Source organism: Terrapene carolina, unplaced genomic scaffold (genome assembly GCF_002925995.2).
Source record: "Terrapene carolina triunguis isolate 2854851 unplaced genomic scaffold, T_m_triunguis-2.0 Scaffold53, whole genome shotgun sequence".
Lineage (NCBI taxonomy): Eukaryota > Metazoa > Chordata > Testudines > Emydidae > Terrapene > Terrapene triunguis.
This window is the reverse complement of record NW_020664404.1, coordinates 7,825,132-7,897,220: the sequence shown is the minus strand read 5'-3', so window position 1 is coordinate 7,897,220 and position 72,089 is coordinate 7,825,132. Positions and strand designations below refer to the sequence as shown.

Below are 72,089 nucleotides of genomic sequence, written 5' to 3'. Positions count from 1 at the left end.
TAATTACCCTCACTGTTAAAAATTGGTGCCCTATTTCCTGAAATTGTCTAGCTTCAACTTATAATAAAATAAATAAATAAATAAAATAACTTCCAGCCATTGGATCTTGTTATACCTTTGTCTGCTAATTAACCAACTTTTGTTCCCCATGTAGGTACTTATACACTGTGATCAAGTCGCCCCTTCATCTTCTCTTTGTTAAACTAAATAGATTGGGCTCCTTGAGTCTATCACTGCAAGGCAGGTTTTCTAATCCTTTAATCATTCTTATAGCTCTTCTCTGACCCCTCTTCAATTTAGCAACATCTTCCTTGAATTGTGGACACCAGAACTGGACACATTATTCCAGCAGTAATTGCACCAGTGCCAAGGACTGCTTTAGCCTTTTGGCAACAGCGTCACACTGGTAGCTCATGTTCGGCTAATTGTCCCCTTGACCCCCAAGGCTTTCTCAGAGTCACTGCTTCCGAGGATAGAGTCCCCCATCTTGTAAGTATGGCCTGCATTCTTTGTTCCTAGATGCATGACTTGACATTTTGAGATATTCAAACACATCTTGTTTGCTTGCACCCAGTTTACCAAGCAATCCAAATCGCTCTGTATCAGTGACCTGTCCTCTCCATTATTTACTACTCCTCCAATCTGTGTGTCATCTGCAAACCTTGGCAGTAACGGTTTTATGTTCTCTTCCAGGTCATTGATAAAAATGTCAAATAGCATAGGGCCAAGAACCGATCCCTGCAATAGTAGAGCATACACACTTGAAGCCCGTTTTTTAAAGATGGGACAAAGCAACTGCAAACACAAAACACACAACCACACGCACACCCTGTTACACAAAACTTACCACATGGACAAGCAAATACCAGATTTGCATCAGCAGTCATGGTCTCTGCTTGCAGAAATTAGGTACACACCATTGGTTCTCTTATCTTTGATAGCTGGTCCCTTGATCATTCCTCTCCAATCTTCAATTCATTCTCAACACCAGGAGGTATGATTTAGTAGTCTAAACGCTGTGTTTTCATTATCTAGACTCCCTGGAGCCACAGGTTCAAATCTCATCTAGGTCGCCTCGGCCCTTCATATCACAAAGCAGATAAACTAAGCTCTGTGAAGGTTACTTTGTGCACAGATTGCTTGGATGATACCTTAAGAACAGAAGGAGCTACCTGCTCTGCAGGAGCATTAAAGAGGCTGTGGCACTTTTCATGAGAGTTGGCCCTTACAGAGAATGCCTATAAAATTTAAATTTGAGAACTATATCCCTGCTTTAGAATTCATAGCATGGTTCAAGAAAACTAGAGACAGGATCTCATTCTCTAATAACATTGATTTTAATTTTTTTTTTTTTTTAAATAGAATCCTCTTACGTTTTTATTGGTCATTATTATTATAAAGGAGTAATTCATCTCTGTGAAGCGAGCCACTAAATGGTCTATGCACTAAGCAAATCCTATTTAAGACACCGTGGCTTATTTCACCCCAATGCCAATAAAATTCAACAGGACTTTAACAGAAGCTGGTAGTGGTGGCTTTGAGCTGATCTCCCTGACCAAATTTTCCCTTCCACCCAATATTGTGCAACATTACCTTCCACTCCAGAAGTGGCTGCATTTCTTCAGTGCTGTCTGCAAATAGACAGTGAGGCATTTTGGAATTAAAAACACTACTAAGTAGTATGGGTCTTTTCTACACAAGAAGGGGAATGGTTTTCTAGTGGACTGTTTGTTCTTTTACTACACAACGCTGAAAATGCTGGAGAATTCAGATACAACTCTTCCACCTAGCAAAGAAAAATCCCAGAGAATTAGAAGTTGTAGCTGCTGTGCAGAGATTTTAATTAAAGTGCAATTCTGATTCTGCAGCTGAGCAACAGAAAGAGTAAAACCACACCCCTAACTAGATAGGGTTGGGTTTTTTTAATATATTAAAAAAAGTCACCACAATTAGTTTTAGGCCTCAATGGCCAAAGACTTCTCATTTCTATTACAGCAGCTCTTAGAAGATGCAGCTGAGAGGTAAGCTCCATTGTGCTAAGCTTTGTACAAATACATAGTAAGCGAAACTTCCCACTCTGAAGAACAGAATCTAGACAGATTCTCTCTAGACAGGCAAGACAAAGAGTGGGAGGGGAAACTGAGGCACAAAGAGGCAAAGTGACTTTCCCAAGGTCACCCAGCAGCTCAGTGGCAAAGCCAGGCATAGAACTCAGGGTTCCTGACTCACAGTCTAGTGTTATACCCACCCGACAATGTGGCCTCCTACCCACCCCCTTAGCTAAAATTGTCTGACTTAAAAAAAAAAATCAATATACTTGATTAATACTACAGCAAGAACAAAACCTGAACACACGTCACATCAAAAGGCAGAATTCTGGGCCTTGCCTAATCCTGGCCACTGATATATTTCTATATTGGGGACAACATCTCAGAAAGGACCAATTTTGACCCCAGATTACTAATCTTACATGGGACAGCTGCTCCTGCTCAGTCAGACAGTGCTTCACTCAAATAATGGAGAAGTCAGTTTAGGACAAAGTGGGTTCATACATCTTCCTTGCCACAGATGTTAAAGAAAATAAGAGATCAGTTAACACTGATATTTTCCAACTGGAGTCTGAACTTCCTGTTTCTTCGGGTCAAGAAGGACTGAAGCATCAGAGACCAAAAGGCCAGGACCTTTTTTTATACTCAGTCCCTAAGAGCAATTCATAGGCCCTTGCCATCTTTGGAGGACTGAATCAGACAGTCAGCTGTTGAAAGCCAATCTACCCAAGGAATCTCCTAATGAAAAGGCTTAATGCAACATCTTTTCCTGCAAACCATTGACATCTGGTTGCTTGTGCCTGAACAATCTTTCAGAAGATAAATAAGGGGTAGGGATGAGTTATGAAAACCAAAGTCTGCTCCCCAAAATGGAAGAATGGTGAGGTTTTGTATGCGGGAGGAGTTTGCTGGAAATTCAGGCTCAGTCATCCAAGGCGCAGAGCATCCTCATCTCCTACTGAGGTCACAGAGAACCAAGGAAAGGTGGCAGGATTTGGCCCTTTGGCTGCAACCAAGGCCCAGTCCTGCACGTGTTGTGCATTCAAAAAAATCCCACCCATTCCCTGACTGCAAGACAGTACCATGACCTCTTTGAAAAGGGGGACAGCCGGCAAAAGAGAGTCCATCTCACTCTGCAACATGGAGAACTTGAAACAGTTTCTGATGTAGAATTGTCATTTCTCAACCAACATCATTCATCTGTAAAACAATAATTTAACAAATTAAGGTAATTAAATGTAATGAAATTTAGTGCATAACTTCTGTCTCATCTAATATGGTCTAAGGCTCCCCAGGATCTCCTAGTTTAACTGGAAGCATTTCTTTTAGGAATAGAATAACTCGTTTTGCAAAATCTTGAATCTGCTCCAAAAAAGTGATGATTTCTAGATTTAGGGAAGAAAACACTCGACATTTTTGAGGTTCTTCTTCAAATTGGCTTTGGCAAAATACATGTCCTAGCCTGGTGCTGTACTGGAGAGGAAGGATGATCTTATGGTTATGGTACTGCATTCAGGAAATTTAGATTCAATTCCCAGCTCTGCCACAGACTGCCTGTGTGACCTGGGGCAAGTCACTTCATCTCTGTGCCTCAGTTTCCCATCTATAAAATGGGGATAATATTTCCTTTTGCACTGTCTGCCTGTCTTGTCTGTTTAGCCCATAAGCTCTTCAGAGCAGGGACTCTCTTACTATGTTTTGTACAGCACCTTATGCAACAGCAGCTCTCATCTCAGTTGAGTCCCCTTGGTGCTACCCTTAATAATATTTTGTTTTTTAAAGCTGTATTCTTCTTGTGATCCTAACAGCCTGGAAGAATTACTTCCAAACAACACCCTTTATTGCTTGCATAGCACAGGCCTCTAGTGGTTAGAGAGAGAGATTTGTTTTAAAATTAAATTTCCACTGGAAAACAACAGCTAGATTTCAGGGAAATAAAGATTTTTTGAAAACCACAAAAGTTCTGCCAAACCCTGAACTTTAATTAAAAAAAAAAAAAAAAAAAAGTCTAAGAGTTACACACAACTCCAAGTGCTATTGGGTCTTCCAATGGCAATATTTGTAATATTCTTCCAGACAGTGAAATTAATCAATTGCAGAAAGCAATCAGCTATAAACTAAAACCACATGCCATGGGAAATATGGCAATAAACATAATGCAGAGGGCACACAAGCACTAATAATACAACCAAAACACAATAAAACTGTTGTTATTCTGAAACAGGTTTGAAGACAATAGTTGCAAGGCTCCTAACCTCTTATCACTCCTTGAGTACCTTGGTATATGTCTGAGCCAAGCCTCCCCACTCAGGATTCTTTTGGTATGCTCAAAGAACACTCCCATGGGCATTATGAAAACACACTGTACACTGATGAAAACAGGAACTCCTTTGAAAGGCACAGCCTCTGGAGTATCATGGCCTTTAATCAAGGAAATGAGCTCCATGTAGGCATTAAAGGAGACTTTTTATTCTGGGGCCTTCCAGAGACAAGGCAACGCTGGTGGAAGAGAAATTTTCTTGTGATCACTGATGCCAGAGAGGGGCCTACATGCAGGATACATCTTCAGCAGAATTATTTTTAAAAAACAACATGATGTTAAGAGTGCAACGGGGCTGTAGAGGAAATGAAAACCAATAATGCCATATAGTATTGTCAACCTTTAATGTTAAAAACAAAACAAAACAAAAATCACAAGTTAAGTTCCAAAAAATAATGAGATTGGGTTATAAAATAAGATTTTAAATATAATACATTTTGGAGGTTTTTTGTTTCCTGTCTGGTTTTTAGTCTTTAGGGTCATGTTTTCAAGATTTTCTCTGGAACCACAAAAGCTAGAAGTTCACTGTTTTTTAAATGAAAGCTGAGACTCACATGATCACATGACTCCAGGAGCTGGGGCTTTAGGAAGAACACCTAATCTTGCAAGGCTCACCAGGACTGGCAACACCGGTAGTTGTCAATTGATAGGACCACAATAGGTATGACACTGTTAATACTCCTTATATATGGGAAATGTACCATCTATTTAGGGCACAATGCTATAAGGCACTTAAGATGATCTGCACTCACAGAATCAGGCTCCTGGATTGTAAGATCTTCTGAACTGGGCCCTCTAGGTTCTATTTTTTATATACATATATACACACACACCCCTCTACCTCAATATAACACTGTCCTCGGGAGCCAAAAAATCTTACCACGTTATAGGTGAAACCGCGTTATATTGAACTTGCTTTGATCCACCGGAGTGCGCAGCCCCGCCTCCCCGGAGCACTGCTTTACCGCGTTATATCCGAATTCGTGTTATATTGGGTCGTGTTATATTGAGGTAGCGGTGTATAAAAAAAAAAATCAATCAGAAACTGGCTTCTGGAAGGTAAGCTTTGATCCATACCGAATGATCACTTTGGCAATTAGAATTATATGGTAGAAGACTGGAAAGTCATTTGTTAGCAAAACAGGCCCTGGGAGTGCTATGTGTTTTGTTTTTTAAAAAATGTGAAGACACTACAATCCCATTTTTCCTTTGGAATTTAGCACCCCTTCCATGGAGATCTTATAGTGGTGCAAAGAGACAAGTTACCACTAGGTGGAAACAGTTCTCCTTATATCAATAATATCCTTTTGTATGTGGAGCTTTACATTTCAACACAACAAACCAAAAATTAAATGTTGTCTTACACCCACTGGGCCAAATTCAGCAGGGACTTAAACACCGACTAAAGCTGCTTTTGGGGGTTGATTGTCCTACTCCAGCGAGAATCAGAGGTCATTCCACTGTAGGCAATGCGATTACACCAGCGTGAGAATTGATGAGGGAGGAGAATCAGGCCCTTTGGGTGTAAATTGGTCAAAAACAGGTGCAAGGGGCAACCTACACCTCAGTTTGCAAACTCAGTGTTTTATGGGTGCAATTTACAGCTGTATCCAGTTCCATCAAGGTTAAATTTGAATGCAGGAGCATTGGGGATGATGCAGCATGAACTAAAGATATGGTGGCAGCTTTTTCTTACACTTTCTGTCAGTTTCTTGTTCTGCCACAACCTCTTTGCTCCCCTCGGTATGTAAGTTGCTAAATGAGTGTGACACCTACAGGAGGCCAAACTGGTATAAGTTACACTGCCTTGCTACTTTCAGCAGAGACATAAGCAGTGCTGTATTTGGCTCAGAGACAACAACAGGCTCTATTCCAGGCTGCATGGGTAATGCTATCACCATGGGATGAGCATAAATGTAGGAGTTCTGGGACACACAAATTCTCCCCTTACCCCAAAAAAGAGTTATGGAAACTGAGGAATTTGGTGCAGATTCATTGTGACAAGCACAGATCACACCTAAACTAGGAGAGTCTCTGCTAATTATGCTCTTATGCAAGAGTATGAACTTGTAACAACTAGTTCAAGGCCTGGTAAAGGATTGAAAAACGCTCCTTGCAAATGGCATCAGCAGACTGTAGGGAGCTTGTGCTGATGTGAAAATGGGCTGGTCAAGCCCCTAGAAAGGTGGAATTTATTTTCAGTAGGCCCAGTTCATCCTCTACTTTGCAGGCCAATTCTAGCAGAGAATTGGGGGCCAACAGGTGCAGTCCACCCCAAAGAGCATTCAGAGCTTTCGAGATCCCTGCTAACATCCACCTGGACTGCCTGTGATACTAAGATTCTTGGTAGTTAGGAGGGAACAGTCTGTGTTTGTACAGCACCTAGTACAATGGGGTCATGGCCCACAGCTAGATGCTACAGCAATACAAACAACAAACTCAAAAGGTAAAATCCCAACTGTAAGCAAGTGAAGAACAAGAGCAGTTAACGCCCAGAGATACCCAAGACCGACATCCTTTTGACCCATCAACACCTTCGTTTTCTCCCTGTCACCAGTTTGTCTTTTTCACTCCGCATTTATCTTGGCCAGCTAGGTGTTGACCAATTCACTACACTGGAATAGTAGCAACAAGCATGGATGTTTCCAAAACTGGATAAAGCATCTTCTCAACATGTGCAAACCCTCTGGGGATCCCAAACCTTGGGATGGTTCTTCAGAGCTGAATGACAGCCTGTCTGAGGACCACCTGTCCACAGATGCACTCCTTGTTTTGAGAAGAGCATGTGTGCATTTCAGGTTTGGGGGGGGGGGGGGGGGGAGAGGGGAATAAACAAAAAAGGGAACCCAACCACTTTACAGGATGCAAATTGTTTTAAAAGTTCTATCTATGGTACTTATCTGGCCTCTGTCACCCTAGTATCCGAGGATCTCACAAGCTGTGATGTATTTATACTGACAAGTGGGGTAGGGCAGTGCTACTATCTCCATTTTACAGATGGGGAACTGAGGCACAAAGAGGCTAAGTTACTTGCCCAAGGTCACATAAGAAATCTGTGGGCGAGTGAAATGAACCTGGGTCTCCAAAGTCCTAGGGTATTGCCCTAACAACTGGACCATCCTTCCTCTCGAGCCTGTCACTCTGTTCACTAGACTTTCCAAAATGCTCAGCACCCACACTCGGGACCAGACAGTCAGAAGATTTTAGCTCACATTTAAGCACTTAAATAAGCAGACACATTTTCAAAAGGGCTCAGCACCTCGAGTGCAGGGCTCTTCTGAAAATCTGGTCACAGGTATCACAGTGGGAGTGGCTGAGCTGGGTGTAATCGATCCTTACTCTTTCAGGTAATGGAAACTGTGTTAACACTACTGCGGCCGATGGCTAAATATTCCATTTCTCTTTGCAACAGCCAAAGAACGGGGAGACGGAATGACACTGAACTGCCCTGGTTTCACCAAATCCGCAGTAAGACAGTATCAGAATTAGGTGGAAGATGATTCACTTTTAACATGTCAGTAATTGTCAATTACTCCCTCCACTCCAAGAAGAGTATTAACAATGGAACTTTTTGTTTCACTTCTTGGTGGACTTATGTGTAATGGAAAGAAAATGATGGGTTTGGGTGGCTAATTTGGGACACCCTAAAGGGGCCTGGTTTGTAGAGAAGTGCCCTGAAAAATCAGGGCCTTCAAGACATCTTACCTTGGTCACCTAAAACTCAGGACAACCCAAATCAGAGAGTCACTTTTGAAAATTTAAGCCAATGTCCCTGCCCTCAGCAACTTACAGATGCCACCAGGGGCTGGGGTGGGGAATGTTGGGCACTGACTGCGAAATGCATCTGTTGCTCTCCAAATTGAGGGAGGGGATCAGAAAAACAAAGCTCTCCAGAACAGGGGCAGAATACCGCTGTGCACCCAAGACTGTTCCCGAGTGAGAGGAATATAGCAAGTCACTGCTGGGTACACTCCAGCCTTTACTGAGCTTCATGCATTATTTACTAGCAACAATGGTAGGAACAATGAAGCAAGAAGGAACAGGGTGCCCCAGATCAAGTTTGTCTTCAAGCTGGTTAAAGCTATTGAACGTCCCCTTCACTAAGTGCTGGAGAAACCTGCATAATTAGGAAGGCTCTTTTGTTTCCACGTTCTGAAGGCCCCAACCCTTCAATCTAGGTAAAATGAATGGTGTTTTAAAAGCTGAATGTTTCCCTGCTCCACAGGTATGTTTCAAATGGGGTCCACTTTTGTCTTCCAACTACTTCGTCCATTAAGGAGACACATTTAAGAAAACGGCTGCACCTTTCTGCATCTTTTGTTTGCTTTGCACATGTTTCTCCAACACAGCAACAAAAAGAAGAGATGAGTGATACATTTAAGTGGCCATGAAGCTAAAGGCTTAGGTGTCACTCACCTGCTCAGCCAGGTCACCAGCAAAGGTCAAAGAGCAATGCCCTCGCCTCTTCTTTGCGTTCTTCCCACATGCCATACCAACCGTAATGGGCCTGGGGAAAGGAAAGGGTGAACGGGGGAGGTAGGAAAAAGAAAGCAAACCTTGTTACCATATAAACACACACAAACAGATCAACACTGCCTTTGTCCCCACACGGTCTGATCACAGGGTTAGGACTAAAGTGAAAACTGACATAGCTAAGTCTCTTAAAGGTGTTGCATTTCACTCAGGTATTGTTGCTCAGGGCGAGTCTCTAGGTAGCAATACAGATTTTTCAGGGGGTTGGGAGAAGGGAGAGATTAGCATGGTTTTCCTTTTGATTGCCTGACCTTTTAAATCTACACAAATACACAATCTGCAAAAACACATTGCTTTTGTCCTTCTCTCTCAGGTTGGGTCACAACAACTACTTATAGTAGAAAAGAGAACTAGTAAAAGATGATGATCCAGTTTATACTGATAAAAGTATTATATCAGGATCACATGGCCAGATTTTCAAAGCCACTCAGGGCTGGATTTGCCAGCACTCAGCTCCCCGTTTAGGCACTTGAATAAAAGCCAGAGTTGCAAGAGTGCTCAGGACTCAACTGCTCCTATTGAGATTTACAGCCAGATTTTCAAACTGGCTCAAGAACCCCAAGCTCTTTTGTAAACCTGGTCACGTATTTTGGGGCTTAGCTGAGGTCTTCTGCAGTTCTGCCCCCCGCCTCCCCCATTGGGGGTGAGGAAGAGCAGTTTTGGCAATCTGGGCCCATGTCCCAAAATCTTTTGGGGGAGGTCATTTATAACAGTTGAAGAAAGCCACCCATCTGCCATCTATGCCAGTGGTTCTCAAACTTTTGTACTGGTGACTCCTTTCACACAGCAAGCCTCGGAGTGTGACCCCTCTTAAAAATTAAAAACACTTGTTTATATATTTAACACCATTATAAATGCTGGAGGCAAAGCGGGGTTTGGGGTGGAGGCTGACAGCTTGCAACCTGCATGTAATTACCTCGCGACCCCCTGAGGGGTCCCAACCCCCAGTTTGAGAACCCCTGGTCTATGCTGTACAAAGAAGAACATGCAATGAGTTCATATGAAGTGATTAGAAAGAGGGACTTGTGGGACTGACTTGTGCTAAACTGAATGCTGCTAAATTATAGAAAAGGTACAAAAAAGAATGGTCTCACCAATGTCACACTCACATTTACAAATATTAATATGAAAAGGGGAATAAATGCATTTTAGGGAGCTTGCACAGTAAATGCTAAAATTGCAAAGAAAAATTGTGGCCCTAGCAAGATCCTCACTGACCATTACCTTTTAGTCCCCTGGCTTTTTACTTGGCACCCATTTCTTCATCCTTGCACAGTCAGAACTGCAGGAGACTCGACACTGGTATGAAGACACACCAGCACAGATCCAGTTGAAGGATTGAGGCCTTTGCATGGGTTTTGGCTGTTTAGGCCCCACTCCTGCAGTGAGCTCCGTACAGACATCCCACTGTGCTGCAGAAAGACCCTTGGCTTCTAGGGGCCACAACTGGAGAACTCACTTTGGGATTGGGTCCTTAGGAATTGTTTACATGGGGAAATTGACTGGAATAGTTATGCTGCAACAGCTCCCCACCTGGATGTTCTTCTTTTGGAACTCGACACATGGAGTTATTCCAGAATAGCTCTTGTGCTTCTAGATTCTCACCCTGCTTATTCTGGAATAATTTCCCCATGTAGATAGGCCCTTACAATGTCTGGTCTTTGGAGGTACAGACTGTATGGATGGCACCCAACCTACACACTAATTAAACAAATATCCTCACATTTCCACACAGGACTGGGCATGGATTCCAAGCTGTTGATTTTTAACAAGTCCCCAAAGAACTAAGCTTGCTCGTGTCAGCATCCCAGCTCCACGACTCTCAAGAGCAACATAAGCCAGAGGCCTTAAACCTATGTATAATTCTCTTTCTAAATATACAGCTGAAGTAGATACTTAACGTTTTTACTGCAGAGCCTAGGAAACTGCTGGATTCCCTTCCCTCTGCCCCGGCTCGCTCATTACTCCTCATGGAAAAGCACATGCACAACTTCTGTTTCTAGGCTGCTGGTAAATCAGATAAGTTTGATATTGGGCTCTAGATTTTCTTCTGTACTGTGCACCTCACTGCAAAAGAAACACAAAACCATTAGCTATCCTATACACAGCATTACACTGGTGTTCCACTGCATGTGCCCCAAGCAAACTTTAGTAAGCAGTGTCAGCCCACAGAGCAGATCTGATAGCTCCATAGCGCAAAAAAAGCAACAACTGAAGTCTCCCTCAGCAAGACTCCTTCCTAAAGGGCTTATTCTTGAGACTTGGAGTATTTCAGACAAACATCGCAAAAAGATCCTGAGGGTTGGGATACAACCTCTTGTGGGTCCTCAATATGGGGCTCTCTTCTGAGGCCGTCATCCTTCTTACTAAAACTACTGTTCTCTGTAGGCAATTTGAGAACTGCTTCTTCACTGTATCTTGTGCAGCTGTGTGGTCTGTGCAAAGGGGTTAACTCTCTGCTTGCTGAAAATAAGTAGACCTTTTGTTGCACACAAAACTGTTGCATGCAGTTCAATATACTCCTGGTTCTTTTCCAGTTGCCTGCTACTAAATGTATCACTGTGAATGACTGGATGTATTGCTAAGCTTTCTGATTTAAAGAACTATACCCCCACACCTCCCAGTTCTTTTAGGTATAACTAGATTTTAATCAATGAAGCAATAGGGATTTTTAAACCATAATGTAGCAGAAGCCTGCCCAAGAGGCCAGGAGCAATTTGAGGAATCTCTAGTTTATTGATCCTTGAAATACACACACACACACACACACACACACACACACACACACACACACACCCCCATTTATGGCTATGTTAGTGACTGCCTAAGACGGGCTACATTGCAAACTGATCCCTCTTGTGCATTGACAGCACACAGATGGACAGGTGAGTACCTAACAAGATTTCTTTTAGCTCTGCAGGATTCCTGAATCAGGTAGGATGCCTGGTCTGATTTTCAAAGGTGCCAAGCACGTCCATTTCCGCTGGAGTTCAACACAATTTATAGCAGCTCAGTGCTTGCTCATCTTAATCAAGGCTCAACAGCTGAATTCAGGGAGCTTTTGGATGCAAAATAAGCTCTTAAGCACAATACAATTTACATTAATGAGGAAGTTTGTCTAAGATTTTAGCCCACAGGCCTGATTGATCTTAAGTGTTTTGCCATGTGCTGTTTAAATTTTCAATTAACCCCAGTTTGGCAGCTTTTATTGAAACGGATCCTTTCAAGGGCTGTGCGTCCATTGTGCGGGTAAGGAACAATCGTTAGCTGCTATGTCATCCTTACTTTCCTTTCCCACAAGATCCAGGAGACCCAAACCACTGGCACCTCAGAGTCACTACATGGCTGGCACCTTTGGGGACAAGACTCAAGGAGAGAGAGGCAGATCCACCCATTCTGGGTGCCAGAGACTCACCCTGACCAGCTGAAATTCCCTTGATTTTTTTTAAATTACTGCCACTGGCTTTCATCTTTCTGATCCCTGGTTTGAGCCTTTGCCTTTCCCCCTCCTTTACTTTGCTATACCCATCACCTACCCTTCACTCATTTTCATCTCCCTGTTCCTCCCACCTTCCCTATTCATCCCATCAGTTCCACACAACACCCCTGCTCCTCAGCAGTTTTTGAAAACAAGCTGGAATGATCAAATTCAACACATTGCTTTCCTATGTAGCCCTATGAGCTATTCACCATTTCCTTTATCCTACCCCCATCCATCCCTCCAGGGTACATTACCATACAGCACCCAGAACAATACAGGCCTGATCCCCCATTGGGGCCTGCGGGCATTACCATGACACCAATCAAGGTGCTAAAATAGCACAACCAATTCTCGTCATAGCTTGAACTAGTGAATCACACTTTTGAAGCTGAGACAACACATTCCAGTGCAGGGGTTCTCAACCTTTTTCTTTTTGAGTCCCCCCAACCCCCAGCATGCTGTAAAAACTCCACAGCCCACCTGTGCCACAACAACTGTTTTTCTGCATATAAAAGCCAGGGCCGGGGTTGGGGGCCCTGTGAAGCTAAGTTGCTCAAGTTCTGGCTTCAGCCCTGGGTGGCGGAGCTTGGAGCCCTAGGCTTCAGTCCCAGGCAGTGGGGCTTTGGCTTTCTGCCCAGGGTCCCAGCAAGTTGAATGCCAGCCCTGCTTGATAGACCCCCTGAAACCTGCTCGTGGCCCGCCCCCCAGGGGGCCCCGGACCCCTGGTTGAGAACCAGTGTTCTAGTGACAAGTCAACAAACTCATGGTCCATTCCCTGCTCCCCTGATGATGAATTGTGGGACCTTGGGAAAGCTATTTATGGCTTATTTTCAAAGCTTATGGAGCTTTAGGGCACCATCCGTCTTTGAAGTGTGTGTGTAAAAAGCATCTAGTGGAACGGGACCTCAATCCCACTGGAGAATTATCTGTAAAAGTAAGTGTTGGGGATAAAAACCAGATGGTTAAATCCTCACAGAGAAGAGCACTGTTTAAAGGGAAACATACTTAGGCCCTGAAACTCTCCCTTCCAACTTTTTGTTGCGGTTTTTAGAAGTGAAAGTCACCCCTTGAGTTTTATATTTTTGCACCCAGAGTTTGAGACACTCCATATCTTCCAGTAAATGATCCTTGGCATACCCCATGCCAGTCAGACTGTGCAAACTTCCTCCCCACTTCACCACTAACCTCAACCCACATCCGGAGGGAGCCCTCTACCTAAGCATGCTTTTGTGCTCACTTAGTTCTCGGCATCTCAGCAGGAAGTACAAGCTCTGCCATAATCATTCGGGTAATCGTCCTGATAACCATTATCAGGTCAATGAGTGCAACAAGTTTGTACTAGCATTCCAGACATCAGAAGCAAGTGATTAAACCACTTGCTGCTGTGGAGGGATATTATCTTATGTATTCATTTAGCTAGCAATCAGAAAAATACCACAATTGAAGGCACATTTCTCCTTCAGGTGGTGAAATGCGCAGTTTCATGTCATGTGCGACTCCATTTTTTTAAAGCTATTTGTTCTTACTCAAAGGTTCAGTTTAAGCCTTCATTACAATTCCATTTCAAAGTGGCAATCATCCATCCAACTATGGTGGTAGTTTTTAACTAACCCTCCCAGCAATCAAAATACAGCTATGCCTTCACAATCAGAGGCATGGCTGCAACATAACCATCTACAACAGATACTGGTAAAACTAGACTCGCACTGTAAATCAAGGTCAGCACCGACAAGTCTAACACAAAACCCCTGGAACAGAATGGTCAAACTCTCTTAATCTGTGCTTGGGCCTGTCTCAGGCAGGAATTTGAGAGGAATTACAAACCATGAGTCAAATTAATAAATAGATTAAGGACTGAAGAGACCATTACAATCATCTAGTCGGACTACCTCCAAAACACAGGCCCATCAAGCCCCTATCTTGTGGTTGAGCAAGAGTACATCTTTTAGAAAGACAGGCAACTTCTGCCTCTGTGTGCGCTTGAATTACCTGGAACCCTCCTACACCCTGATGCTATACTGCAGGAGGCTTAATTTGACCTGAGAGGAATAAACAGGATTGTCATCAAGCTAAGATCTGGGCTAGGACTCAGAAGCTATGGGTTCTAGTCTCTGCTCTGCTCCAGACTTCCTTTCCGACCACAGGTAAATCATTAGTCTCTGTGTTTCAGATTTCCATCTGTGAAATGGGGATAATGCCTCAGAGGGGGTTGTGATAATAAAGTTATTCATAAATATGAAGTGCTCAGATAGATACCATGTCGGTGCTACGTAGATTATCTGCAATATACAAAAAGGCACAATTGCTTGTGCTGGAGATACGAGAAACTTTGTTTTTGTGAATTTAAGTGCCAAAAGGATTTTTGCATGAGGATTTAGCCTAACTTCTCCTTAAATCTTTCCCCCATCTCCTTTAAACTCCTTGTAAGTTGTACAGCTAAAAAGCTGTGTTTAAATCTGGAAACAAGGGTAAAATGCTACTAACAAGCTGGGCTTTTTACATATAAAGAAAACCTGTTATTGAAATTGTATTAGCTTTAGAAGGTAAGATCTCCTCAATAACACTTACAGTGATCAGTTATAAAACTTGAGTCCCAATTCTGGAAGTGTTCACTCACGCAAGTAGACCCACTGGAGAAAGCAGAACTACACTTGTAAAAGTTTATAGGATCGGGCCCATAATGTACAGAAACAGCCAGTCCCCCACTCATTGCAACCATTAATCAATTCCTTTTCCAAAGAAGTAGCGTGCTTTAGGTCAGCACACACTAAGTAGCTCTGAAAATTTAGCAGAACATTCAGATTGCATCAGGTCAGCGTGGTCTTTGGGAAGCCCTTTGCTGTAGATCTGATCTATGTTCTAAAAACTGATTGAAACATTATGCTTACTACGCTTGCCAAGCTGCTGCTTTTCTGGAGTAGCCAGTGTTTTAAATGCAGCACACATTGTAGCAGTTAGCTACATAGCGATGTCCTATCAGACCTGCAGTGTAAAATACTTTACATCTCTGTAGCTCTAAGATATGGGGAGCTTTAAAAGCTCTACTGACATTAATTATGCCTCACAACAGCCTCTGAAGATAGATATTTGATATATTTGGAAATTTCTATCATACAGCAAGCTGTGTTTACAGGTTTGAACATTGGCCATGATACAGGCATAAGACAGATCCATCCCCAATATTTTTTCCTGCTCACTGATTGGGGAATCTCTTCATCCACCAATGAAGTGTAGCAACTTCTGGGATGGAGCTTAACCCTCTCAAACTGCATATACGATCATGCTACAACAGTTTAAAACAGGAAGTGAAAACATATGAAGTGTTTAGGTAGGCAGAACATAATTGCCAGAACTTGGTCAGAGAACAAAACTAGAATGATCTGAAACTTAAAAACCAAAAAGAAAAACCACTCACAGATCTGTTTGCTCTTAGTTTAAAAAAAAATAAAATAAAAAAAAAGGGCAAAAGTTATCTCTCTTGAAAAGTTATGAGGGGGGGAAAGATTCCAATATTGAGACTTGCATCAAGTTTCATAACACATTTATACTCACCATGGCAGGTGATTTATAACAGTCATGTTAGAAGTGAGAGCAGGCACTGTTTTATATAGGATAATAAAGTTTTCATCAACGAGAGGTTCATATAAATGCCACTTTTAATCATGAACAAGTTTGCTTTCAAGTAAAACTAATATTGTTTTAAATAAAATATAAATTAACAGGTAAGAAGTTATACCAGGAAAGAACAAAAATAAAGACAATGTGCACATGTGTCTGTTCCACTAGGACTAACTGAAGTCTGTGCATTTTCCAGTCCTTTCAAGCTTATGAGAATTTCAGGGAGATCTCTGGACCATCATGAAACACTGTTGAATGAAGGATTAAAAAGAAGTCACTTTTGCCACCATAAAACTATGCTTCTGAGACATCAAGGCGAAACTTGTAATGACTAAATGAAGCAATGATTTTAGTTGTGTTTTGCATAAACACAGCAGTAGCCACAATAGAGGTTTCTCTTCCGTTGCAGTATTTCAACACTTTAAGATGTCAGTTTTTCACATTTTAACAGGTATGTTTTTTACTGCTTCTAAAAAATCCCGCACTTCCTTTTTCTTGATTTATGAGGCTGAGAGTTTAGAAGTTGAGTGATATCAACCATGGACTTGAACAAAAATATGCATAGCTATATCCACTCATCCTAGCTAGTAAGTGATATTTCACAATTTTACTGAAGGAAGAGAAATCAATCATTCTGTAACCATAGGCTGCCTCCATTTATTCATTTACTGGCATCAAGTCTTGACTTCCCCTCCCCTTTAACATGAAAGTGCATTACTTTTTTAAATTAATTTTAAAAACCATTTTTGGCAGACATTCTCTAGTCCACTCAGCGTAGTCTGACCTCAATTTCCCATAATCTAAGTTGTTTCCAAAGCTCTTGCTGAGTTCAATACTGCTGGGAGAGGTTTCCTCATATGATTTTTTTGGGGAGGGGAGGACAGACAAAAAGGAGAAACCCTGAGGTAAAAAAATGGCTTGTACTTTAAAAAGTCTAATAAAGAGGCTCTTTATCCTAGTGTTTCATAAGGCTCCTGGAATCTTCTGTGGTGGGAGGCCTTCCTCAATCCAGAGGGAAGCGGATGAGCCATTGCGCAGCATTCTCCGGTGAATCCGTCTCAGCCTCAGCAGATACAGCACAATGGACAGCAGCACAATCAGAAAACAGACGAAGAACAAGTAGTGATTGTAAACAAAGGAGAAGCCCCTCCAGTGGGAGTGATTTCCTCTGAAGTTCTCTTGCTGGATGTCTCTGAGAAACAAAGGGGGAAACACGTACAAAACAGGAAATAAGACTTCAATCCTTCAGCGAGGCAAAAAAATTGCCTTTTGATCATCTTACCACAAAAACTGGAAGCACATACACTAAACACGACTCAGCAAACATTACTATAGTTGAGCTATCTGAAGACAGGAGGTATCTGGCTGACTTGCTGGCATTTGTGTTTATCCGCAGAGATATTTACTAGACTTGCTTTGGTTTAAAATAAGCACCCAAGCCCTACATACAAGTGTTTTGTATGCTAAACTTGAAGCAATGTTTCTTCTGCTCCTGTTCGCCACCTGCTTTCATATCAAGCCACCCCACCATCCAAGCCTTGCACCTAACCATTTGTAAAAACAAGCAGTACCTTAAAGGTAAAAATCGTGTTCGGTAAAGGATGGCTCCCAATGTCCATTGCACTTCCTTATCATAAACCTGCAGAGCAGTTTTTAAATTGCTGTAGTTGATGGGAAAAGAGAAACCACTGTGGAACACTTCATACATCCAGGCAGACTTAAAACATTGATACCTACAGAACAAGCAGAATAAAGGCTGGTTATGTCATTTGATTTTTCATTTTTTATACTACTTATAAGGTGCCATCAGGTCACACAGTACTTAGATATACAAGATTCAGATCCCTGCTCTGAAGGGTTTATAATCCACTGTAAAGACAAGAATAGAGACAGCGCCAGGCCCAACGGTCTTGCACATTAAGACAGGCACAGAGAAGACCTAGTGTATATATAGGTGACAGAGGGTTAAATGATCTCTTATTATTTAAGCCCACTCTTCTCCTCCGATCCAATACTGATGTGGGTTAGCTGTTCTGGGCCTCACCAGGAACTGGGGGGTTTGGTTCCCCCCCTCTTATGAAGGGATAGCACCAAGCACAATGAGACTAGAAAGCAACACGGAAGCCGTGATTCCTAGTCACCTGCTCCAATCACGAAACTACACCGCAAGATAACACGTGTCCTGCCAATCAGTGACATACTGAGATACCGCCGATTCCATTAAAAGTTTTATAAACCACAATAAAAATGCATTGCAAGATTGTTCCCTATACTCCAAGAGTTGCATTACTGTATCGCTAAAGAGCAACACTGGTTTATGATCAATCTTTTTTATAGCGGATGCAATTCTTAAGCTTCACTCAACCTGATCACAATGGGTCCCTTCTGGTCTGGGAATCTATAAAACTCATTCAGATTTCCAATGCTTTTTTAAAAATGAGAGAGACCCACCTTGTCTCTCTAATATCCCGGGACTGACACAGCTACACCTATGCAGCATATAACAATGGTTTTAAAATAAGTCATTTGGGCACAATGCTTCTCTTCTGGTAACTCTGCATGAATGATTTCTGCTGTACAAACATGAATACTCACTTCAATCGATGAAGATCAGCATGTGATGCATAAAGACCATGGTCAAAACGTTCCTGCAGGACAGACCACTTAGTGGCACAATAATCCTTAACAAAACAAAAACAAAAAAGGCTCTGTTTACATATTGAATTAAGCAAAATATACTATGCCAATAGATAAGCAGCTTTATAAATCATGAAATGTAATTTAAAAATAAAAGTCAAGGGAAGCCTGGCAAAAAGTTAGTGGGTCACAGTTGGTTTGTGTTCTGGTCCCTTTTTATATGATTTTAAGCACATATGCTGTGTGACAAAAACTAGAGACTGTAGTTACATTTTTAAAGTGTAAGAGTTCTGCCTGAGTTTTCTACAGTTCCTCTGGAGTTCAGCTCTCAAATTCTGGGATGGATCTTGCTCACCCTAGAATTCCTCTACTATTATGTAGTAGTGAATCGTTCTCATGAGAAAACCCTGATGAGGCCAGACAATGAGCTACTGTAAAGTTATATACGTAAAAGGAGCTTGGATTCCAAAGGAAAAGCTTCATTGCCCCAGTTTCAGAAGTAGACGCTGTTTTGGATTACTAGGAAGATTATACCTCAAGAATGCTTTACCTTTGCAGCTTTAATAAATTTAGCAGCATTGTAGTCTCCTCCCATACGCAATACATCTTCGGTACAGTAGAAGAACTCAGAGAAGCCATAAAACTCGCTGTTCTGGAAGTGCACTGCAGGCTGATAGATGCCGTTTAAAGAGGTCTGGGTTTCATTGGTCTTATTCATGAGAGGCTGAATAATTTCACGACACAGATTAAAATCTCCAGTCCCTCGCATATACAGTGTCTGTCCATTCTGTCGGATTTCATCCTCAATCTCTAGCGGCAGGCAAGGGTCCAGGTAGGGAAACTCAGAAGTCATACCAGTCTGTTTACCCAGAAGTCTGTCACAAGATTAAGCACAGTTGAAACAATCATAGGTATAGTATGCTCAGAACCCTATTTTGGACAAAAATGCATCATCAAAACAGACAGAATGAAGACCAAGTCATTCTGACTTGAGCAAATTTTGGCACCTACTTTTACATTCAGAAATCACCATACAGAGTACATTAAGTCAGGCACACGACGCTAAATCTACCAGAGTTACAAGCCATTTGGCCTGGAGACAGAGAGAACAAAAATCCAAGCAACTGCAGATTTTTTTGTTAAGGTTTTACACTAACTCCATGAAGTGCATCTAAAAAACGTCATGGTGCAGAGCAGGCTTTATTCACAATCCCGAAGCTACCAGAAATAACAGCTGCATCTCTTCTCCAGTTACCGCTTGGCTAACAGATGCAAAAGTATTTAATTAGCATCATTAAAGAAACGTTTAATAAAAACAGCAACTGGAAGTTGGTACCAAAAAAACGTATAGGTGCCGCTAAAATGGCTTCTAAGGCCCAGTCTACAATGCCTTGCATTTTGGATCAAGGAGGTGTCAACAGCAAGGTGCTGTACTGTAACTCCCCCATGTGGACACTGCGCACACAATCTAAAATAAGCAAAGTTAATAACTTAGTGCAACTTGATAACTTAATTGGTTAATAACACAGTAAAAGCATCCTGACTGGTTAATAATTAAGTCACACAGTGTTTTAATATCATGTGCTGCAAAGAGCCACAGGAGACGCATTAAAAAGCTACTTGTGGCTCGCAAGCTTCAGTCTGAGTATTACTGCTCCAAATTGAGGCAGTGCGGGATCTGGAGGAGATTTCTGTTTTGAGGGTGAGTCAGAGAATTTCCCCCCAGCCCCAAAAAAGAAAACAATTATTCTATTTATCCAGTCAGACATCTGGCACCTGCAGTTAACTATACAGCTAGAACAGACTGCTTGGCTCAGTGAAGTGTGAGCACCTCACATGGGCTAATTCAAATAATTCAAAATGCTCTCAGGCCCTCCTGTGGCTGACGGAATAATTCCTCCACCAGCAATCTCAATGGTAATTTACAGCACTTGTATAAAAAATGACTATTTCCTAGAATGGAGCTTCCAAATAATTTGCTAGAATGGCAGGTCTTGGGAACACCAAACACTTTGGATCATGAAAGCAGGCTTAGGTGGTTCTCCCAGTCCACCCTTTCTTCCCTGGAGCTGGACAGTTCTGCAGCACTGACAGTAAAGCCAGGCAGCACCATTAAAGCACTTGAGTCCTGCTTAGCTAGCCATCATACATCTGCTCCGTCCATCAAAGTTCCAGCGTATTCAAGTTAGGGAATGAGTAGTAATAGTATTTAAAGAGGGACAGTATACTGCTCAACAATTTTAGATGTGTCCATTTGGGGGTCTAAATTTTGCTTGGGTTTTCAGGACAGTTTAAGTATTTATAATATGCAATCAGCCACACAGCAAATTACCTGTTTCTAAACATTGTGTTGGTAAATATACTGTCCTTGTATCTCTGCCGTGCTGCATTCCCACCAAAACCAAGGAACGTCGCTACGTACACTCTGTACACGTGCTCGGTCTGATGAGCATCACAGCCCAAATTGAACTCTGCAAGTAAGTTTTTGGCTACTTCCTCCTGCAGGCACCCAAGTGACAGGAGATTAGAGAGACTTTTGCAATACAAAGCAAAGCTAGTCATACAAGCCTGTGAACACCAGAGTGCTACAGGCACTGAAGTGTCATTTCAGATCGGGTTCTCACAGCTTCTCAGAGACTCTACATTCAGCCACTCTCACTCAGATCTCCTCAGACATGTCCCGATATAAAACACCAGAAGACACTTCGGGCTGGTCTCCACTATGGGGAGATCGATGCTGCTGCAATTGATGTAGCAGGGATCGATTTAGCGGATCTAGTGAAGACCCACTAAATCAATGGCACAGCGCTCTCCGGTCAACTCCAGCTCTCCGAGAAGAGTAAGGGAAGTCAACCAGAGAGTGTCTCCTGTCGACTCATGGCGGTGTCTTCACTGCGCTAAGTCAACCTAAGCTATGTCGACTCCAGCTACATTATTCACGTACCTGGAGTAGCGTAACTTAAGTTGACTTACCCCAGTAGTGAAGAGAAGCCCTTCATGTAGAAGGTGCCAAGGGAATCAGCGTAATGGTGCATGGGGGTTCCAGCATTTGCAGTAGCAGGCTCACAAACATCACAAGCATTTTCTTGGTACACAGTCAAGAGGACAGAGGGAGGACCAGGGTATCACAAAAACTCTTTAGATCTAACATCTGACCACAAGTTCAGATAGTATAAAACTATATGCTGGTAAACAATTCTTTGCAACTCCTTGTACAATCAAATTCATCTTTAGTTCAGGGGACAATTTTTTAATTTTTTTTTAAATAGCACAAATAGTCAGTTTCCTCTCCCTGTTCAATTTTTGAAACACTTATACTTTAAGTGCTTTGTCAAAGACTTGTAATAAAATAAGGAGCCCAGATAGTATGTCTTTCAAAGATTAAGATGATCCCCCATTAACAATGGTATTGAATTCCAAGTTTTTAAAGAAGTCTCCTCTCAGATTTCCACTCCAGTATCCTCTTCCCACATATGGGCATATCCCATAGATGTGTGTAGGGAGAGGGGGAAGTATATTGCAGTAGATCTTTTGTGTTAAGAGGAGAATTCTGCCCTCTATCTGAAGAGGCAGTGTTTGCTAATACAACTGTTCAGAGGAGGAAAACTGCAATGTCACAGACTGCTTAAATAAAAATTGTTTAGTTTTAACAACATATTGTGGGTCTAAGCCTGTGGTTCTTATACAGTCTCTCCTCTGGCAAATTTCCCAGGAAGTCAATGGGAGTTTGCCTTATTCAAGACTTTGGGATTTGCCCTAAAAATCAATACATACTTTTGAGATTAAAATAAGTCATATTGTTCCATTTGAAATTTAGAAACAAGTTAGTTCTAGTCTTTTCTACAGCACATATACTGTGTAGTGCACATAGCACATTTTGTTTAATACAATGACCTGTTACTTTGATCAATTTCTCATGTTCTACCTTATCAAGGGAAATTACATAAATAAATACAGCTCCCTTCTCATGCAGGAACTACACAACTTTTAGCATGAAAACTCTTAAGTATGCTTAGAAAAATCCAATTAAGAAAGTTAAAATACTTGTACAAATGAACGTTCCACTATGCTTTATCAACATTTTTTTTTTTTCTTCAAATGAACAAAACACAAATGAATTGCTTAGCTGATGAGGGACTCGTGGTCATGTCTTCTCTTTCCTGGTTTTGGGATGTGATGTAATGAAACAAAAACCAATGGATATGGGTTAAAAACAGGAAAAAAAAAAATGAAGGAAAATTGTACAGATAATAACCTGCTGTGAAGAGGCAAAGCTTACAGTTTTAGGGACTTCATATGCTATCTGGGTCGACACGCCGCCCATGTCGAGAATACCCACTGTCCTCTTACGAATGATAGCTTCCTTGTTCTCACTGGTAGGGATATGCACCTCCACTACTGCATCATCCTCTGGAACACAAAATGGATATCTGGCACTACTGAGAAATACATTTGGGATAGGATCTTAAGCAGTATCAAACTCAAAGAGAAAGAACACCTTCCACTGAACTGCTGTGTTGTTAATGACAAATTTTAATACTGAACATGAATCACTAGACTAGTCACGTGAAATTTAAATATCGCTCTTTGCGCAGTGCGTGACTGGTGTGCTCCAGTATGCACATTGGGCCTATTTGAAGACACTCATTAAAAAATAATTATCTGGCACTTTACCGTCTCCCCCCCCCCCCGACCCCGTGTGTTGACAATATACAGGAAGTTTCTTCTAAAATATAATTAATATACTTGCCATCATCAATATGTTCAAATCGTCCCAAAACAAAATTGATGCCAATCCACGCATATACTCCTAGAAGCATTTAAAACAAAATAGTTTGTAAAAATTTTAGGTAACTTTTTTAAAACCTATTACAGTTTAGTCTCCCTCAATTATCTTTATGTTCATTTCATTTGTTAATACATTGTATGTCAACTGCGTTACATGCAGAAACATTTATTTTTATAAGCATTCCTTGAAAAATTAATAGTTTTTGTCACCTAAAATATTCAAACAATTCTCATAAAATTCTAGCACATTAGTTTAATCATTCAGTAGTTCAGTCATTCTTTAAGGCAAGTTTTTAAGTAAAAAAATTCAGAATAAAATCGGAAGATCTTGTCATCTATAAGTAAGGCTACGTTTTAGTCACGGGTATTTTTAGTAAAAGTCATGAACAGATCACTGGCAGTAAAGAAAAATTCATGGCTTGTGACCTGTCCATGACTTTTACTATATATTCCTGACTAAAACTTGGGGGGGGGGGGAGGGAAATCGGCTCAGGGGGACAACCCGGGAGGCACTGCAGGTGCTGTAAGTGCTCAGGGGAGTGGCAGGGGTGGGGCGGGAGGCTCCCTACTTGGCTCCTCTGCTCCGCCCCAAGCCCCGGTTCTGCAGCTCCCATTGGCTGGGAACTGCAGCCAATGGGAGCTGTGGGGGCGGTGCCTGCCAGCAGAGGCAGCACGTAGAGCTAGGAGCTGAGGGAGGGGAGTTCCTATAGTCCTTCCAGGGAGCCCGCCCCTAGGTAAGCACCGCCCCGCACCCCAATCCCCAGCCCTGAGCCCCCCCCCATACCCAAACTCCTGCTGCTGGGGGGCGAGACTGCCCCAGCAGCAGCCGGTGCGACTGGCCCAGGGGCTGCCTGAGCTGCTCAGGCGGCCCCTGGGCCAGGCACACCAGCAGCCGCTGCAGAAGTCACGGAAAGTCAAGGAATCCGTGACAAACAAGGAGCCTTATCTATAAGCCATTATAGCCAACTATTCTTCCTCTACAGTGAGCTTATATGTTTCTAAAAAGAGTACTTTTTTCATACAATCATAGAAATACAGGGCTGGAAGGGATTTTGTGAGGTCATCTAGGACAGCCCCCTGCACTGAGGCAGGACCAAGAAAACCTAGATCATCCCCGACAAGTGTTTGTCCTGCCTGTTCTTAAAAGTCTCCAGTGATAGGATTCCAAGGTTGTGGAATCCCCATTATATCAGACTCTGGCTGATGTCAGAAATAAGAGAAAATGGACACACATGCCTGACAGCTACATAAGGAGGCATTCGTTATTTCTCCTGATTTTAGATGACATTTTTCATAAATTATTGGGGCATTTTTTGCTTTTGACCAGAATGCAAAACAGTTGCTGTTGAGACATAAGATCTCTTAACTTACCAAGCATTTGGACAAAGAAAGCAGCCAGAAATAAAAAGAATTTAACAAAACGGGACTGGAAAGAAACAAAAATATTTTAAAACGGTTTTCTTCTACAGCATTAACTTACCTTCCTGTTTCCCCGAAATAACTTCTGCATGAGAGTCCGAAAACAGAAAATCAAAATGCACAGGAATATCAGTGAGCAGATCTTCTAGTATTGCCTTCTGCTGGCTGCAAAATTACCAACATTTTGAACAATGGTTAAACTACTCAAAGCACTAGGATCTTTAAACTAAATATTGAAAGAAATAAGGTACCAATTCACCTCTCAGGCAGGATTCTCATCCCTGCAGTACAGAGGATATAGAGAGGAGTTTCTTTGTGTTTTGCACGGGGCACGTGTTCTGCAGCGAAGTTCAGAAGTGGAGAAATATAATCGCTGACTCTTTCAGGAGAGCTAGCAAACTCTGAAATGCCTAGAGAAACAGACAGATGAATGAGGAAGTGCCAAGTGTAAGGTAACAGCTTCTTTCACATAAAGCATCGAACTTGCTTTTAAAGAAAACAAACTCACAGGCTTTGAAGATTTAAAGTAATTATTTTTACATAAAGTCAGCTATTTGCAAATGCTAACCAGTTTTGTCAGAAAAGGGCTCACAATCAGTTAATGTGTAATAAGGGAATTACTTAAAAACTAAAAAAAAAAAAAAAAAACAAGACTTGCTTTACTAATAAACTTTCCAGCTAACAGTCAATGCAAGGCATAAACCAAGTACAAAATACTACTCAAGTATCTATGCTATATAACACCCTCATAAGAATTGATGGTAATTTCTTTTTGGCTGGAGCAATATAAGATAGTGACTTCTACAGTTCTGAAATGCCGTTTACCTCACCCTTCTCCCATTTCAAGATGTTTCAGTTCATTGTGGTTTTTAAGTTAAGATTAATATAACTCTTAAGTGTTCAGCACAGACTTTGGCCCAATCTTCACTGTGATCATAACAGTGCTAGCTATGCTATCACCAGCATTTCCATGGTCAGCATACACAGAGATATTTTCACACAATGGCATGAGAACTATGCAACAGGAAGACATGGATTGGACTTCAAAAGGAGATTGCTTAAACTCTTACTTTAAAAGTTCCCTAACAGTCAGTTTTTAATTATTCAAATACATTGTTCCAGTAACAGTTACCCAATTGTCTACTTTCAAATTTGAGACAGATTCCATTTAAGTAACAAAATCAAAACTGATTCTAACTGAGCAGAACTGGTTATTTGACAACTCAACCTGTGATTCTTATAGGTACCTCCTACCTCCACATTGGCAGCACAGTAACAAACTGTAAAGCTGAATAAAGCACCTTTGAAACCAAACACAGACGAAGTCGATGGAGAGCTACAATAATGTAGTTGTACATTTCATAGTCCTTTGGGAAGCCACTGCAATCCAGCCATTAATATATGTATGTAATATATGTACAATTTGATATGTAGCAATTTTAAATAATCTGTGGCAAGAATTGCTTTATTGATATGCCTAAATATGAAGTATATATTACTCCTTAATTTACAACTGCATCTAAGATTTTAAAACAAGGGTTCTCAAACTGGGGGTCAGGACCCCTCAGGGTTATTACATGGGGGGTTGCGAGCTGTCAACCTCCCCCCAAAATCCCGCTTTGCCTCCAGCATTTATAATGGTGTTAAATATATAAAAAGTGTTTTAAATTTATAAGGGAACGGGTCGCACTCAGAGGCTTGCTATGTGAAAGGGGTCACCAGTAAAAAAGTTTGAGAGCCACTGTTTTAAAAGATGTACATAGGTTGGTTGGTTGTATTCCAACTGACCTTTTAGGCAGCAGGAAACAGTTTTTGATTTTGAAGTTAAAAACCCTATTTTCTCATGCAAACCGAGCATGATTATTTTTATGATTGGAGACGGGAACAAACTACATTATGACGACATTTCAAAAAGCTTAATTTTCAGATGTTCTTTAAATTAAGATAATTTTCATGAAATTGCAACACTGTTCTACTTATTACTCTGAGGTCCTTATAAAAGGCTGTTTATTAAATACACCTAATTATTCAAATATGCCCAAAGACCAATTGTATCTACTGGACTCCAAAAAAATCAAAAAAGAAGTCAGCTCTCTTCTGAAAAATGAAACCTTGGGTTTTTAATATGAATCTTGAATACTGTTTTGGGTTAGATAGTTAGCTGTTTAGAAAAAATTACTGAACATTAGGGTTTTTCATACCTGGTTTAATTTTCATAACCACTGGTTTTCTGTTTTTGTCCCTCATTTGTTTGATGTCCAACAGATCATGCGGGTTGCCATTGTGTCTTGGCCAACAATACACGAAGATCCTAGACCCGCTGCTACCACAGTCTACCACGATGCCATAGTTCAGATTGGGATTGCTGGTATCTGTAGCTTCAGTGTCAGTCACTCGAGCAAGGTATCTAGAAGAAAAAGTGGCTAAAGTCTATTGGGAATAAGGTTTTGTTTATATATTTGTATTACAAATGTGATTTGATACACCAGACTAAAAAATATCAACCACTTTTGCCTTCTATTAAAGGACCTCACAATTTTTTACAGACATTAAGGCACACAACACATTGTGAAATTTGTAAGCATTATCTTCATTTTACACAGGGATAACATGAAGCACAGAAAAGAGAAATGTCTGCCCCAAATCATCCAATTGCTGGTGGCAGAACTGGAAGTGGAAGCCAACATTTCTGACTGGGAGTCAGAAATTCCTAACTACTACACAACACTTCTCCTTCCACCTTTTATATGTGGGGATAAGGACAAATCAAACATGCTAAATTATTGGAAAGTTTAATAGTTAATAAACTAAAAGCAATTTTAAGTGAGGAGAGGTACTTCTAAAGAGAAACACGAGTGAAAAAATTTAAAATATAACTATGCAACATATAGACATTCACATACAGTTGATTCCCCTTATTAGCAACCTCTCTGTTGCCAGCAATGAGTTGCTATTATCTGAAGGTTGTCAATAAGCAAAAGACAGATGTGCAGAGCTGCAACTAGGGGAGGAAGCACTGCGACACGCATGATACGTCTCCCTGCAGCCCTGCAAATCTGCCTATGGTTGTAAGGGGAGGCTGTGGACAGGGCAGCAACGGGGAAGGTTGTAAGGCTGCAGCCAGGGAAGGCACGTCCGAGTGCTTCCTTCCTTTGCTGCATCCCTGCAAACCTTCCTGAAACTGGGGCTTGGCACATCCCTGCACTCCCTTCCTGGCTGCTGTCCTGCAAACCTGCAGCCAATGAAAGAAGCACTGGGACATGCTGAGCCTAGGTTCCCGGTATCACAGCAGGGCACAGCCTGGAGAGGACAGACAGGTACCGTGCAGCCTCTCGGGCCCACAGTGATCCCGCTCCCTGTGGAAAGCCCCTGCAGCTTTCCCTTCCAGCTGCAGGCAGGTTTGTGGGACTGCAGCCAGGGATGGCATATGAAAAAGTTGTCAATAAGTCACATGCCTGTTGCCAATATCTAAATCCCATTAACATTAAAGGCACTGGGACAGGATCGGTTCCTGGCAAAACGTTGCTATTACCTGGAAGTTAATATCCTGATTGTTATTAAGTGGCATCCATTGTATATGTAAGAGAGAGAGATAAACATGTACAATTGTCCAACAAGCTCAAGATAAGAGTACCAAAAAGATATAGTATATAAAAAGTTCAGACCTCACTTATAAGCTTGTTTAGGAGTTTACACCTGTGCCTTCAAAATACAAAAAACAACAAATGTGAAATTACCCCAAAAGTGATATACAAGGTTTGGAGAGAGGAAAGATTACTCCAAGACTGATTTCAGTGAGCAGCATCTTACATAAAATGCTTTCAGTCAGTCAATTTATTTTTCCATGTGGCTTTGTACATACCAGGAGATCCAATCACTACTCACTGGTTCAACTGTTTGAAGTGATCAACATGGAACCCCTGAGTTATGTTCATTTCCTGTCCTGAACATTATATTAGTCCTCACCTGTGAAACTTTTTATCCCTGTACGAATGCCCATATTTATTCCGGATGACAAGGGAATAATAAAGCAAGGAGACGGCAGCAGAAAGTATTCCAATGACAATAATTTGTCGCAAAGTGGTGTTCAGTATACGAGGACACCCCACTGGGGAGATGCTGAAGTGCCAGGAAGCAGGAAACAAACAGGAGATGCTGATCCTGAAATTCATAAAGGAGACAGACTGCTTGAAATGCATCCTAACAGCAGGGAGCTAAGCCTTCCCAAAACTGGCTAAGAATTTGAACAAATACTTAAATGAACTTCCAACTTTAAAGGTACATAACAAAGGACCTGCTCCTGTTTCTAATAAAATTACACTAAACTCAGTGGGATCAAGATTACACCCTGAATGCTCAAAGCTAGAAGAATTATTATCACAAGTTTAACAGCCAACAAACACCTTTCTGTTGGAACATGCATCCTACAATTTCAGTCATCAAACAGATCTTTTTTTCCATCTTTAACTACCAAAATCTTAACGTCGCATAGGCCTCCAACTCAGGTTTTGCTTATGTTTCAATGACATCCAGTGTTAACAGAGGTGAACAATAATTGCCTTTGTAAATTGCGAACGAGCTGGAAACCCAAATACTTCGGCACTATGATAGCACATAAGAATTAGGTAATGAAACTGAGTATTAATCAAACAGCCTTACTTCCCTGTACAAGCAGAGCAAAAATGAAAAACTCAAAGACACACAGTAAGTACTAAGTGAGACTTACAAAAAGTAATCTGATGTGATATTAGCAACACAAGTAAGGAAATGGAAACATATTTTCCCCCTCTCAGATTGTCACAATGATTCTTAGGCAAGTGTTTGACACTTGCAGCATTCTAATCCACTACACAAACTTTACAGTTCTTCAGTTCTGCTTCAGAAGCCATGCATAACAAGTTTTAAAAGCTGCGCAACAAAAGCTTCTTTCATAAGGCTCATTAGCACAAACATATCAGAATGAGTTTTGAGTATAAATCTGTTAAAACCCTTTCTGATAAGAACGGCCATACTGGGTCAGACCAAAGGTCCATCTAGCCCAGTGTCCTGTATTCCGACAATGGCCAATGCAAGGTGCCCCAGAGGGAATGAACAGAAAAATCATCAAGTGATCCATCCCGTTGCCCATTCCCAGCTTCTGGGAAACAGAGGTTAGGGACACCATCCCTGCCCATCCTGGCTAATAGCCATGGATGGACTTATCCTCCATGAATATATCTAGTTCTTTTTTGAACCCTGTTATGGTCTTGGCCTTCACAACAGCCTCTGGCAAAGAATTCCACAGGTTGATTGTGCGTTGTGTGAAAAAATACTTCCTTTTGTTTGTCTTAAACCTGCTGCCTATTAATTTCATTTGGTGACCCCTAGTTCTTGTGTTATGAGAAGGAGTAAATAGCACTTACATATTTATTTTCTCCACACCAGTCATGATTTTATAGACCTCTAGCATATCTCCCCTTCGTCGTCTTTTTTCCAAGCTGAAAAGTCCCAGTCTTATTAATCTCTCCTCATATGGCAGCCGTTGACCCCTAATCATTTTTGTTGCTCTTTTTGGAACCTTTTCCAATTCCAATATAGCTTTTCTGAGATGGGGCGACCACATCTGCATGCAGTATTCAAGATGTGGGTGTACTATAGATTTATATAAAGGCAATATGATATAGCCTAATTTGCATTTTAATTGAGCTATATTAAATGCCACTGTAATTACTTTCCTTTAATACCATTGTTTCACGGCACTCAATCTGTTGGGCTCTGGAGGATGGTGTTACAGTGCAAGTGCTTTATAATTCTAACACCTCTATTCTGCATTTATTCTTAGCTTTGCATAATCATATTCTGCAGAAATGTGATCCAAGACTCATCACTTTTCATTTTCAGAACAGTTTCCAAATAACTAACCAATTAATCCTCAACATCTCTGTGAGGTGGGTGGTATTGTCCCCATTATAGAAATATGGGGAAAAAAGACATTGAGTGGATGTCCAGATTTAGAGGCACTCAAACCTCAGAGCTGGGATTGGAGTTCAAGATTTCTAGGGTTGCAGTCCTCTATTCATCATATTGCAACTCTATCTGTTTGATATTGAAGATTAGTTTAAGAGTCTCACCTTCCCATGTTGGGATACTCTGATCAGGGCAGGCAGGCAAGCAAATTAGCTTGTGTTCTAGTATCATCCAGACATCCCAGATTTATAAGGCACATGGATCCTCCCCAGAGCCATTGTTCTTCTATTCCTGTATAAAACAGAATTTAGTTATGTTAAAAAGTGATATTCTCACCAAGACCCCAATCCTGTAATTCAGGAGCCCGAATGAAGTCAAACATTTATTAGGATTAGTTTTATATACTCCTTGCAGCATATCTGGTAGAGAAACTCATTTTGAGGAGTTTCATCTTTAGCTCGCGTAAATCACCAACAGGGATGCCAGCCCCCCAAATACAAATAATTCCACCTGTATTCTTCTTGGGGATTTTTTTTTTAAATTTTCAACATTTCAAACACAAAAAGCAATAAATCCAGACTACATTTCATTAATATTCTTAAATAAAGGATTTCTTTCCAATTAATCCCAAAGCACTTTACAAACATAGACCCCCAATACTGCAACAGGATCTGCAGTCGGTTGATGGGATCCCATATGGATGCATCCACACAAATCACACTGCAAGACTGAAGCCCTAAATATATACTGTATGAATTATATGCATGGATCACTTACCCCTGAAATGCAACCACCAATGAGATGGAACAGCAGCTGTAACAGTACACAGCAACACCATATAAAAAGCTCAAGATGGATGGTGCTGAAGAACAGTGAATCAAGTTGGAACTGCAGGGAGAATTTAAGGACAAAATCTGAATAATTAAATTGGAATTTGATCCACACCAGCATTAACACTTTTCAACAGAGAAAACCTACCAGTTTACAAAAATTTCTGATAAGTGATTTTTATCTACTATTGTTAAAAATAACACAACTGAGGGAAAGAAAGAAAAAAAAAAAGACACCTTTTTCAGTTTACTTTCCCATTTGACAGCACCTTTCATATAGTCAATTTCATGTCTGTGTGGGCTTCAAACAATAACAATGGAAAGAAACATTAAAATCATGTAAATATAATTCTGAAACCACAAATTGCCAGGGAAACTATCAGGCATATGTAATATCGGACTACTTTTGACTTCTTTTGCTTTATATTTTTTAAGCTTGTCTAGGTTTCATATTGGCAATGTTCCTTTATTAAATAAGTAAAAAGTTACTATTTCAAAATAATTTTGGATGTATGATTCTTATTTATGGTCACACACGCCCACTTTTACTTGAACCATCATCTCAGTCAATGACTATGTAAATCCAGATTACAAGTTAAAAAAAAGCAGTGGAGTTTCTGAACAAAAACAAAAATGATTAGGGGGCTGGAGTGCATGACTTATGAGGAGAGGCTGAGGGAACTGGGATTATTTAGTCTGCAGAAAAGAAGAATGAGGGGGGATTTGATAGCTGCTTTCAACTACCTGAAAGGGGGTTCCAAAGAGGATGGATCTAGGCTGTTCTCAGTGGTAGCAGATGACAGAACAAGGAGTAATGGTCTCAAGTTTCAGTGGGGGAGGTTTAGGTTGGATATTAAGAAAAGCTTTTTCACTAGGAAGTTGGTGAAGCACTGGAATGTTACCTAGGGAGGTAGTGGAATCTCCTTCCTTAGAGGTTTTTAAGGCCAGGCTTGACAAAGCCCTGGCTGGGATGACTTAGTTGAGGATTGGTCCTGCTTTGAGCAGGGGGTTGGACTAGATGACCTCCTGAGGTCCCTTCCAACCCTGATATTCTATGAAGTAACGAAGAACTATTTTTGAAAGAAGTTGTGAGACCTGGATCGCTAGATGCATTTTCTCCCTCAGCTCAAAAATCCACATAGCAAATGCAACAGACACCATCACTGCCTTGAATATGTGTTTTCAAAATGACACATCAGCCAGCCTTAATTATTCTATCAGATATGCTGTAAAACAAAGATGCTACAAGACATTTTGAGAGTTAGGTTAGAGCAACAGGCAATCCTCTGTTAGTGCTGCAGTCAGTAAAACGGTGTCCTTCAATACTGTGGAAGCCTGGAACTATCAATATTTCAAGGTCTGCATGGCCTTTAGCAATGGGAGGCAGATAAGTGTTACTGACCCAGATGACAGAATTTAAATTCTGTATTCAGAGAGGGTTTTTTGTTTGTTTTCCCCTTTGAAAGAAAGTAACATGGTGCAAACCTATAGGGTCACAGTGCAGTGTATGGTTTGATTAGCAAGTTAAGGACAGTAGCTCAGGAACATTAGTATTGCTTAGGGCAAGTGTACACTACCACACTACTTTGGCGTGGCTACCCCAATGGAGCTGCACCTCTGTAGCACATCTGGTGAAGACATGCTATGCTGACAGGAAAATGCTCTCCCATCAGCATAATGACTCCACCTCCGCAAGAGTGTTCTTTTCACAACCGAGCGAGGTAAGTTACATCGAGACCAGCCCAGTTAAATAGGATAATAATGCCAAGCTCTTATATAGGCCTTTCCAACATTTTCACAAGCAACAACTATAACGGTCACTCATTCCATCACAGAGAGGGGAAGTGACTGGCCCCAGGTTGGTCACATAGTGAGCTGCAGAGCGGAATCAGGGCAGACCCCAGCAGGCTTAGCTCCCAGTGCCCCTCCCCCCGCCCTAATTCCCTAGACCTCACTCCCCTCCTAGACTCAGGATGAGAACCCTGGAGACCAGATTTCTAGTTCCCTCCTGCTATAACCCCCACACCCCATCATAGAACTGGGAAAAGAACCCAGGAGTCCCAGCCCCCCTTCGTCCCATTGCTTTCCCAAGCCCGGGGACGGAAGGAACCCAGGCGTCCGGTCCCCAGACCCTTGCTCTAGCCATCGGACCCCAGCTCCGCCCCGCCCGATGCTCAGGTGAGGGAGGAGAACCGAGGCAATTCCTCCTTCCTCTCCCGGGGCCCACCCGACCCCAACGCTCGTACCTGCTGGTCTCGCTCCGGCTTGGCTCGGCTCGGCCCCGGTACCACCGCGGCGCATAGCGACACCTCAACCATTCCCACTTCCGGGTCCCGCACGCCGGACGTGACGCAAGCAAGCCGGTAACCCACAAGAAACTAAGGGAGGGGGGGAAAGGAAAATGGGCTGGGCTAAGGACTGGTCTGCGTGGGACTGGAGGCGTGGCTAACGGCTGGGGCGGGGCTGAGATGGGGCTAGGTTAGGGCAACAAGGCATGATGGGAGTCTGGCTAAGGCAAAGCATCACGGGAACTAGGTGTGAACTGGAAGCCTGGCTAAGGTAAAGCATCATGGGAGTCTGGCTAGCGTCAGGTATGATGGGAGCCTGGCTAGGAGTGGGCTGGGGGCATGGCTAGGGTCAGGTATAGTGAAGGCTTAGTTATGGCAGGGCAGCTGCTGTGTAAGGGATCCGGGCAAATAATTGAGTGGATATTTAACTGCCCCTCACGTGGGGTTCATGCTGGGCCAGCTCATTGACCTCCCCAATGTATATATATTTAGCTTTCTAGAGTATTGAACCATTGCAGATTTCCATCATAATTAAAATTAACAATTAACACAGCCCCTTTTTAAATGCAATGTTTATTTTGTTGCACAGATACTAAAGGTTTTTCCAGCTGCATGTGCATTAACAGACCACTACTGTATTTATATCTGAAATCTTTGGCACTACTTATAAACGCTCTACACGCTTAGGAATCAGTTCTATAACTTCACACCTAGGGCACTGCACACACACAGTACTGGTAAGCCCAAATGTTTAAAAATCATCAGTGTCGGGACCCAAAAAATCATGAGATTGGTTTTAAAATCATGAGATTTTTAAAAAATGGGCTTCTGTGTATTTACCTTCTGGATTCTGGTACTTGGATCACATTTTCAAGCTTTTCTGTACAACCACAGGGGCTAGAAATGTAATGGTGTTTTTAAATGAAAACTGATATTCTCACGTAATCACTCCACTCCAGGAACTGGGACTTTAAGAAAAGACATCAAATATCACACAAGACTCCTCAAATGTTGCAGGCTGGCGGCACTGCACTTATAAAAACATTGCACACTTAGGGCCTGGTCCTGCAACCTTCACACTGAGGGCACTGTGCACTTTGAAGAACACTGGAGGGAAAATCCTGGCCCCATTGAAGTCAATGAGTGTTTTGCTATTGACATTAGTGGGGCCAGGATTTCATCCTGCATGCTTTGGGCCTGAGCCTACAAACACTTCCACATCGGAGTTGTTTTTGTGGGGATGTATTTGCAGGTTTCAGCTCACACTTTTGAATGCTTTGGCTATCGATTGTTTTATTTCTGCATGTTGACTGACAGAACTGGAGCACCTTTCAGTCACAAATCTACATGTGATCTTAACAAAGGCATTGTCCTCACAAATGCACTTTTAAGAAGTTTTACTTCTTAGTCTTTATGAACACTTGGTATTGGTCTTTATCTGCAAATCCACCCTTGGATAAAAACATTAAACAATTTCACATGCAACAGACACGCAGGTAAATGTCAGTGGATGCAGCTCTATTGTATTCCACAGTCTAACAGATCATTAAAATGGAACCAAGAAACAGAACACTGAAAGACAAAGATTGCCACTGTAGTGTCTCCTGAATCATATTGTCAGGAATGGTCTACTAATTACATACTCCTGCCTTAAGTGCAGGGGACTGGACTAGATGACCTCTCAAGGTCCCTTCCAGTCCTACACTTCTATGATTCAGCCACTCTACCTGGATCAACAGGCCTTTTAGTGAGTCTTTCAATTAACACCAGACCCATCACAAATGTCTGAGTTGCTAATAGCATAAAGTTCACAGCCCTGACTGGAATGTATCTGATAAAGTGTGTCTGTTTTTCTTCACATCTATTTACTGGTAATGCCAAGGGCTCTTCCAGCCAGGTTGGGGAGCCTGCTAATTAAAAGAGAGTTAAAGATTTTTGCATAACATTTAAAATATGCCTAAGTGGAGATGCTGTTTGTCTTATTTTGATAAGAAGTGACTTGAGGTCAATTTTTGTGTGAAAAATGCCTTTGGGTAATGTTAACATTTACAATATAAAATATAAATCCTGGTAAGGATTATACATGTCAACAAAAGCTCTGTCTAGTTTACAGAATTATTTTAAACACTGTTCTCATATGGGTCCCAATCTGACAGGCACCTCCATGCTTAACTTTAAGTATGTGAGTAATCCCAGTCAGTGGTTATATATCATGCAACAATATTTCAGTTCTCTGCTAATTAAATTCACTTGTATAAATGTTGATGGGATTGGGGCCATTATTTGGTCCTGTCTCCAAAAACTGGCCACTCAGGACTGGAAACCATTTTATCTGGAACTTTATTTAAATGAGTTGAAACAAGTTGATTTACGGGTTTAGTTGGTTCCTTTTTTTACTTTAAATATGAGGAATATCAAGTCTCATCTTCCCTGTTTCTGCTGAAGGACTCATTGGAAGATCAGAGAACTGCAGTAGGAGCTTTTTCAGCCCTCATTGGAGGATATGTGGTTTTTAATCTTTCACAAAAGATGGATCTACACTAGATTTCTTTTTATATCTTCCACTGATGCAGCTCCAGTAGTGGTATCAGCAGTAGAAGCTCTAGTGTAGAAGTGCACTGGCATCTAGACTAAACCTCTCCAGATGGTTGTAAAATGGGCTGGGGCATCAGCCCAATTTCATCCTCCGGGCCCTGGTAGAAACCAATTTAAATGCAAAACCAAAATCCAGCCAGGTTGTGGTCACTAAAGATGCCAGTGCACTTTCTGTATGTGTTTGAATATTAACTCTGCTACTAATTATTATTATTTTATTTATTATATTGCAGGAATGTCTAGAGGCCCAAATTATAGATTAGGACACCACTATGCTAGGCACTGTACAAACATAACACAAAAGACAGTCTCTGCTCTGAAGAGTTTGCAATTTAATCCGAACCAAATGCCAACCTAAATTCACTATACAATTTCAGATCGTTAAGGGCTTCTTCACCTCTTGCACTAACACATTGTGTAGAGTGTTACTGTGCTGTATCAAACAGCCATCATGTTCTATTCAAGAGGTGGCTACACATCACTGGTGGATCCCTAGCTATCCCTTTCTTATATCCGAAGGAATTTGTGAGGTTTAATTAATATTCTTTGAGATCCTAGGGTGGAAGGCACTATAGAAAGGCATTATTAACCTGCTAAATATGTTTTAAATTTACAACCAACATAAAACATGCCAGTGCTGACAGTTTCGGGGCAGTGAAAGTTTCCTTGACATGTGCGCATATCATGTTTTCAGTCAAACACTGTTTCCATTCTTACCCATTTGCATGACTGCCTGGGGCAGGGCTGTGTACTCAGCTGCTTTTCCATCTTTGCTGGGCAAGAGATTGACACAGTGACCTCCCTCTGTTTTTTCTGTGGTGTCTCTAAACATGACATCCTGGCACTTTTACCCTCTCAGAGACACTTTGGCAAATCTCCTCCACACTTGGTCAATTAATATGAAGATTTCTCACTTCCCCTTGCTCAGCATTGGAGGTCATTATTTCTTAAAGGCACAGTAACCCTGTAGTACACCTCTTACGGTTTCTTTTCCAGTTTTTTGCTGTTCACAAATCCATGCTGCCTTACCAATGTGCACAGTCTTCCCCAACAGGGTCACCTGTAGACTGAGAGGCAATGCTGGCTGGTGAAGATGGGTATGAGAAATTGATACATAAAACTAGAGAGACAGTGTTATCTAGTGGTTAGGGCACTGGACTAGGAGAACCTAGTTTTATTTTCAGCTCGGCCATAAAACTCATTGTGTAACCTTGGGGTAGTGATTTCACCATCTGTGCCTCTTTTTCCCCTCCAGCCCTTTGTCCATCTTGTCTATTTAGATTTATGTTGTTCAGGGCAGGGATTGTGTGTATGTGTAGAACAGATATAACTTAGAGAGTTTTTTCACTTCAAGGTCCCAGAAGCAAAGACAAGGTTTTCATCTCAAGGCCAAAAGACCAAAAACATCGAGACACTTGATCACGGCCTTGGATAGACCAAGAGACTACCTACACTTGACCAGAGCTCACATATGCCTTGCTCTGGGTTGAGATCTCTAGGTGCTATTGTAATACCAATAAATAACAATAATAAAAATTCCACTTAGATACAGTTTATAGCAGGGGTTAAAGATCATAATGTATCTGATTCAAAACAGGGCAGGCAATGCTCACATTACGTATCTTTTATTGATGAAAAGATAGGACTGCCTTCATGGCCTGCTATCCTTGGTATCTCGGGTATGACTGCCCACAAGAAGGACTATGTAAATATACTACTAATACATAGAGAGAGACCTACCCAGTGGGTACTAGAATGAGACCCATCAATTCAGACAGACCACTGAACAACCATCAGATGCTAACAATTTTAGGATACTCCTGACATAGTCTGGAATTGAACCAGTGACCTGGAGGTTGAACACCGTCTCTATTTTCTAAATAGCCACCTTTAAAATCATGGTGTAGCTAGGCCATTTTCTATGGAGCAACAGCAGCTCTTTAACCAAGGCTCTGTATGAGGGAAGGGATAACCTGTATGAAGCCATGTGGTTGCAAAGAATTTTCCAGAGGTTGATGCCCATCTCCCTCAAATCTGCCGCTTGAAGCAGGACAGAGCCACATGCTGCTGTGCGGCTGCTCAGCTCTACATCCTTCATGCATGAGGCATTGTTGCTCATTAACGTATTGCAAGTATGTCTGCAGCACTGGGTGCCAAGCAACGGTGAGCTGATAGATGATTTTGTAAGGTGATACCTCATAGAAAGGATTTAGCACGTAGGAACTGCTTTGTTAAAATTAGTTTCTGAAATTCCTCCCAGTCAGTCACCTGGAAAATGTCTTTTCAATGCAGATTCAGATTCAGCACCCACAGTATTCATAAGAGCTTGTATGTATTCAGCAATGGTGGTTACGTGAGGCCCTGAGTTTAGGACACATTAAGGAAGAAACCACCATATATATGGCTGTGTCACAACCTCAGCATCACTCCATGTTTCTTTTTCTTAGCCTGCCCTGCCCTGCCCCCCTTTGTTGGCTACTTTGCCATTTTCTCCTCTACCACCAGCCTTGCTTATGTGAAAGAGTCAAACCACAGTAAGGGCTGGGTTTGCACATGGGCCACACAGTGACCCTCCATATGGTTCAGCAGCAGGGTTTGCACTGAGGAGCTTCAGCACTACAGCACTGAACACTACCATCTGAGCTAAAGGAGTACCATTCGGTGGTAGTAGTAGTAGTAAACTATTATCCCCTAGTGGAACAGCCACTGGAAGGGAGGGTGACACAAACTTTGCCATTATGTTACACCAGCAACCTCCTCTCCATGAGCGCACACATGTCCTCCATTGTCTTCTGGCCTGGTCTAATTCCCAATGGTGGCAGAGAAACTTGGGGAAGGGGCTATCTTCCAGTCCTCTCCCGACCCTCGCCTCAGTGACAAGTTCCCTAGCCCCATCCCATGAGACAGCACAACCTCCCTAACCAAACCTTGATTTACATTAAGAAAGGTGAATTCTATTCCTAACCCTTGCTGTGCACATAGGAAAACAAGGTCTGGGGCTAACTAGGTAACAGCCTCATAAGGTTTTCTCTCCTCTGATCCATGCTGGTAGGAAAGACAGATGATTCAGCAGCAATGTTTACCTAGCTAAAATGTTACAGTTAGTGGTCTCTGGTAATATAGGTGGTCCTATTCCCAGCTCTCCCTGGGGCCTTGTCTGTCTGCCAAGAACTTGTGTTTCATTCCAGCCCCTAGTGTTATGCCATGATGAATTAACCTGCTAACACAGGAGCTACAAAACAGACACTAGCAACTTTCTGATGATATTTGCTGGAACAAAGGTAGAGAGGAAATGTCCAAGTTCACTTGCCCCTTTAAACTATTACAGTAGTCTAATTCTTCCCTCAACCCTTCTCTGTTTGTTACTGTGCAGTTAGAAACAAACAGACTAAATTCAGGGATGGGCCCAGCAGGACCGCCCAGAGGATTCAGGGGGCCTGGGGCAAAGCTTGGCAGCTGCGGCGCTTGTACTCACCCGGCGGCGGTCGTCCGGGTCTTCGGCAGCATTTCGGCGGCGGGGGGCCCTTCAGTCGCTCCGCGTCTTCGGCAGCACTGAAGGGCCCCCCGCCGCCGAAATGCCGCTGAAGACCCGGATCGCCGCCGGGCCAGGGCTCGCAGGGCCCCTGCGGGGCCTGGGGCAAATTGCCCCACTTGCCACCCCCCCTCTGGGCGGCCCTGGGGCCCAGGAGTCTGGGGTTTGGTTGTACAAAACCTCATCAATCATGTTTTAATTTTGCAAACCCCAGGCTCTAAACCAAAAGGGGGCCTAGGCTCCAATTTATCACCACTGCCAGAGTAGGAGAGGAGTTCGGGTGAAGGGTCCTGGTTTTCTTCCATTTCAATAATAAGCAATTAGTTTTGCAAAACGTCAGCCATCAGCTTTCAGTTTCACAAAATCAAAACTTGTCCTAGTTTGGATCTAGGATTTTTTTTTTTTTTTTTTTTTTAAACCAGACCACAGTTCAGGGGATTGTGAACAAAATGTTTCAGTTTTGGCCCATCACCTATTACACAGTAAAGGCCAAACCTTTCTCTCATGTAAATTGGGTGTAACTTCCTGATGTCATTGTGAATTTACATCAGTGTAAGTGGAAACAAAATTTGGCCCTGGGTGACTTGAATGAGAGCTGCAGATGCCCAGCTTGTCTGTAAAATGAGAGCACTTGGATTATTATTATTATTATTATTTGCAGTGCCTAGAGGTCCTAACCAAGCTCGGGGAGTCATTGTGCTAGCTGCTGCACAGACACATAGTAAAAGACTGTGCCTGCTCCAAAGAATTTGCAATCTAAATAGGCAAGACAGACAAAGGTTGAGAAAGGACACAAAGGAGTGAAGTGACTTATCCAAAGTCCCACAGAAGATCAATGGCAGAACCAGGAATAGAACCCAGGTGGCCTGAGTCCCTGCCCATTGCCTTAATATGGATGTAGGTGTTCAACTTTAGGCCTGCAAGGTTGAGAATTTTGGCCTACATGACCTACTTGTGACGTAGGCAGGTGTTATTATCCCCATTTACAAGGGGGAAACTGAGGTTCACAGAGCTGGAGTGTCTTGCCACGGCTCACATAGAGTCAGTTTCAGCCAGGAACAGAACCCACAGGCTAAGCTTCTCTTTTCCATTCAAATGTGAACATCTGTCCCAAGTATCTGCACTATGAAATGGAATGTTGTCAACTGGATTTAGACATTTTTAGTTTTACCCAGGGATAAACATTTAGACAGATGGGGAGCTATTCCCTTCAAAGAGCCATCGGGGCATCAGCATTTTGTCAGAATTATGTGGGGGCATCTCTTACATTGAATATTTCTTGGAAAGAGTGGCACAGCTCTGCTCCATCCCTGTACAAACTCTGTATGCAAACAGAGCCGATCCCAGCACAGTGCAGAGAAAGAAAGTAATGCTTTTTGTAACCACTAGGTGGCAGTGAAGCTTTAAAGTGGCTGTATTAATCACTGCTGGGAAATGTATCCTTTCCAGAGCTATGAGAACTATTGGTTTTTCCTTGAGATAGCTACATAGATCTATGTTGAATTTCTCATGATCACAGATGTGATAATGAGAGGAAGATGAGATTGTTAAGGAAGTGTAGGATGATGGGAGGATTTTCTTGTCCATATAGTTGCTATTTAATGTTTAGGTTTGTATCTTTGTTTTAAAATCAGTAAAGAGATATTATTATTAGGAATAATGATAACAATACTAATTAGTATATAATAATTAATCCTACAAATTAGCATGCCTTTTCTGAACCTGAAAATGTATATTTTGTGGGAGGAAGATTTGGTAAAAATCCATTTTCATTTTACTGAGCCATCCAAGAATTTGAAAGAAAGGACTACATAATACAGATAATTATTAATTGTAATGATCTCTCATTGGTCCTCATCTGCTGTGCTATTTAAAATGAGACCAGTAACCTTTACAGGCATACATTAAGGCTTTTCATCTATTTATTTGACAATTATTTTCTTTCAGTTACAGATTTGTCCCCCCCCCCACTTTTACTCTTTAAACAATTTAATTTTATTTTGGTTCCATTTTGTTTATTATAAGGAAGCTCATTTGTTGTCAACTCTTTATGAAAAATAAGACAATGTGTGAACCAAAAAAACCTGAAAGCAAAACGCAAACCCACCCCAGAGCTCTTGATTAACTGGGTCTAATACCAAACTTTCTGCATGGATCTTATCATATACTGACTCATTCATTCCTTAGCCTTTCCATCCATACTGACTCTCTCTCCGTACAAAGTACAACTTCATTTCATTACTATGATGGTTTCCTTTTCAATTCACTGTTGTTTCAGGATGTGTGTCTTTTACCGTATTGTAGGTTTGGGGGAAAGATGTGTGTGTTTTAATTCCTGGACGAGGGACTCAATCCAAAGCCCGTTTAGATCAAAAGGAGTCTTTCTACCAACTTCAAAGGGCTTTTGGATCAAGCTACAGCTCTGGTGTTCATTGATGAGACCATGCGGCCTTTGCTTTTGTTTAAATTATAGTGTTTAGTTATGTAGCTATAAGCATCCAGGAGTTTTCAGGCTCTTTATATACAGACACTTGTTATTAATTATTATACTTTATCATGATTCATTTTGAACCTTGCTGAGAACTTGGCTCAAAGGGCGAATACAGGGACTGATTCTCCTCTCCCTTACACTGGTTTTATACCAGGTAGCTCCAGCAAAGCGCTTACTTAGCTTTAAGCGTACAGTATGCTTAGTCAGGTGTTTTGCTGAGTAGGGATGGACTTAATCATGAGCCTACAAATCAGCACCCACTTAAGTGCTTTGCTGAATTGGGGCCTAAGCTCAGTGGAGTTTTTCCAAGATGTAGAGTGAGCACAGAATCAGATGCACAGAGTTTGAGACTCTGCACCTCGGTTCCCCATCTGCAGTGTGAGGATGGGAACGGCTCCCAGGGGTGCACTGAGATCAGTTGTATAGTCTGCAGCGTGGAATGCCATGGAAATGCCTATACATCATGTTGCCTCGATGTACAAATTACAGTGGAATTTGCTTTTGCTTCTCCTCAGGTGTAATAATGACTCATTTCCATGGGACAAATCTTACACTCTAAAAGCCAGCTCCCTTGTACCTTTGTTCCTAAATTAGAATGATCAGTGGGGGCTGTTAGGAGCTAGGATCAGACGGGAAACTATTCCTTTGATTCCCTGTAAAGTTTTTAAAGTCAGGCAAGAATTTTGAATGGCACTCAGCTGCAGGCAGAGAATGCCAGAGCTTGTGAGACTGCCAGTTCAAACCAATTATGATTTAACTGACTTGCCTGGGCACTAAAATGCCTAATAAAACTTGCTCAGTCATTGTAATATGGACACTACGTTTCTATGCTCATTATCTGATTTGGGAAGGTCATGGACCTGCATGTACTAGTCCACAGAAATCATTTTGGTGTATAGTTAGCTCTGATGGTGCCCAAACTGAGCCTCATAACAAACTTCCACTCTGTGTACAGCTCACAAGAAATATATTGTATTGAGGCTGTGTACCTTGAATGGTCCCTTAAAATATGTATTAACTCCTTATGCTAAACCTTGTATTTATCAGGGACACTCTGAGTTAGTTTCCCAGACCTGAGGAAGAGCTCCCTGTAAACTCGAAAGCTTGTCTCTCTTACCAACAGAAGTTGGTCCAATAAAAGATATTACCTCACCCATCTTGTCTCTGTGGGTCAGGAAGGAATTTGTCTTCATGAATGAACAACATGCTTATATCACAATGGCCTGGGGTGGAATGAACTGTGGGCATGTGAACTAATGTGCATACAGGATTATTTTAGACCTGTCCTGACATCACGCTTTGGAGAATGTTATATAAATCTCCAGTGGTTCAAACTGGAAGTGCTTCCAAATCAAATTTCGCACAGAAAGGGAGCAAGTTATATAGTGGGTGATATTGTAACTTCTCCGAGGATTACGTTTTTCTTGGAGGACTGCAACACTACAGCTACTCATCCTTTCTATAGCAGTTTTTCATCCATTGAGCTAAAAGTACTTTACAAAGGTGGATATGTATCATTATCTCCATTGTACAGATGGGAAAACTGAGGCACAGTTTGAGGCACTGAGCTTGGCAGGGATATGTTCAAGGTCAGTGGCAGAGCCAGAAATAAAACCCAGGTCCAGATAGTCACCTGTTGTAAATCAGCATAACTCCACTGAAGTCAATAGAGATGATGCCAGTTCACACCAGGATCTGGCTCTCTATTGGATATTCCATCACCAAAGTAATTTCTGTTGAAAAAGAGAGAGGGCCAGATTCTCCACTTGCATATCATAATGGTAACATTTTACACTCACTTGATTTGCCTCTCTATTGCTCTGCACCTTGTGTAATCAATTATTCCAATGCAAGTGTTTTATACCCAGTTTGAACATGAGTGAACGACGGCAAAAGGTAGTGGGGACACAAGGCCTGTATTTAACAATAATGCCAATCTTTATTAAAGCAACTACTATTCACATGAGTAGGCTTGATGCTCACCACAGAACTAGCTTGTCTTGCCAGCCAGCCCTAACAAGTGCTTCTTATGAAAGCTTTGTATCCTTTCTCACACTGCCCAGCCTTGTTTTACTGCAGTGTATACATATGTTTGGCACTAACTTAATTCCCTTCATTTCTTCTTCTATTGCAGGTCATTACTGCGCCCATTGCTAAGCTCATTCTATTGCTTGTGAAATGGGCCACAGGAAATCAGATTTTGGAGCTGCTGCCACAAACAGCTGACGTAAGTGACCTGTCAACGGGTACTCCGTAGGCCCTTATTCTGCAAGTGTCCCTTCTGCCTGCACAGAACTCCATTGTAGTCATCAGATCAGATCGCAGAATCAGGGCAATAGTTGGGTTCTAAGAACAGCGTTCAATAGTGATGATAGAACAGTGTCAATGTGAAGTGAAATGAAATTGTGATAGCTCAATAGTATTGGCATTTTCTTAGATGCATCAGGTGTTTCCTATCTAATCTATCATCACCTACTTATATAGCACTTATCACCACAGTGCAAGATTTTCAAAAGTGACTAGACATTTTGGATACCCACATTTTGAGGTGCCCAGTTTCAGACAGTGCTGAGCACCCACATGCTTTGGAAAATCAGGCCCCTTCAACATACCTCGAGATGGGCACCCAAAACCACTCGTACCTTTGGAAAATCTTGGCCACATTACACATCTGAGAAGCTCAGTTTAAAAGGATCAAGCCTGGTATGGAACAGTGCACAAATGGGATGGTGTGTCTGGGCCCCTTATGACAACTGGATGCGGCTCTGAGGTGGGCACATTTTTAAAGTGGAATTGTTCTAAGTCAAGATAGAGTTGAAAAGATAATGGAGGGATTCAATGAAGTGAGGTAAAGTACTGAAGGCCACAGGTTTTCTTACATGCTTCCTCTCTTTTTAACTTTTGCTGTTACTCTCCCATATATACTGTGACAAAGTTCCTCCTCTATCTTGGTGGGTCCTGCGCTTATAGGCAGATTTTCTTGCCTCAGAGATTCACCATGTGGGTTGGGGAACAGCCCAGAGATCTTCCCCTCTGGGAGAACCCACAGTCCAGGTCAATTGGGAGGTTTGGGGGGGAACCTGGGCCCGCCCTCTATTCCGGGTTCCAGCCCAGGGCCCTGTGGACTGCAGCTGTCTATAGTGCCTCCTGTAACAGCTCATGACAGCTACAACTCCCTGGGCTACTTCCCCATGGCCCCCTCCAAACACCTTCCTTATTCTCACCACAGGACCTTCCTCCTGGTGTCTGATAACGCTTGTGCTCTTCAGTCCTCCAGCAGCACAGCACAGCACACCCTCACTCTCAGCTCCTTGCACCTCTTGCTCCCAGCTCCTCACGCTCCCACCACAAACTGAAGTGACCTCCTTTTTAAAACCCAGGTGCCCTGATTAGCCTGCCTTAATTGATTCTAGAAGCTTCTTCTTAATTGGCTCCAGGTGTCCTAATTAGCCTGCCTGCCTTAACTGGTTCTAGCAGGTTCCTGATTACTCTAGTGCAGCCCCTGCTCTGGTCACTCAGGGAACAGAAAACTACTCATCCAGTGACCAGTATATTTGCCCTCTACCAGACTCCTGTACCCCACTGGTCTGGGTCTGTCACAATACACACACACAGTCTCGCTCTCTGTATCTCTCTCATACACACTTTGGCTGTGTCTTCTCTGCTAAGAAAAGGGGTGTTTTTACTATGATGTAACTAACACACATTAGCTATCCCGCAGTAACAACACACTGGTGAGAAGTCACGTTAGATTCACCACGAGGGAAACTAGGCGAGGCCGGCACCATACCTCCTGCCTGGGGTGACCTCACCTAGTTTACCTTGCAGTAAAACTAAAGTCCCTTATCTTCACTAGCTAATGCGTGCTAACTACCCCATGGTAAAAACACACCTTTTCTCAGCAGCACAGACAAAGCCTCTACCTACCACTCTGTCTTACACAGACATCCACCAATTGCCAGCCACAGAAACTCCTTTCGTTTTATGCTAGTGACTAAGGAAGCCTGTTTGTTGGTTAAGTAAAATGTGTTTACTAATTACTTTCTAATGTAATATCCTTCAGAAATGCCAAGTGTGCTGTTCCCAAGGCTGCGACCAGAGGCAGCTGGTAGAACCACTTTATCTAAGGGCTTGTCTATACTTACGCGCTGGTTCGGCGGCAGGCAATCGAACTTCTGGGTTCGATTTATCGCGTCTTGTCTGGACGCGATAAATCGAACCCAGAAGTGCTCGCCGTCAACTCCGGTAATCCTGCTTGGCGCGAGGAGTACGCGGAGTCGACGGGGGAGCCTGCCTGCTGCGTCTGGACCGCGGTAAGTTCGAACTAAGGTACGTCGACTTCAGCTACGTTATTCACGTAGCTGAAGTTGCGTACCTTAGTTCGAATTGGGGGGTTAGTGTAGACCAGGCCTTAGGAGGTATGTCTTCACTGCAGAGTTAACTTGGGTAATCAGCACTGGGTCTGAGCACTCAGGCTGGCCTAGCTGGGGCATGAGTGGCCACATTGCAAAGCCCTACTTGAGTGAGTGTGTCTTCATGGGTGCAGCACTCACCTTAATTTACATGCCGCCGGAGAGAGAGATGGATGAATACCTTTTGTCTGGCAGAAAACGTGATTGTCAGTTCTGCCTTGATACAGACTTTAGGAACATATTTGCAGTATGCATACATAACTCCTCACTAGTATCTGTACATACAGTGCACCATGATATAAGCGTAGCCCTCGTTTTCATTTAAGACCGCACATGATATTTGGTGAACCAGACTGGACATACCAGGATCAGGATATTCTTGTAACCCCTGGCTAGTTGGCATTGAGGAGTTTATGGAAGTTTCTTTTTCAGTGGAAGCCATTTTCTCCTAAAGCTATTGGACCTTTGCATGGAATTGCAGCATCTCAGTCTGCAATTAACCCACAGCTATGGGGATTTCTAGGACAGAAAGAATTACTGCCCAGGGAAAACCAGACTGCAGACTCTTTTGGTTTAATGCTGATGAAAGGTGCTGCAATGAGCGCTGGGTATCCTGACTTCTTCTGTTTCTGCCCAGCATGGCCGCACAGGCAGTGTCAGTACCAACTTTCCTCCACCCCTGTACTGTCTCTGCCGGTGCACCTCAGGCCTTCCAGCTGGGCTGGATCCAAAGCCCAATGAAGTCAATGGAAAGAGTCCCATTGTTAATAGGGTTGATAGATGAGCTCATCTCCATAGCCTCTTCATTTCTTGTCTTTCTGTTAGGACTGTTATGAAGGAGGCCAGTTGTTTTCTTATCTTCAGCAGAAGGGTGGGCCTGGAACCAACCCTCAGAGACTTCTGTTGGCACAGATAAAGAATCATGTGCTAACAGGGGTGGAATTCATCCAAGGCGAATATGGCGAGCAGAGATCTTAGCAGCTGAGTAAGAAAGTGGGTACTTTTGGATGAGAAATACTGGCAGGACACTGAAAGAACTTCATGGGAGACTGGAGCTAGTACACTTGTCCTTCCTTTTCCATGACACGAAACCTTTAGCGCAGCAGCGGTTGCTTTCTGCTGTGATGGCTCATTGGTTCAACATATGTGAGCAAACGTATAGATGGGCTACATCTCACAGTCTTAAAAGGCATGATCAGCATGTGATCCTCTTGAAAGCATAAGGACCATAAGGACCATGGTTCCATTCAGTCATCTGATAATGATGTCAAACAGCTATGCTAGATTTAGATGGCTATAGATACAGTAGCTAGCTGTGGCGCTATAACTAACATAAACCTTATTTCCTCTCCTACAATATTGCACTTACTCATGTCCGTACAGGAATTTTAGCCACTAGTGTAGCTGCATCAGTTTGTATCGCTGCAGTGTGATGTGAACCTTGTTGAAAGTACTGCTGCACTGGTGGAAACCATTACAAAAAGTTTTTTTTTCTCCTGCTGGTAATAGCTCACCTTAATTGATCACTCTCGTTATAGTGTATGGTAACACTCATTGTTTCATGTTCTCTGTGTATATATATATCTTCCTGCTGTATTTTCCACTGCATGAGATGAAGTGGGTTTTAGCCCACGAAAGCTTATGCTCAAATAAATTTGTTAGTCTCTAAGGTGCCACAAGTACTCCTGTTCTTTGTGTATACTGAGTGTAAACCAGCATTTAATAATGGAGATATCCATCTCCTAGAACTGGAAGGGACTTTGAAAGGTCATCGAGTCCAGCCCCCTGCCTTCACTAGCAGGACCAAGTACTGATTTTGCCCCAGATCCCTAAGTGGCCCCCTCAAGGCTTGAACTCACAACCCTGGGTTTAGCAGGCCAATGCTCAAACCACTGAGCTATCCCTCCCCCCTCAAGAGATCTCTTCTGCCAAGACTCTTTTACTAAGGTGAGCTCTCTGGTTCCTTTCGTTTGTTGTTCTCCCCTTCTTATTTTTTTTTTCCACACAGCAAATCCAGTTGCCTTCAACAAACTGCTCAGAGACAAGGCTTCTGTATATCTCAGAGCAGAGGCACAGTCCACAAAATTGGGACCCAGATTCACATGCAAATGGGCTGAAAATAGGTATTTCTAGGATTCATAATTCCAGCCTGGGCCTGTTATAGGATGGGTCTGAAATGTGAAGTTCAGGATCAATCTGAACTTTGGGAAAGTTTATCTTTCTGCAGAAAAGTCCTGTGGAATTGAATTGAGAATGCACTCCTTTCTGTAGGTTTTCTCAGCCATCCTATAGAATATTCCTGCTGTAAAGTTCTATAGAATGGTTAAAACAACTCATTCAAAGAATCTCATCCTGTATTTAAATTCTATAGGTTTTTCAGAGTAATTACTGTAGAAACACGTTGGTTCCATCCCTATTAAATTCTATAGGACATATCAGGAAGGAAGAGGAAGTGCTGGCCTGGATTCCTGGTTCAGGCCCATCTCTGTAGTGTATATGGCAAAGGGGGGATGGTTATTTGCCTTTTGCAGACTGAACAGAGATGAGGCAGAGGTGCACAGATTTGTGTGAAACTGGCAGCTGGCTGCAGTGGGGGTGGGACTGGTGGCTACAATGTGTGGCTGGCAGTGGGGATGGGATTGGGGGCTGAAATATGCGTGGGTGGCAGATGCCACATGAAGGAAGCAGTTTGAGAGTCACCAACAATCCCAGAGGCCACACATCGTGCAGCCCTCTACTCATGTCTGCTTTGCTGCTGACTCCTAACTCAGCCTGACAGGAAGGCAGTTACCGGAACCATTAACTCTCTGGGGAAAAGCTTACAGGAGCTCATTCCCTTGACGCTCACTTCCCGTACAGAGACTAGAGGACTAGCGAGAGTGTGTGTTAACAACAGCTAAGGCAGTGTGGGGAGAAAACAGAGTCACCATCAAACCAGTCAAAGATAAAAACCCTCCTTTGGGCCCATTTGTTGGAAAACCAAAGTGAAGCTTTTACTTTGTCAGCAAATCTTGGCCAGAGTTCGAATTGGGCCTGTTTGTTGCAGCTTGGTGAGCGGCTGTAGGAGCTCCTCTGGAATCTAAACTTTCATTTAATAAAATAGGGTCTCCTGCCCTTACAGTTGTGGAGCAAACTTTTAAAACCTGGCCTGAGTGTAACCAGTGCGGCCATATCTGCCTGAGTCTGCAGACAGCCTGAAGCATTAGCGGGTAAGAGACACAGACAAATTATTTTTATGGTGGTTCTCCAGATGTGCTAAGTGCTTTCCAGGCATAGCAGGAGATATAGTCTCTGCCATTAAGGAGCATATAGTCTTTATTTGTTGGCATATTTTCAATTATTATTTATATTACGGTAGCACCTGGGGGAGTCAAACAGAGATTAGGCTAAGCACAAACATATACTGAGATATGGTCCCTCTCCTGATGAGTTTGCAATCTAACTAGACAAGACAGATGAAAGGTGGGAGAAGAGGAGTATTATTATCACCATTTCATAGTTGGGAAACTGGATCACAAGATGAAGTGACTTGCCTGAGGTCACACAGGGAGTCTGTAGCAGAGCTCTCAGATCTCCTAAGTTCCAGTCTAGTGCATGAACCACAAGGCTATCCGTCCTCTAACATTTACAGTTACAAATCCATTATATTTAAATGTCACATTTATTCCAAGGCTTTTTAAGTCTGAATCCTAATGACGACAATTTAAATGTAAATTTTAAATTCCTGATCATAGCATCCAAAAAAGGAGACCGGCCATCCTATTGCGAAGATCTGCACCATCTGCTGAGTAGCGTCTCATTTTGGCAGCATGACTGGGAGGAGTTTGGGTTATGGGCGGAGCTTGGGAGAGCCACCATCACTTATTTTTCCTTTCTGACTCCTGTTTAAGACCTCACCCATCTCGTCTCTAATATCCTGGGACCGACATGGCTACAAAGTACACTGCATAAGACAAAGTTGTAAGGCATTGTTCCCAGCCTCTCATCTTAGCAAACAGGAATAATATGCCATGTACGTAAGAGAAAGATAAACAGACATTGATGCAATCGGCCAGGTGATTATTTGTCACATTATTGACTCTGCTCATTACTTCTGTGGGGTGGGTTACTAAAGTGGACACCTGAAGGTTAAGGAAGAGCAACAGTAGAAAAACAGGAAATAGAACGTAGAGGAGCAGAGGCTGATAAAGGCCTGATTCTCCATTGCCCACACTTTGTGCAGTCATTTATGTCAATGCAAACTGGGTGTAAAGCCAGCCATTCTGATATACGAGCATGTGGCGCTCCTTTTGCACTGGGGTAAAATACTGCACAAGATGCAGAGTACCAGCATTGCAGGCCCAGAAAGAGGTTAGAAAAGAGGAAAATGGATAAGTAGAGAGGTGATGTAGGTGATATTTACGGCCTATGGTATGATCTAGCTTGAAGAGAACAAAGAATTTGCCCAGGTTATCGTTCCTGGAGAGGGTAATTTTTGAGAAGTCCTGAGAAAAATCCTATTTCCATTTTCAAGCTGTGAAATGCTGTTTGTGGTGGTAAAACCACTCTGGCAGAAATGGGATCAGCTGAGCTCCCACGATCAGATCTTCAGTTGGTGTAAATCAACATCACTCCATTGAAGTCAAAGCAGTAATGCTGATATACACCAACTGAGGATCTGACAGTAGGTACCAAATTCTGTTCTCAGTTCTGCCTGTATAACTAAAGGCAGTGGAGTTACTCTAAATTTGCACTGGTGTAACCAAGACTGGAATTTGGCCCTAAGGGTCCAAACTTGTGGTCCTCACACAGGCTGTTAGTGATATTACAATAACTGTGACTGCCCCAAATGCACTCCCCTATCTTGGGGCTAGCATGATAGCATCTTGGCCCATGACTAAGGCTCCTAGGTGCTAAAGTAATACAAATAAATAAATAAATAATAATAATAGGGCTTGCTGTCAATGACTTCAATAGGCTTTGGATCAGCCGCTATTGCAGAAAAGGAGTGGACCTCATAGCATCTCTCCCCCCCCTCCCTCCCGCAGAGTAAGGAAATCAATATTGTCCAAAAGCAAGCAGGTTCTAGCTAGGGTTGTGATGCTTGAACGCTACAAACCACAATGCAGACAGTTTATTCCATGGCCACATACTGTGCACCTGTTTGGGGAAGAAGCTTGCACACGGACTTCAGCAATACCCAGCTAAACGTGGCAAGGAGACTTGTAACTGGCACCTTGAAGTCCGCCCCGCTGCCTTGGCTTCCAGTCCTTGCAAACTTCTTTCCTCCAACCATCTGTCAAGAGATGGCTACGTTGCGCGAGTACAAGAAAACTCTTGCTAACCAAAAGCTCTTGCTTCACCGTCCTCGTGCTCATCTTAAACCCCACTGACCATTCTGAGTGTCCAGAGCAGCTCTTTTTTTCATCCAGCTTCAACTCAGAAGACACCTGGTGAATGCAGTGGGCCAGGTCTGATGTAAACAGCAAGCACCTCGTAGATTATCTCATGTCGAACCTCGTGGTTTCTTGCTTTGCCGAAGACAGTGGATGACCGTCAATCATATTAGGATGTTACATGGAAGATGCATGCACCTGATGCATGAATGGAGAACCAAGGATTCGCCACAGTGTGAATGGGGAGACCTCCAAGCCACTGAACCCATTGTGGACAAGTGTCCCATCTTTCCATCACCAGGAGTTCTAGCAAAAGTGTACTCTGCATCTCCTGAAGCTCTCAAATGGGTTTCGGACCTTTCTATTAACTTGTAAATGTTGCTAGTTCCATATGAAAGAAGAAAAGTAAGGAAAGAGAAGAAGAAAGACTTGGACCCAGAGTTAGGCACTCCATTGACTTCAGTGGGAGTCAGGCACCTAAATACCTTTGAGGATCTGGGTCTTGGGGTCTGGTTTTCCAGTGTAGTTACTGCTGATTTCTACCACAATAAAGGTGAGGAGAATCAGGTCTCAGGCATTCACTTAATCTGTGCCATTCTTCTGGATCCCTGTCTCCTGTTCAGCGCAGCCCACGTTGAACAGAACAGCCCTCCACTTTCTATTTTAAAGCAGAAGCTGCATCTACAAAACAACCTTATTAATACTGTCCCTTGAGGAGGCTGATGGGAGAGACAAGGTGTGTTCAGAATGGGTGGGCTCCTATCTCTTTGTAACATATCTGTGGCTAATCCACTATCCTGCCAGCACCCGCCCGAATATCTAGTTGCTGCCTGAACAGTAGCAGGGAGATACAAGCTGAGGACTGGAAACACACAGCTGTGTGTGTGGGTGCCCTTTCTGATCAATCTAAAGTCACCATTTACCAGTCACTTGAGTCAGACTGGAGTTAGAGGGAAACTTGCGGAGGAGGAGGCAGCATATGGAGGACAGTGTACAGCGGTGGAGGCGGAGCATTGGTTTTATCCTCTCTGCCCGCATTTTTATGCATTGTTCTTAATCTCCCTTGTGCTCTGGTTCCAAAACCAGATGGGAACCTCCACAGACTAGCTTGCCCCTGCAACCTGGCATTCTTTGCTTAATATAAATTGTAAATCCAGAAGGGACCATTATAACTCTTCCAAACCTGTTGGTTGTAGGTGTTCTATGAATTAAGATACTTGCATGGTCCTGATTACTGTAATGATAATTCAGGCACCTCCCACTCACTAATGACCGTACCCCTTGTGAAGAAAGTCTGTTTTATTACCCCCCCCCCTTTTTTTTACAGATAGGGAACTGAGGCACAGAGAGATGAAGTGACTTGCCCAAGGGCACACAGCAGGTCTGTGGCAGTCCCAGATTTGAACCCAGATTTTCTGAATACTAATACAGTGCCTAAAACACAAGATCATTCTTTCCCCTCCTCATTCCAGCCCACTGATTTCTATGGATTTAAGTCTGCTGACACTTGTAAACAGAACTAATTGAGGACCGCGGCAGAAAGAAACCAACAAAATGCAAAGTCATTCCAGAGAAGTCACTTCTACATGCATTCCCTGTCCTGGCAATATGCCTTGGAATCACTGGCACCACTTCAGACAGCTGCATCTTCCCCAATGTTTCGTGAGGGCTTCAAGCCAGAAAGGCAAGGTGATGAAGGGGTTTGGTTAAGGGAGAAATACAAAAGTGGGCATAATTACCCAGTTCTATATAACCTCTCTGTGTTATATTAATCCACTGTGGTAAATGATGACAAATTGATTCAGATTATGTGCAGTGGGACTTCAGGAACAATGCCCATTAGTCAATTTTTAGCCTCAGTTACATATGTGAAGTCATTGGGGGCTACATGAGTATAGAATCTAGCTGTATAGCTTTAGTGGAGCTGCATTGTGTAGATTCTCTCTTTGGTTTCTACTCATGGTGGGGCCATATTCTGATTTTAGTTACATGGTGTGACGCAGTAAGGATCAGGGTGGATTGACCTGGGAATGTCATCTAGTTTTAATGGGACTGTCTGCTTTGGGGATGGAATAGCAGGGGATGACTTTATTTGAGGGACAATACCTGAGCCTGTAACCTGAGCCAGGAGGGGGTTGGGGCCAGGTGACACTTTTGCCTGGGAAACTGGACAAAGAGAGAGGAGGATCCGGGAAGAGTGAGTCGGCTGGAGGGGGTTTTTCGGTTTGGGGCTGGTTGGGAAGAGGCAGGGAACCCCGAGTCTGGGGTCTAAGCTCCTTGCCCCCAGAGGTACCTGGCTGAGGGGTCCTGGTTGTACCTACAAGCCCTGCTTGGGACTGTGTTCCTGTCGTCTAATAAACCTTCATTTTACTGGCTGGCTGAGAGTCACGGTGAATTGCAGGAAGGGAGGGTGCAGGGCCCTGACTCCCCCACACTCTGTGACACATGGGTATAAATGTGGAGTATCTCTACAGCAGTCAGGAACGCTTGATTCCCTCTGAGTTACTTCAGTTTTATGCTGGTGTAACTTTTCAGCTTGGAAAAGAGGAGACTAAGGGGGGATATGATAGAGGTATATAAAATCATGAGTGGTGTGGAGAAAATGAATAAGAAAAAGTTATTTACTTGTTCCCATAATATAAGAACTAGGGGCCACCAAATGAAATTAATGGGCAGCAGGTTTAAAACAAATAAAAGGAAGTTCTTCTTCACACAGCGCATCGTCAACATGTGGAACTCCTTGCCTGAGGAGGTTGTGAAGGCTAGGACTATAACAGGGTTTAAAAGAGAACTAGATAAATTCATGGAGGTTAAGTCCATTAATGGCTATTAGCCAGGAAGGGTAAGGAATGGTGTCCCTAGCCTCTGTTTGTCAGAGGGTGGAGATGGATGGCAGGAGAGAGATCACTTGATCATTACCTGTTAGGTTCACTTCCTCTGGGACACCTGGTATTGGTCACTGTCAGTAGACAGGATACTGGGCTGGATGGACCTTTGGTCTGACCCAGTATGGCCATTCTTATGTTCTTATGTTCATTGATTTCAAAGACATGGCATTCTGGTGTAAATCTATTACTCTGTAATAGACCTACTACCTAGGTGATGAACTTTTTATAGGCTATAAACCTATTCTTGTGGTATAAATCTGCAGTAATGCAGTGGCCAATCAAGCCAACAAAGTTACTCCAGATTTATAGTAACTGAGTTAAGAATCTGGATCATGACCTGGGAATCACATGATTGACAAAACTCTATTTTTCTCTGCAGCAGTTATGTCTTTGTAGAGAACTAATGTTTTGCATTGCTGTTTTTCTGTTATGAATTTTAAGTTGGGGAACGCAGGAAAGAGAAGTGTTACAAACACAATGGTGTCTTACACTGCTATTTGAGTTAGTGGATTAAGCTGTGCTGAAGAAAGAGAAGATGCCTTTGTTTATTTTTATGGCATTTGTCAACATTATGAAACAGAAATAGGGCACAGACTGTACAAGTGAACTTTTCTCCCCTGCTGATTTTTCTTCTCCAGTTAATCAGCCATCATAGTTAAATTTATCTCAGATGGCCCTGGCCTAAGGCCTGATCCTGCAAGATTTATCCAAATGAGTATGCCTTGCTCCTGGGAGCAGACTCATGAAAATCAAAGGAAAGTGGTAGCTTGAGCAAGGAGTGATTGCATAAGTAAGGCTTGCAAGATCTGGCCTAGAATCTTTCTTCTTCTGTAATTGCCTGTTTGTCATTTACCTTGCCAACTGTGTCAGATGCTGCATGTGGAGGACTTTGGTTAGAATCAAAGGTAGATGAGGGTATTAAGTTCAGTGCTGAAAAAAAGAGGACACCAGAGAAGGGATTCAAAGAAGAGAGCTGAGGTGGGAAGGGCCAGATGGAGCATTTTGGGAAGGGGAGATGCAGTGGGCTCAGAGAAGAGGAAGCCATAGTAGTCATGGCACAAGCAGAAGAGTTGTAATGTAGAGGAAGGAGCAGGATTTAACAAGAACCTAGAGGTGTCGGGGGTAGGGTGACCAGATGTCCCGATTTTATAGGGACAATCCTGATTTTTGGGTCTTTTTCTTATATAGGCTCCTATTACCCCCGACCCCCGTCCCGATTTTTCACATTTGCTGTCTGGTCACCCTAGTTGGGGGAGAAGGAGAGAGTCTACAGTGTACCTCAGACTTGGCTGTTAGCAAATGCAAGTTCATTGATCTCAGTGAGTTGCACTTGCCAGCACCAAATCTTATGAGTCTGTATTACTTGGGAGCGGGAGATTCTTTGCACCAGGAGAATAAATAACTGGCTGGTAACTTTCCTTCTTTCCTGATAGATGAAGTACCAGAGACTACAGAGGCTATGGGGTTGTACCTTATGAACACTACTCCATATGACCCTGGAAATGTTCAGCTGCCTCCCATGTTTTTTAATCTAAATGAAGAGAGAAGCACTTCTTGGAAAGCTATCCAGCTCCCATTGAAGTCTCTTAGGCCCAGATCCTCAAAGGTATTCAGGTGTCTAAATCCCTTGGGAGCTAGGCACCTAAGTGTCTTTGAAGATCTGGGCCCAATTGACCTCACTGGAAGAGGAGACCTATTGGGCAGATAATAATTAGTCATTAGCAGAGGCAGGTAGAATGTTCCCAGCTCAGCTTCCAACTGGGTGAATCACAGCTAGCTTTGTGTTCCATTACTAACTGAAAGCCTAACACAGCCTTGTCAAAAGCATCTCAGAGGGAAGCCTGAGCCCAGTTTAAAGGGAGCATAGGGAGGATTTAGGTGTAGGAACCAACCCGAACTTGCAATCTTTGTGCAATTTAAACCAGGTGATGCTTAATGGCTTCTGATGAGCTTCACGTTTGGGGTTTGGTCCAGACCTGCAGTTCAAACAAAGAGGGAATGAACCTTTATTAGGTGAAACTGAAGAAAAGGCTCACATGACTGCTTGGAAACGTCACCAGTCATCTTTCACCCAGACCTGGTAAAAAGAGGCTGAATACATCTCTGGTGTAACTCGGTGGGGGCTGTTGGAGTTCAGTACCTCACAGGATCAGGCCCCAGCTGTGTTAGGGAACAAAATATATTAACAGGAGCCCTTGAATGAAAACCCTTAGAACCTATGAACGGGCATACTGGGTCAGACCAAAGGTCCATCCAGCCCAGTATCCTGTCTACCGACCTTGCTTCTTAATGGTCTGAACCTGGGACAAGGCTGGCAAGAAGAGGCTTTGGGGATCAGAATCAGACACAAAGCTCAGCTTCACTGCTTTATATAATTACCTAAGCTTTCAAAGGTATTATAGCCTAAATGCAGGGTTGCCAATTTTGGTTGGACATACCCCTGGAGGTTTCGTCACATTATGTAATCTTTAATTAAAGATGAATCCTGGAGACTCGGGACCATACCTAAACTGTAGGCAGTGCATTCATTTGAATCCACCTTTTGAAGCGAATGCCTCAATACGATACTCAGTGCTTCTGTGGGTGTCTTTCACTTATTGACATGTAATATAATTATCTTCTATAAAACATATACACACAAAGGATGTGTCCTGTAACTTGCCATTAGATGATATAACTCTTCTGAAGGCTAGATTGCCTTACAATTAGTCTCACGCCAATTAAACATAATGGTCCAAATCCTCTTCTCAGTTACGCCGCACTGTCTGCTTCAATGAGGTTGTAACAATGCAACTGAGAGGAGAGTTTGGTTGTGAAAGGGGGGGAAAGCCTCCAGTATAGTGTGTTAGTGAATGGCTGGAGAGTACGTAGCTTACGAAGAAAAAAATCCTGCTGGATCTTGTAGATAACCAAGACTGTTTTCGGTTCTCAGAAGGGTGTCCTCCTGCCCTGCTCTAAGCCAGACGCTCCCACGTTATCTTATTGTATGCACTGCCTTTAGCTGTCCCTGGCATCTCACACACCTCCTTTCATAGAATATGACTTGCATAAGCCTAACCTAGTCTCCCTAATCAGCTGAGAAGGGCTGAGCAGATGCCTTGGGATGCTGGAGGATGCATTACACCCTTCTTGGACAGAGGTTTCGTTCAAGACAGGAGAGGACTATTTAATTTTAAGTAGGTGGATGAAATGCAAGTAGGTGGAATAGAATTTATAAGGGCCAATATTATTGCCCTGATTCTCTACACTAAGGCTACATTACATCAGCATGGCAGTGTGTCACATTTACACCCATCTAAAGGCCTTATTTTACTGCAACGGTGGTGTAAAGTAGCCTTAGTATAAGTGACACTGCAGGCCCACGGGTCTGATTGATCACTGTCTTGCATGTTGTTTAGTCATTTGCACCAGTGCAATCCTCGTGCAAATCACTACTGTTCCGATTTGGTAATGTTTCATACCCACTTTGCACAGGTATAAATGACTGCATGACTGCATAAGATGCAGGGCAATGCTGAATCATGCTCTTTATGACATACTGCCAGTGCTATTTTCCTCCCCCGTTTTGATTGCATGACTTGCATCACCACGTCAAAGTTATTGGCTCTATATGAGCAACTAAATAACTTATTATACCAAGGGAAGCGAAGGTACCTGGAAGAAGAAGTTCTTAAACATATTTCAAACTCATAAGAAAAGGAGCAATTTGCTTGCTGAAATTGCATGAGATTCTATGTTATTTCAAGATGTTTTGTAAATATAGTCTAATTCCCCCTGGGGATTATATATACCTGCAAGTCATTATGCTAATTCATTCTTATGTTGTTAATAATTTTTAATCAGGCAACACAGATAATGTGGAATCCACTGAAAGACAATGGATTAAATGTCTTCCTACTAAGAATAGGACATGTCTGGTCTGACTAAACCACAGTATGGACAGATTCTTCAGTGGGATTGCAAAGATGTAAGTGAACATAAGAACAGCCATACAGGGTCAGACCAAAGGTCCATCTAGCCCAGTATCCTGTCTTCTGACAGTGGCCAATGCCAGGTACCCCAGAGGGAATGAACAGAACAGGTAATCACCAAGTGATCCATCCCCTGTAGCCCATTCCCAGCTTCTGGCAAACAGAGGCTAGGGACACCATCTGTGCCCATCCTGGCTAATAACCATTGATGGACCTGTCCTACAGGAATTTAACTAGTTCTTTTTTGAACCCTATTATAGTCTTGGCCTTCACAACATCCTCTGGCAAGGAGTTCCACAGGTTGACTGTGTGTTGTGTGAAGAAATACTTCCTTTTGTTTTAAACCAGCTGCCTATTAATTTCATTCACAGACCCCTAGTTCTTGTGTTATGAGAAGGGGTAATTAACACTTCTATTTCTGTGTTTGTCAGCATCTAGCACAGTGAGGTCCTGGTCCCTGACTGGGGCTCCTAGACACTGCCACACTACAAATAAATACTAATAATGATTTGATCCCATGTGTATTTGGGCAGTTTCAGAATAGAGCCACGCTTCACAAGGGCACAAGCAATAGGACCACAGGAACAGAACTCATTTTCTCACCCTTAGATAAGGTCTGATAGTTTGGAATCACTTCAACCCGCGGGGTGGAGGGCAGCAGTCAGTGCATGCTACACTAATGGAGAAATTTTGGCAAAGAACATCAGGGAAAGCCCTATTAAAAATATCCTGATATCAACTAGTAGCTGCACAGAATATGGGTTTTTAAGGTGTCATCCAGGAGACACCCTTACCTCATACAGTAAACAGCAGGAGACAGATTTTCAGCAAGTATAATTTGCTCTAGCTCCATTGAAGTCATTGAAGTCAATGGAGCTAGATTGCTTTGTATCAACTGAGAGTCTGACCCCATAACTTCAGACAGATGAGGGGCTGTGGCAACTGTGCTGGGATATGAGCATATGGTTCCAGGGAGCATAGGTATTTCAGACCTGATGTTTAGACCACTAAAATCCTCTCTAAGGTTGCTAGACAAAGTCTTCTGTCCATTTATCATCATCCTTTGTATCTTTGTCTGGATGGACACCATCTTGTATACTGGCACCAATACACATTCCTGACAAAGCAGGCCCCATTGTGCTTGTGCAGCAAAAGAGATAGCAGGGCTGATCAACAGCAGAATAGACTCCTGCTGCGTCTACTGCTTGAGGTTAAATTATAACCAACTTTTGCACAGAAAACACAATACATTTTGAATCGGTTCATGCAGCTACTCTTCCAGGAGCAAGGTGTAAGACTGAGAGAGAAAAGGCTCATTTAAGGTAAATGACACACTGTAATTTCTCCACCTTGTCATGCCAGGCCAAATAAATTGGAAAGAGATTAGTTATGATTGACTCTGTCATTTATAGAGTAGAAATTGAGATAAACTAATGGAAGCAATAAATGAAAGTGTTCTCCTTAAAGGAGTTTTAATTCAACAAGTTTTGTTCATTGACTAATTTTACCTTAAGAAAAGAATCTTATGCCTGTGTTTAACTTTATGAAAATAAGAGGTTCTATTGACTTCATTTGGGACTACTTACGGGATGAAAAATAAGCACACACAGAGTTACTTGTAGGATCAGGGTCTTAAATGTTATTTGAGCCTTAGAAACTAAGTAAAATTGTCTGTACACAGCACCTATTTTGTTCAGCCTCATAGGAGAAAAATAATCTATTACAATCTCATGTTCCATGGTGGATTGTAATGCAGCAAAAAACTGATAGAAAGATAAAACAATTGCCAAGTTATTTTAGTTTTGTTTAAAGATTTTTTTTAAGTTATAGCCATTTCTCAGTGACATAGAAGTGTTAGGGAATTCATAATATCGAGAGAGAGCACCTTTGTTCTTCAAGCTTTCATCTGAAAGATTTGACACATAATAACCTTGATGGCTGGAAGGTCTAGGTTGAAGCTACTGAGATCTGCACATGTGGTTTAATAGGATCTAGCTATTCTAAACATGGGGGCAGTTTCTGCCAGTGTAGAAGAATAGGGGAGGCACAAAGGGGACCTGTCAGAAAGCCAGTCAGACTCTCTGCCTGACCCCAGCCCTGGAATAGGTTAGAGCAACCTGGGGGTTGCTCTAACATGTGCCAACTGGTAATGGTCCCCAAGGGATTGTCTACTCTGACCATGACCCCGCCCTGTATCTGATGCCCCTCCACTCCCTGTGACAAAGGCCGCAAGGATGGTAGCTCTGTGCCTGTTGTGGCCTATTCCATGTCAGAGGAATCTCCAGCAGGGGAATAAGATTAGATTCTATCTCCTCTGTACTGTCACAGCGGTGCAAAGGAGATGGAGCAGGACAGAGAATCTGGCCTCTGGTGTTTGGATAGCTGAGACGTCACACATTTAGATCCTTTTAGCAAATAAATTCAACCTGGAGCAAAGTGGTCTGTGTTTCTGGAGCACCCAGGGTGAAATTATGGAGGCCCTGAAAGCCCCATAATGCAGCAGAACAAATTGGTTCATGGAGGTGCTGCACCAGCAATACTTTTTGCCTCATGGTGCCAAGCTATATACTGGCACAGAATGGGCATAGTGGCAGTGAGCTAGGGGCATAGCCAGTAAGTCCATGCCTCATAGACATGCGCACGGGGAGGGAAGTAGAAGCATGTTGCCAATACATTTTACTCATACCCTGCAATAACAGCTAAGCACCTAAATCCTCAGCCCACTTCCTAGTCACTTGGTCTGCAGACTCTTTTAAGGACTTCATCCTGTCCAAGGACTGCAGGGTTTGGCCCAGGAATGCTACTCCAGACCCTGAAAATCAGCTTAATTTTTCCCCTACTACTGAGCCACTTATGTGGCACACATTATCTTGTTGTAATATATTCGGGTAATACCTAGAAGCCCCAGTCATGGACAACGATCTCATAGTACTAGGCACTGTACGAACAAGGAACAAAAATATGATCCCTGACCCTGACTCAAAGAGCTTAAAGTCTAACCATAAACCTGTGATTTAACTCGGGCAAAGAGGTTAATAGTGGGGAGCGGAGGGTTGTGTGTATCTGGGTTTGGATGTTAGCAACACGGCTCAAATCCAGTTTTGCACAAGAAAAGACATTCCCTTCTGTGGTATTTCATAGCTTCCTCCTCTCCTGGTATCTCCACAACTCAGTGACTGACTTCTCTTAAATAGTTAGTTATGTAAACTTCCCTGAATGTGAAGTGATGACAGAAAATGCCTAGAATAATTTATGCTTCTCAGTTTCATTCTTTGAGACTCAAACTAACTCAACTGTAATTTGAACGTGGCTTGGTTTAGGCTTAAATTTTCAAACATGGCCACTGGATGTGGGTGCCTAAAATATTTGGGGATCTAACTTGAGATACCGTGGGCCTGGTTTGCAGAGGCGCTGGGCACTCGCAGCTATCAGTTAAGTGGAGCAGTGGGTGCTCAGCACCTGTGAAAATCAGGTCCAGGGTGGGTCAAACTGGGCTCCTGAAATCAGCAGCCATTTTGGAGAACATTGGCCACCTTTATTTATTCTAATTTCAGTGGCAAAACTGAAAGCTGTTCCTTCTCCTTCTCTGTGATTTATATCTCCATAAGCATGTTTTACAGGGATCCTTTGGTTCTTCACTCTCTGTGGCTGAAGAACACAGTAAAGACCTTTATAGGAGGGTGACAATGGCTTCCATGTATTGAAATTGTTTTGATATAAGTACACATCTAGCTGCATGACATACAGCAAGACACTGAATTATGTGTGACCCCACAAAAGAGGTCAGAGAAAGTCCCCCACTCCTGTACCGCTCCCAGACTACCCTAAGTAAGTCCTCTCCAGAGGTGTCAGACCAATGCTGGAACAAAAAACCAAAAAAACAAAAACAAACAAAAAAAGTCAAAAGGAACACCTTTCACAATTGAGAACCTTTTGCCAAGCATTCTGCCTCCAGCTTTCAAGTGTGTAGCCAAAGGTTGTCAGCACATAGTCTCAGTGGGTTTGGATTGATTTTGTGGTGTTGCAAAGGGAGTATATGTAATTGAAATATGCGTAGGAAAACAGGATTGTTTAGAGAGAGAGAGAGAGAGAGAGAGAGAGTGTGTGTGTGTGTGTGTGTGTGTGAGAGAGAGAGAGAACACACAGTGCCTGATTCAACTTTAATTGACACTGCTGTAAATCAGGAGTAACTCCACAGAGCTCAATCGACTTGATGATGTTCGTCCATCGTTATCGATGAAGACCTCAACAACTCATTCTTTCGATGACCGGGCTTTGTGCGTCCGAAGATGACTGATCAGTCCGATTCGGGCGTGGAACGTCCTGTCACACGTCGGGCAGACATGTAATGGCACTGTCGATGATGTATGAGCAGCTCTGGACTTGCGCAGCTCACACTTTTTTTCAGCCTCAGCAATACGCCTCGCCTCAGAGGTATTACTGCCTGTGTGAATGAGGCTGTGCCATGCTGAACGGTTCAGTGCGAAGGTTTCCCATGTGGCGGTGTTGATCTCGAAGGACTTCAAAGAGGTCTTCAGCGTGTCCTTGAATCACTTCTTTTGTCCTCCATGGGAGCGCTTTCCCTGAGTGAGTTCTCCGTAGAAGAGCTGTTTAGGAATGCGTTCATCTGACATTCTCACAACATGTCCGGCCCACCTGGTCTGGGCTCTCATCAGCAATGTGTGAACTGACGGTAGACTGGCTCTAGTAAGGACATCAGTATCGGGCACTTTGTCCTGCCATCTGATTTTTAGAAGCTTTCGCAGACAGGAAATGTGGAAGTGATTGAGTCTTCGTGCATGACTCCGATAGACAGTCCACGTCTCGCAGGCGTACAGCAGAGTTGGAAGCACCACTGCTCGGTAGACCTTCAGCTTCGTTGATAGGCTGATCCCTCGACGTTCCCAAACACTGAAGCGCAATCGGCCAAATGCAGAGCTGGCTTTAGCAATTCTGCAGTTTACTTCATCGTCGATTGACACTGCTCGGGAAAGAGTACTGCCCAGGTACGTGAAGTGGTCCACTGTCTGAAGTCTCTGTCCATTTACAGTGATGGACGGTTCTGAGTACAGAGCGTGGGGAGCTGGCTGGTGCATGACCTCAGTCTTCTTGATGTTAATAGTGAGACCGAATTATTGCATGCAGTTGAAAACTTGTCCATACTGGCTTGCATTTCTGGTTCAGTACTAGCATTCAGAGCACAATCATCGGCAAAGATAAAGTCTCAAAGTACAGTTTCCTTCACCTTGGTGATGGCACGCAGTCACCTCAGATTGAATAATTTCCCATCAGTTCTATACTTCAGGCCTACTCCTTCAGTGCAGTGTTGAAAGGCATCAGTCAGAGTGGCAGAGAATATCATGCTGAACAAAGTGGGTGCTAAAACACACCCTTGCTTGACGCCATTGGTGACTGGGAAGGCCTCAGATGTTTCACCGTCATCCAGGACACGAGCCATCATACCGTGATGAAATTGACGTACCATTCGTATAAATCTGTCTGGACAGCCAAATTTCGACATGATCCTCCACAGGCCCTGACGACTGACAGAGTCAAATGCTTTCGTGAGGTCCACAAAAGTTGTGTAGAGTTCACGATTCTGCTCTTGACATTTCTCCTGTAGCTGACGCACAGCAAAGTTCATGTCAATAGTCCCACGACCTTTGCGGAAGCCACACTGTGATTCTGGCAGTAAGCCCTTCTCCAGGTGAGTAATCAATCGGTTCAACAGAACCCGTGCAAGAACTTTCCCCGCTGTAGAAAGCAGCGAGATTCCACAGTGATTGTCACATACCTGGCGATTGCCCTTCCTCTTATAGAGGTGCAAGATGGACGCGTCTCTAAATTCCTGTGGAATGGTTCCCTGCCCCCAGAAGGACTGAAACAGCTCAGTGAGTTTCCGTAGCAGCACGGGTCCACCGACTTTGTACACCTCTGCTGATATGGCATCTGACCCTGGGGCTTTGCCACTTGACAGCTGATTGATAGCTTTCTTCACTTTGTCCTCTTCTGGTGAAGCATCCGTGGAGTCATTGACTGCAACTTGGGGCATCTTGTCAATGGCCTCATCATTGATGTCTGAGGGGCGATTGAGAATTGCTTCAAAGTGTTCAGCCCATCTCTGGAGAATCTGCGTCTTCTCTGTAAGGAGCACAGTACCATCAGAGTTCAGGAGGGGAAAGCTCCCAGAAGACTGTGGACCATAGAGTGTGTTAAGGGCTTCATAAAACTGCTTAAAGTCGTTCCTGTCTGCATATGCCTATATTTCATCTGCTTTGGCTCTCAGCCACAAGTCCCGCATTTTGCGCAATCGGTTCTGTACTGTTCTGCGAACGTTGATAAAGGCGGTCTTCTTTGCCGCCGAGGATGGATCGTTTTGATATACACGATGCAGGCGGTGCTTCTCAGCAAGTAAGGCCTGGATTTCTGCATCATTTTCGTCAAACCAGTCTTGCCGCCTGCATGTGGAGGGCCCCAATACCTTCGATGCAGCTGTATGGACAGTGTTGCGGAATCGCTCCCAGTCTTTCTCAGCGTCATCCTCAATACGAAGATCAGCAAGCTCATTCTCTAGGTCTTCCGCTAGATTTTCAGTGATGCGGCTGTTCTTCAGCTTCGACACGTTGATCCTTTTGAGAGCCTTACAGCCTTGTGGTCATCTCTTCGGCATGATACGGAGCTTCATTTTGGATACTATGAGCCTATGATCCGTCCAACAGTCAGCGCCACACATAGCTTTTGTAACCCTGACATCTTGTCTGTCCCTTCTCCTGATGATGACATAATCGATCAAATGCCAGTGCTTGGAACGGGGATGCATCCACGAAGTCCTGTTGCGGGTAGGAAGGCGGAAGACCGTATTGCTGATCAGAAGGCCATGTGCTGCACAAGTTTTCAGCAGTAACAGGCCATTGCTGTTGCACTTTTCCACTCCATTTTTCCCGATGACTCCTTCCCAGGCTGCGGCATCGCATCCGACTCTTGCGTTAAAATCGCCAAGCAGAATCAGCTTGTCTGTGCGGTGCACTGACGATAGCAGAGTATCTAGTTCTTCGTAGAATTTATCCTTCACATCCTCTGGGTTGGTCATTGTAGGAGCATATGCGCTGATCAAAGTAGCTTGTTTTCCTTTTTGAAGCGGAAGCTGCATTGTCATGAGCCGGTCATTCATACCCTTGGGGGGACCTGGCAAGTTTCCGAACAAGATGATTCTTGATGGCGAAGCCAACTCCAGATTCGCGACTCTCATCACTGCTGCGGCCACTCCAGAAGAATGTATAGCCACCACCTGACTCGGATAGCTGTCCTTCATTAGCAAGGCAAGTTTCGCTAAGGGCTGCAATGTCAATGTTGTAGCGTGCAACAGAGGGTCCTGTGGCACCTTTGAGACTAACAGAAGTATTGGGAGCATAGCGTGCGAGCTCTCTAGCGACAAGTGCTATTCTTCTCTCCGGTCTGTCTGCCGTGATGTTGTCCAGTAATGTGCGCACATTCCATGTGCCAATAGTGATCGGTGTCACTCTAAGTTTTGTTTTTGTTTTTGTTCGACCGCTTTTATGGGATCCCCGCCAGCTGCGGTATGCTGGCCAGGGTAAGGTGAAGCAGGCAATGTTTAGGGCACCTTTTCTAGCCCCCTCCTCATTCTACGGAGGTGAGCAGTGCAATCCTGAATAGGGCTGCTCAGTCGCTCAAGAAGATGCCAAGCTCCACTGCTGCTTCGGTCAGTGAGGAACGACCATTATGCCTGAGCCGCCTATGTGCAGGTCCGCAGCTACAGCTCCCAGTGTATCCACACCTGCTGCTTCGTCGCTCGCCCATCGCCACAGGACTTGATATAATGTGATATGATATGGAGATATCCTATCTCCTAGAACTGGAAGGGACCTTGAAAGGTCATCGAGTCCAGCCCCCTGCCTTCACTAGGCAGGACCAAGTACTGATTTTGCCCCCAAATCCCTAAGTGGCCCTCTCAAGGATTGAACTCACAACCCTGGATTTAGCAGGCCAATGCTCAAACCACTGAGCTATCCCCTCCCCGACATCATATGATATGATGTTGAGACTTGCGCGTGAATTGGATTAAAGTGAGGGAGAGTTGCGCAACGTCAGCCTCACTCTCTCTTCCCAGTTCCTATCTGTATCCACTGGCAGGACAGAAGTCGAGACCGCTGGAGATAGGACAGGGCGCAGTGGATGACCAGGACGCCTACGTGTCTTGTCGTGCTCTTAAGCGTTCCACAACACTTGCTGTCACCGCCTTCCTGACCATTGAACCAGGTTGAACCAGGTTGCCTCAGTCAGCCGGATCCAGCCTTCACATGCAATGGGTAGACAGGCCCTGACTCACCGAGAGTCTCATACTCATCAGCTACCCTCACCTAGTTTAGCCCGCCAGTCGAGACGGTCTCCGGGGTGTGGCCGCTGTCGCATGCTGACAGCTACTTGGAGCCACAGGTGAGAGCTGGGTGTCAAGTGGGGACCAAAGTGGATGAGCTACTCCTAGGAGTACGACTGCTCCCCCATCAGAGGTACAACCCCTCCCTGACAACCCCATACACCCCTCAATCGACTTACACCACAGTAAAAAGCACTGCAGAAAAAGGGAAGAGGCATGCAGAAAGAAGAATGCTACAATTTTCCAGTTGATGATGGGCACGGTAATTTCAACATTAAGGAGTTTACATAAGATTCTCGGCAAATCAGCAAGTCATGCTAAGTTTCCTTGCTAAGCCTAGGTGGGGCGGAGCATAAGACAAGTTCTAGTAATGTTCCCTCCTCGTGTTGTACTTCCTCTCTCCACAACCAGGAACACTGCAAACAGCGGAAAAACAGCTGCTGTTCTCTTCTGAAGTCTCTGGCTTGATCAGCTTTCCCTTCAAACTGCACTTGTAGATCCTCCACTCCCTAGGAATGCCCCAGTTGCTCCTGAGGTGTGTGGTCTGCTCTGTTCATACCCATCCAACCATTCCAAACTGAGTAGTTTATCTTTGCTTGGCCTAATGGATGGGGCACTGGGCAGGGAGTCAAAAGACCTGTGTTCCATCTGTGCCATGCCTCTAGCTTGCTGCCTGAATTTCAGCAAGTCTGTTTCCCCTCCCACCTTTTGTCTTTTTAGAATGTAAACTCCGTGTGGCAGCAATTATCTCTTAGCCTAATGAGACATACTACGTAGGTGTATGTATAGCACCTAGCCTAATGGGGCCCTGATCTTAGTTGGCTGCCCTAGGCACTAGTGTAATACTCTATAAATAATAATCCAGTCCAGGTTGATTTTCTGGTCTGGAATTATCAGCCCTCTCTAGCACTTGGAACAGGATCAAGCTGTGGAAGAGCTCAAAGGATTGAAAAAGAAGAGAGGGACAATGGATGGGCAAGAAATAGGAGAAAAAGAGAAGACATACAGCAGAAAAGTGGAAGAAGAGAACAAGGAATGGCTGGAAGAAGAAAAGAGAAAACTGGAATTGGCGCGTTTGCTTTTGGGTTTTTAAAATTCAATATGGTATGGAAGAAGTGGTACTTAAATGAGTGGCTCGGCTTCTCCTCTTACTTATCCAGTTTTGCACCATTGTAACTCAGATTCCACTCTTGAGTTACAGAGTCAGCCCCACTCATTGGCCATCTGCACTCATTCCACGCTCAATATACAATTCCATGCTACAGATGCTGTAGATTTCAGTGTGATAAAGTACAGAGGTGGACTGGAAACTCTGTAGCAAAGTGGAACAGAAGTCATGAATGGTTTCAATACCCTACTAATATACTAATTGCAGTTCTTGGTTACAATATAACCTCTGCTTAGAGGATGAAGGTCACACGAGCACAAAAGGGCCATGCACAACCAACTGAGCCACTTAATTCATATACCAAGGCCTTAAATGGTCTGGACAACCTGAGGTGGGCCCTCTGTATTGGGGTGAATTTTACCTGGAGTGAAAAAAAATCACTTCAGCTTGGGCCAAATGCTGCAGCGTCTCTTCAGAAAAACAACCCTTGAAATCAAATGGGTGTTTTGCCACAGTCAGGACTGTATAATTAGGCCCCCGAAGAGGTTTCAATATACACAAGAATGCTGCATTCATTAAAACCAAGGAAACTTTCATCCCAAGGCACTACGCACAGCTGACATGCAGCCACTTCTGGGATGGAAGGTGATAGTCACCTGGCACATTGCCCAGGAAAATTTTGGCCAAGCCATTATTCTTACCTTCAGCACCGTGGGCAACCTTCCTGTCAAGAAAACTGCGTGGAACTCAGATAAGCTGCTAGGTTAATGCTGCAGAGATTTGAAAGTGTGGCTTGGGCGGGGGTCCGGCCAGCCTGGATTCCAGACCACTAAATCATCCAGCTCCATATTTGTATGTCAGGCATTTGTATTTATTTATATGAGTATTTATATTCTGCCCCATGGCTTAGGGAGGCCTTTAGAGGGTGAAATAATGTAAGATAGTGTTCTTGTGCATTTCAATTCCTGAATGCTATGTATACCCTGAGAGTAGCAGATTACTTGTAACTTTGGCCCTATAAATGTTCCCCCGCTGCAGTGGGAAAGACTATAAAACCCACTATAAGACTATAAACCTGGCATTGGCTCCTGTTGAAAGAGAGGATACTGGGCTAGATGGACCTTTGGTCTGACCCAGTATGGCCATTCTTATATTATGTTAAGTAATTAGGCAAGACTCCATTGAAGTCAGTGGAAATGCTCCCATTTAGAATAGCAGAGAATTTGGCACAGATACTTAGTTTTGTTGAAGTTCAATGGAATACTGCTCTTTTTAGCTTTATGCAGGAGCCAAATGCATACGTCAAGTGTCCTTCTCCCTGCCTCTCCCCCCAGTCCCTTAGCATCTTTTTTTTAAAAGGAAATATTTATAGCTTTCACACGTTGTCCTTCCAGAAGGCTTCCCTTCCTAAGAAGTTTGTTTTGTGTTAAGGGTATCTCTGCTTTTCTCCTCAGTCCTGCGCCACAACACAAAATATATTAATGTCTTATATATTCAGGCCTCCTGCTGACGCACTGAAGACTAGAATTGATTGGCAAATAGTTCCCCCTGCCCCTCACAGACTTTTCGGCAAAATATCGAAAACCAACATATTTTACCAAAATTTTCTACAGGAAGAAAAAGCACATACTTAAAAAAAAAAACAAGGAGTCTGGTGGCACCTTAAAGACTAACTTCAGGTGCATGGAGTAAAAGTTACAGGTGCAGGCATTATATAATGACAAGAGAAGGGAGTACCTCACAAGTGGAGAACCAGAGAGGGAAAAAACAATCCCTTGAAGGGGAAAACCCAATTTTCCATCATAAAAAACAACCACCCAAAACCCATTTCAATGGAAAAGTTTACAACCTGCCCTAGGGCAGACGCTTCTATTTCAGGCCCTTACTTATGCCCTGAAGTCTCTAAACATCTAGGTCTCTTGCAGGGAAGAGCCTGATCATGCATTACAGCTATGGTGACCAGACAGCAAGAATGAAAAATCAGGACGGGGGTGGGGAGCAATAGGAGCCTATATAAGAAAAAGACCCAAAAATCGGGACTGTGCCTATAAAATCGGGACATCTGGTCATCCTAACATGCAGGTCTCCTGCCTGTAGCCCACTCCTGTTCTTCAACTCTTGCATGCAACTCTCCTGCTTCTAGCCCATCCCTGTCCTCCAGTTCTTGCCTTGACGCCCCTGCCTGTTGCTTCCCCACTGCCCCCTCCCAGGTCCTGCACCACAGACCCCGCCCCCTCCTCTGGCATTTGCAGCTGCGCCTCTGAGCCACCGCGGGCTCCTTGTGCCATTGCAGCCGGGAGCTGACATCAGAATGGAGGGGAGCGGCCCCTTCCAATCAGCGCCCAACCTAGCCTCTAAGCCGGGCTGCCATTGGCGGAAGGAGCTCGGGGGCGTGGCCCACGCTAGGGGGCGGGGCTCTCTAAAAAGTGAGTGAACTTTCTCTTCCCTCTCCCCGCCCGCTCGCGCCTCACTTGTTTGCGCCAATGGAGCTGAGCTGCGGCCGGCCCGCGGCGGCGCTGCCCGGGATGGAGGCCGAGAGCCCGGGCGAGGACTACGAGAGCCTGCCCACCAGCGCCTCCCTCTCCACCCACATGACGGCCGGGGCGGTGGCCGGCATCCTGGAGCACACGGTCATGTACCCTGTGGACTCGGTCAAGGTGCGCGGCGCTGCAGGGCGCGGGCTGGGGGTGCCCCTCACTGGCCTGGGGCCACTTGCTGCTGTTCCCTGGTGCATGGGGGCACTTGCCGCTCCCCCGCCCTCATGGTGTGTCGCTTCCCTCGGCGTTATTGCAAATGTGGTGTGCGTGTGTCCGTGCAAACGTGCTTCTTTGCCCGTGTATTAGTGCAAGCATTGGGGTGAGTGTGTTCCCGTCTTTCGTGTGTGTGGGGGGGGGATTGCAGTTTCCTCTGTCTTGGTGTGAGTGCTCCCTTTCCCTGCCGGTTGTTACATCTATGGGGGAGTGAGTGTGCTTTCAACTTTCCAGTTGAAAATGCGCGGGGCTGCTGCTCTCCACCCCCAATCTCCCCTCTGCATGATGCCTCCTCTTCTTATGTGCCCTTGCGTAAGGGGGGGGTACCCCCCGCAGCCCCTTCTGTGTTGTAAATAGGTGAGCATCTGTTGTTTCTCCCTCTGTGTTATTGTGGGGTAAGATAGAAGTTTCTCAGCCTCCCCCACCCCGCTTCCTTTCTGTCCTATCGCAAAACTGGGGCACATGGGGCATCATGGCCCCTCGTGGTTCTGTGCCATAGAATACCAAGTGGGCATGGGGCGTGACTGCAGCGTCTAGTAGTAAACTCAAGAAAGCTGTCAGCCTGCCTGGGAAGGGCTGTGTATCTTGGACTAATGCATGTGCTGCTCTGAACATGTGTGAGAGCTTCAGAAAAGAGCATGCAAGGCAGGGAGGGTTGCAGCTC

General features: G+C 43.4%; 2 protein-coding genes across 4 annotated transcripts in view; one reads left to right on the top strand and one right to left on the bottom strand.

Annotated features, from left to right (window-relative positions):
* Positions 1-16,020: 16,020 nt before the first annotated feature.
* On the bottom strand, positions 16,021-33,951 carry ENTPD4 (ectonucleoside triphosphate diphosphohydrolase 4). Of its 2 annotated transcripts, XM_024213517.2 has the most exons (14): positions 33,867-33,951; positions 31,568-31,678; positions 30,955-31,081; positions 28,811-29,005; positions 27,046-27,251; positions 25,104-25,254; positions 24,906-25,009; positions 23,388-23,447; positions 22,893-23,047; positions 20,970-21,136; positions 19,188-19,512; positions 18,596-18,681; positions 17,572-17,733; positions 16,021-17,192 (listed from the first exon to the last, which is right to left on the bottom strand). In XM_024213517.2, the coding sequence occupies exons 3-14, from the start codon at positions 30,960-30,962 to the stop codon at positions 16,964-16,966; spliced, it is 1,848 nt and encodes a 615-aa protein (XP_024069285.1). In that variant the 5' UTR covers positions 30,963-31,081; positions 31,568-31,678; positions 33,867-33,951; the 3' UTR covers positions 16,021-16,963. The 2 variants fall into 2 exon arrangements, with proteins under 2 accessions (XP_024069285.1, XP_024069286.1); XM_024213518.2 differs by lacking the exons at positions 31,568-31,678; positions 33,867-33,951 and having other exon boundaries at positions 22,917-23,047; positions 30,955-31,075.
* A 37,207-nt stretch (positions 33,952-71,158) lies between these two features.
* Positions 71,159-72,089, top strand: part of SLC25A37 (solute carrier family 25 member 37) — a 23,019-nt gene continuing 22,088 nt past the window's right edge. Inside the window, exon 1 of one of the 2 annotated variants that reach the window (XM_024213521.1) lies at positions 71,159-71,332. In XM_024213521.1, the coding sequence (XP_024069289.1) occupies positions 71,159-71,332 (174 nt within the window). Of the gene's footprint in view, positions 71,333-71,453; positions 71,532-72,089 lie in introns of those variants that run through there. The other variant, XM_026657852.1, reaches the window with a different exon arrangement.

Bases quoted from the DNA above. Each gene is read 5' to 3' on its own strand.
- ENTPD4 (XM_024213517.2), bottom strand. The intron at 23,448-24,905 runs GTAAGTTAATGC...AAATGCTTCTAG, and splicing joins TATTTCGGGGAAACAGGAAG to GAGTATATGCGTGGATTGGC. The intron at 19,513-20,969 runs GTAATTTGCTGT...ATCTTGTGACAG, and splicing joins AACACAATGTTTAGAAACAG to ACTTCTGGGTAAACAGACTG.